At 42.1% G+C, this 71,785-nt stretch overlaps 2 protein-coding genes across 4 annotated transcripts in view; one reads left to right on the top strand and one right to left on the bottom strand.

Annotated features, from left to right (window-relative positions):
• AKAP12 (A-kinase anchoring protein 12) overlaps positions 1–18,477 on the top strand; it is a 124,419-nt gene extending 105,942 nt beyond the window's left edge. For both annotated transcript variants that reach the window (XM_004368960.2, XM_023729113.1), the window contains 2 exons: positions 11,264–16,319; positions 17,337–18,477. In XM_004368960.2, coding sequence (XP_004369017.1) covers positions 11,264–16,319; positions 17,337–17,340 — 5,060 coding nt within the window. In that variant the 3' untranslated portion in view covers positions 17,341–18,477. The remainder of the gene's footprint in view (positions 1–11,263; positions 16,320–17,336) is intronic.
• Positions 18,478–30,065: 11,588 nt separating this feature from the next.
• On the bottom strand, positions 30,066–51,940 carry ZBTB2 (zinc finger and BTB domain containing 2). Of its 2 annotated transcripts, XM_004368828.3 has the most exons (3): positions 51,727–51,940; positions 37,585–37,769; positions 30,066–32,578 (listed from the first exon to the last, which is right to left on the bottom strand). In XM_004368828.3, exons 2-3 carry the CDS (start codon positions 37,755–37,757, stop codon positions 31,207–31,209), a joined length of 1,545 nt encoding a protein of 514 aa, XP_004368885.1. In that variant the 5' UTR covers positions 37,758–37,769; positions 51,727–51,940; the 3' UTR covers positions 30,066–31,206. The 2 variants fall into 2 exon arrangements, with proteins under 2 accessions (XP_004368885.1, XP_023584867.1); XM_023729099.1 differs by lacking the exon at positions 51,727–51,940 and having other exon boundaries at positions 37,585–38,064.
• Positions 51,941–71,785: the final 19,845 nt, after the last annotated feature.

Genomic DNA, 71,785 nt, shown 5'->3' with positions numbered 1-71,785 from the left:
GCACTGACTTTTTGGCTAGCAGCTAAGCACTTTAACCACTGTGTCATCAAGCCTCCACCACAGGCATGTTGTTGTTCTGTGCTGTCAAGCTGATTCCGACTCATAACGACCCTATAGGACAGAGTAGAACTGCCCCATAGGGTTTCTGAGGAGCGGCCACTGGATTCGAACTGCCAGCCTTTTGGTTAGCAGCCTGAGCTTTTAACCACTTTGCCACCAGGTCTCCACTACAGGCATAGAGGTTAGATTTACAACACATATTTTGGGGGGACACAATTCAATCCATAACCGTGAGTCATCACCCTCTTCATTTTTTGTTATTTTCTGTGTTTTTATTAGCAATCTATATTTGTTTATTCTTCCAAGTGATTTAAAAAAAAACTTTCAAACTTACAGAAAGTTGCAAAAATAAAAATAGAAGGAACACCCATATTCCCTTTACCCAGATTCACCTGTTGTGAACATTTTACCCATTTGCTTTATCATTTGCTCTCACGCCCACGCTGTCTCACTTGCAATCTCTCTCTCTGTTGGAAAACAAAAAGCAGCACACAGGTTCCTGCCATATCTTATATGTTGTTGTTAGGTGCCGTCGAGTTGGTTCCGAGTCACAGCTACCTCATGTACAACAGAATGAAACACCGCCCGGTCCTGCGCCATCCTCACAATTGTTATGCTTGAGCCCATTGTTGCAGCCACTGTGTCAGTCAATCTCTTTGAGGGTCTTCCTCTTTTTCACTGACCCTCTTCTTTACCAAGCATGATGTCCTTCTCCAGGGACTGATCCCTCCTGATAACATGTCCAAAGTATGTGAGGTGAAGTCTTGCGCTTCTAAGGAGCACCCTGGCTGTACTTCTTCCAAGACAGATTTGTTCGTTCTTCTGGCAGTCCATGGTATATTCAGTAGTCTTCGCCAACACCATAATTCAGAGGCATCAATTCTTCTTCAGTTTCCCTTATTCATTATCCAGCTTTCACATGCATATGAGGTGATGGAAAACACTGTGGCTTGGTTCAGGGGCACCTTAGTCCTTAAAGTGACATCTTTGCTTTTTAACACTTCAAAGAAGTCTTTTACAGCAGATTTGCCCAGTGCAGTGCATCGTTGGATTTCTTGACTGCTGCTTCCATGGGTGTTGATTGTGAATTCAAGTAAAAGGCAATCCTGTACAACTTCAATCTTTTCTCTTTTTATCATGATGTTGCTTATTGGTCCAGTTGTGAGGATTTTTGTTTTCTTTATGTTGAGATGTAATCCATACTGAAGGCTATGGTCATTGATCTTCATCGGTAAGTGCTTCAAGTCCTCTTTGCTTTCAGCAAGCAAGGTTGTGTCATCTGCATGTCGCAGGTTGTTAATGAGTCTTCCTCCAATCCTGATGCTGCATTTTTCTTCATATAGACCAGCTTCTCGGATTTTTTGCCCAGCGTACAGACTGAATAAATATGGTAAAAGGATACAACCTTGACACACACCTTTCCAGATTTTAAACTACGCAGTATCCCCTTCTTCTGTTCGAACGACTGCCTCTTGGTCTATGTACAGGTTCCACATGAGCACAATTAAGTGTTCTGAAATTCCCATTCTTCATAATGTTATCCATAATTTGTTCCTCTGCTATTCTTAAGGTTTTCACTGGCTAATTTTTTTCAGAAGTAGACTGCCACATCCTTCTTCCTAGTCTTTCTTAGTCTGGAAGCTCAGCTGAAACGTCTCCACCATGGGTGACCCTGCTGGTATTTGAAATGTCAGTGGCGTAGCTTCCAGCATCACAGCAACATGAAAGCCAACACAGTATGACAAACTGACAGACGTGTGGGGATATTTTATATAGGCATAAGATATAAACTTTTCTAAAACCATTTGAGGGTAAATTATATACATCATGATCCTTTACCCCTAAATACTTTGCATTTCCTAAGAACTGGGATATTCTTTCCTAACAGTGTAGTAATGATGTTGTAAAGTTACAGTGTAACAATACGTTTATATAATCTCCCATCCACATTTCAGTTTTGTCAGTTAACCTAATAATGTCGTTTTTAGCATTTTCCCCCTGCATTATAGGATCCAGTCTGGTGTCAGGTATTACATGTTTTTATGTCTCTTTAAAAACCCGAAACCCATTGCTGTTGAGTCGATTCCAACACACTGCAACCCTACAGGACAGAATAGAACTGCCCCGTATGGTTTCCAAGGCTGTAATCTTTTAAGGAATCCGACTGCCACATTTTTCTTCTGCGGAGTGGCTGTTGAGTTCAAACTGCCAACCTTTTGGTTAGCAGCTGAGCACTTTAACCCCTGTGCCACCAGGGCTCCTTTATGGCTCTTCACCCTCCTTTAATCTGGGACGTTGCTACAGTCTTCATCTTTTACACCTTGACTTGTTCGAAGCATGTAGTTCTGCTGTCCCCATTGTGGCTGCATTACTTATTTTGTGTTTGTCTGATGTTTCTTGTTAAATTTAGGTAATGAATTGTCAGCTAGACTATTGCACAGGTGTGTGTGTCTGTCTCAGGGGATCGCACACCATGTCCATCTGTCCCTCATAGGTTGACGGTAAGGTGTTGCCTGGTTTTGCCACTGTGTGATTAATTTTTCATCTCCCTTGTAACTAATAAGCAGTCCCTTTAAGACCGTGCAGATACCCTGCCCTCCTCCCACTGACCGCCATTTAGCACTTATTGATTCTTACTTTGTCCAGTGTTTACCTGGATAGTTGCAAAATGATCGGATGGTCAGACAATCTTTTGAATCACTATCTTAGAGCGGGTTGGTAGGATGTATATATTCTTCCTTTTTAAAAGCATAGTTATTATCATGAAAAATGTTGCTTTTTACACTGAAATAGAATTTAAATTGCTGCCTACATTAGATACACACAGATTTTTCCATTCAAGTGTGGGAATCAACATGTCAAAATACTTGTTCCTGTCATAAATGGCACTTATGAATTGTAAAACAAAGTTATCATGGTTTTTAAAATTAGAATTTTTAGCTTTGGACGGGTATGGAATTGATTTTTCTTTCAAAAAGACTCATTTTGGTTTTTGTTCATATTTAGTGCATTTACACTAAGCACTCCCCAGGCATTTCTGGCCTTCCAGAAATGCTACCTGCCCACTGTGTAGCCCTGGCCAAGTCATAACACCATATTTGAAGTCCATTTAATCCTCCGTAAACCAGTTGGAGGGACCAGCTACCTTCAAACCCCATGGCTCTCTGACTACGAATGGTAGCTTTGTAACGTGAACATGCCCGATACCACTAGTCCTTGTTCTAGGCTCAAGAAGATAACGCTCCTTAGACAAAACAAAAACTCATACACGGGTTCCCGCCATGTCTTTGACAACTGCCATGCAATGCGGTTTTAGAGTGCACTCCATAATGGAATGTAGTGTCCAGAGAAGAACAGGACGTGAACTCAACAGCAGTAGCCAGGATTGGTTCTAGGCGTCTAGTTGGCCTCGATTTCTAGAGAGACCCCCATTGGCTTGATACTCAGGGCTTGGGTGCAGGGGCGCATGGGGAGGCGGTGCCTCTGTGACGCAAGCGGCGGGCCCTAAGGGACGCCCGCATCAACGCGCACCCTGTCTCATCAGCCGGTCTCCATCTAGCGATGGGGCAGCCGGGAGAACAAACTTGGGCCTCCCGGGCCTCCGTAGGGCTACCCCCACGGGTTCGCGGTCCGCGCCATGCCTTGGTGGAGTAACCTGTGCTGTGAGTAGCGTGCGCCTCCAGCGGCCTTTCTCCAGGGTGGCAGTGGCGGGCAGGGAGCAGTTTCTTTTAGTCCCATCCAAATAGGGGTGTGTGGGCTCTTCATTCTTTTTTCTTTTCTTTTGGGAAGTTAAACAGCTGACACACAAGCATGCAGGGAGGTGGGACAAAGGGCATCAGGCAGGCGCTGAGGCTGAGGGATGGTGCTGGAGGCCATCAAATTCTAGGGTTGCACAAAGACTCGTTGGCTGAGGCTCCAGTAATAAAGTCCCCGGTACCCCCCTGTAACGCGTTTCTGTTCTCGACAGCACTGGAATGAACTGCGGGCTACCAAGTCCTGGCCTCCTGAGGGCCCAGGAGGACGAGACCTCATTATGGGCCCTGTGGAGCACGTGCCCAAAACCCTCTCCTCAAGACACTTCATCGGTCAAGGAGATGAGGTTTCAAAACAGTATTGCAGGCCAAGGGAGGCCCCAAGGCCACACATTGTTCCCGGCCAAAGGACAGAGCCCCGAGACTCTTGACTTCAAAGCGGAAGCAGGGTTTGGAGTAGATTGCTATGGGCTGGAGTCACCAGGGAAGGTGACAATGGAAGAATATTGTTTTGTGATTGTCTTAGTTATCTAGTGCTGCTACAACAGAAATACCGCCAAGTGGATGGCTTTAACAAACAAGTTTATTCTCTCACACTTTAGGAGGCTAGAAGTTCAAATTCAGAGTGTTAGCTCCAGGGGAAGTCTTTCTCTCTGTGTCGGCACTGGGGGGAAGGTCCTTGTCATCAGTCTTCCCCTGTCCTAGGAGCTTCTCAGCAGCAGGGACCTCGGGCCCAAAGTTCGTGCTCCGCTCCTTGTTCAGCATTCTTGGTGGTAGGAGGCCCCCCACCTTTTATATCTCAAAAGAGACTGACTCAAGACACCAGCTAATCTTGTAGATTGAGCCCTGCCACATTGACATAATTGCCTCTAATTCTGCCTCATTAACATCATAGAGGTGGGATTTACAACACGTAGGAAAATTACATGAGATGAGAAAATGGTGGAGGGTCACACAGTATTGGGAGTCATGGCCTAGCCAAGATGACACATATTTGGGGGACACAATTAAACCCATGACAGTAATATTTAATAAAGAGTGAATTGTGTTGGGCAGGTGAGTGGGAGGATAGGTAGCAAACTGATACAGGCATCAAAATGAGTGGGATTTATTCCTGAATACAACCAAACACGTCCGGGGACAGAGTAGCAGGGGCGGAGGTCTGGGGACCATGCTTTCAGGGAACATCTAGGTCAATTAGCATAACAGTTTTTTAAGAAAATGTTCTGCATCCCACTCTAGTGAGTGGCGTCTGGGGGTCTTAAAAGCTAGCGAGCAGCTGTCTAAGATGCATCAATTGGTCCCAACCCACCTGGAGTAAAGGAGAATGAAGAACACCATGGACACAAGGAAAGTATTAGCCCAAGAGACAGAAAGGGCCACATAAACCAGAGACTTCATCAGCCTGAGACCAGACTTCATCAGCCTGAGACCAGAAGAACTAGATGGTGCTCAGCTACCACAATGACCACCCTGACAGGGAACACAACAGAGAGTCTCTGATGGAGCAGGAGAAAAGTGGGGTGCAGAACTCAAATTCTGGTAAAAAGACCAGACTTAATGGTTTGATTGAGACTGGGGGACCCTGGAAGATGTGCCCCCTGGGCTCTCTGTTAGCCCAAAACTGAAACCATTCCCGAGGCCAAGTCTTCAGACAAATATTAGACTGGACTATGGGACATAAAATGATACTTGTGAAGAGTGTCCTTCTTAGCTGAAGTAGATACATGAGATTAAATGGGCAGCTCTAGTCTGGAGGCGAGATAAGAAAGCATAGAGGGTCAGGAGCTGGTTGAACGGACATGGGAAATCGGGGTGGAAAGGAGGAGTGTGCTGTCACAGTATAGGGAGAGCAAGTAGGGTTACAAAACAATGTGTGTATAAATTTTTGTATGAGAGACTAACTTGAATTGTAAACTTTAACTTAAAGCACAACAATAAAAAGAAAAAAGAAGAGTGGGATTTAGAAAGACAAGAAGGTGACCCCACTAGGGAGCCCAGCCTCATGCAAGGCAGGATGGTGAACAGGATGGAACAGGCCTTGCTGCTTTGGTGGCAATGTGGGGTATGTGCAGACGAGTAATAGGAAATGAGACTGAAAAAACAGCAGAATCGAAGTTTCAAGGCGGTTTCAGGCACGTGGTTTGTGGCTTCTAATTTTTAAGTGTGTAATAAAAGTTTTTTATGCTGGTGCTCCTATTTATAAACGGTCTTGGCTGCCAGGCTAAGTAGCTCAGTAGACTGTCTTCTAGTCCCTGTTTGACAGCTTTAGGATGTGATCAAAGTGGTATTTTAGGAAGACAGGCCTCGGTTTATAGTGTGTGCAAGTTGGACCTTGCGCAGAAGGCAGATTGGAAGCTGAAAGCTGCCTGACCTCGGGTTTTCCAGCCTCGCGGTCAGAGCACAAAGGCACCGTCTGGGCCGGCAGGGCCCCTGTGTGGAAGAGTGTTCTGACCATAGTAGCTCATAGGCTTATTTAGGTCAAAAGACACTACAGACCAGCTGACCAGTTAGGATTTTTAAATTTCCTGTGATCCTATAGACTTACTTGTTTGTTTGTTTAATGGGGTCAGCCCACATATCACTTACTCTATATAAAGAAAACTTCAGAATGTTGCTAAGCTATACTGGAACTGCAGGGCCCAGGTGGCACAGTGAATACTGGAACTATCAAAAGCTGTTTTGTTTTGCCAGTTGGCAACTGTTCATCTTTGTTACTGTAGTTTTCACTGTAAACATTTCTTTTGTCCCAGAGTTTAAATTGAAAAGATATTTAGCCATCTAAGATACAACTATTGGTCTCTTTCCATCCAGAGCAAAGGAGAGCGAAGAGAAAACCAAAGACAATTAGCCCAAAGAACTAAGGGACCACAGGAATCACAGCCTCCACTAGCCTAAGACCAGAAGAACTAGATGGTGCCTGGCTACCAGTACTAACCACTCAGACCAGGATCACAGCAGAAGGTCCTGGTTAGAGTGAGAAAAAAATGTAGAACAAAATTCAAATTCATAAAAAAAGACCAGATTTACTGGTGCGAGAGAGACTGGAGGAACCCCTGAGACTATGGCTCTTAGACACTCCTCTGACTTGGAACTGGAGCCATTCCTGGAGATCACCTTTCAACCAAACAGTAGGCCTATAAAATAAACAGTAAACACCCGTGAGGAAAGTGTTCCTTAGAAAATCATCTATATGAGACCAGAAAAGCAAAGATGAGACTGTAAGAAGGGGCAGAAAAACCTGACAAATGGAAATGGGGAACTCAGTGGTAAAGAGGAGAGTGCCGACATATTGCAGGATTGCAGCCAATGTCATGGAACAATTTGTGTATACACTATTGAACAGGAAACTAATTGGCTCTGTAAACCTTCACCTAAAGCACAGTAAATAAAAAAAATGTTTCAAATTGAAACATACAGATTTTGGAGCATAGAAGAAAGACAGTGACTTGGAGGTTGGTGTGTATAACACCTGCTTTTTCCCATTATGCTAGCAAAATGGCTCTGCATTTTCTAGTGAATTCCAGAGAGGTTCATGAGTGTTTGTTTTTATCTGATGCCTGCTGGCAAGAAATCTGATTTATATTTGTATTCATTACTAGTAAAGTTGTACTAGAATAGAGTTTATTATTGCGGTTTAATTTTTTTGTCTTGTATTTCCAATTATATCATCCACTTTTTAGAAAAAGAAGCTTCCATCTCTTATGTTGCATTAGAAATGTTTACAGAAAGTTCTCTATTGAGTATGCTTTTATAATTGGAGAGTTTGAAGAAACAGTTGAAGAAAATTGTTGTTAGTTGCCTTTGAGTCAGTTCCGACTCACGGCGACCTCGTATGTAGAGTAAAACTGCATCCCATAGAGTTTCCAAGGTTATGACCTTTCAGAAGCAGATCAAAAGAAATAGATTAAACTTTAAGGAAGTACATCACTTACAACAGGAAGAATGGCTTATAATAGGAAAAATGGAAACTTAGAGCATTTTCTTCTCACTACAGATTATGCTTTGAAAAATAATCAGAAGAGAATGTTCATGATCTAAAATGTAGAAAAAAGGTTAAAGACTTCTGGACAGTATAATCTTGCATGTCTGAATTTTTCTTTAAATATTTGCCTCACTGTTTAATGTCAATGGTAATATTTCTTTTTTGGTTTATGTGTAAATTCTAAAGTTGGTCACAGATGTGTATTTTATAGTAGTTAAAAAAGAAAAAGGAAAACCCTTTAGGAAGTGTACTTTAGATCAAAACAGCGAGATTCTTGGTTTTTCTCCAAACCTCCTTCTCAATCTGAAATGTCCATTTCTCAGTTTGTTTGTTTGACTGCTCCCTTCGTTGCTAATGTCAGAGTAAGTGAGCGTGGGCTAAGGAGTTATTGCGGCTCTTACAGAGAAAGGTAGAGGCAGCCTACGCACTGTCTCCAAAGCAGTGGGGCTGTCTAGCTCTGTAGTGTGTGGGCAGTGGTATCCCTTCCTACCGTCTGAGGACCAGGGGCCCAGATAGTCTGCCGGTTTCATCTTGTGAATAACCAAAATCTGTTATGTTTGAAAAGGAAAAAAGGGGCTTTCCGTTAGCTTTCAGTAGGTCGTTAGTCTCTGTGAATTAGGCCTCGACTCATGGTGACTCCAAGCGCAGTGGAATGAAACGCTGCCTAGTCCTGTGCCATCCCATGGTTTTTTGCTGATCAGACTTTCATGATCCATAGGGTTTTCATTGGTTGATTGTGGAAGTAGATCATGGGGCCCTTCTTTCTAGTCCTTCTTAGTCTGCTGAAACTTGTTCAGCATCATAGGAACACACAAACCATAGCATAGTACAAAAGACATTGAAACAGGACTCTGCGTGCCTGGGCGCTAGTCTTGATTTGGTGGTTCCTTGGATAGTTTCCCTTAGCTTTCTGGGTTTCTGTTTCAAAATAAAACCCAATCGTACAATGGAAATTTGTGGACATATATTTGTATATTTCACATAAAGAGTAAAATAGTTTTCATGGGGAAATAATATAGTAAATTGAAGGAATGTATGGGTTTGGGGGAGTATATTGTTTTTGTATTTCCAAATGTTTCTGTATTTCAAATATTTATTGCTATGCTCCAAGCATTGATATAAGTTGGTCACAATTATCAAGCTTCATTTTATGCTAACATTAAGTATATTTTTACAATTTTTATTAAAACAACTTTTGTGTCAATTTTAAATAATCTTTTTGTTTCTTACAGAAAGCACTATGTGTCCTGTATAGGATATTAGAAAATTCAAACAAGTAAAACTAAAATATAGTATATTCCCATCCACCAGAGATCACATGAGAGGTGTATGTGTGTGAGGGAGTGTGTGTTGAGGAAAGAGTTGCTTTGTTTTTAAATCAAAATGGGCTCACACTGTTGGGTAACCTGCTTTCACTTCTGTAAAAACTCATCTAATCTTTAAAAAAAAAACTAACCTAATCCAAACTCATACTCAGATCTCCCCCAAGAAGACCCAAAATGGTCCTTTAACTGGTTTTGTCCTAATCAATACCTATTCTAGGACAATACCTGGCATCTCTGGTTACATTCCTTCAATCACTTAATTTAGCATAGTACCCCCCCTTTTTTATTAAATATGAACTTCCTCCCCCCCTTATTTTTAAAATTTCAAACCAACAGAAAAATATAATAAATAGCCACATACCCTTGACCTGACTCAGCAATTGTTAATATTTGGCCACATATTTATTCACATTCTCTCTCTCTCCCTCTCCCTAAACTATTTGAAAGTTACTTGCAGATAATTCAGTTGTTTTTGATCCTTCAATTTTTGTCCTTCGTGACATTGACATTTCATACCAGGCTAGTAGTTTTACAGAATATCTTTCAATGAGGATTTGTCTGATTGCTTCCTCATGATTGAATTCCATTAGACATTTTTGTCAGGAATGTGGCATGGATGATTTGTTAGCCTCAAATCAGGACGCATGATGACAGTTTGTCCTGTCATTGGTGATGTTAAATTTGATTACTTGGTTAAGCTGGCACCTCCCAGATTTCTCTATCATAAAGGTACTTTTCTTCTTACAGTTTAATAAGTAATCTGTATTTTGATACTCTGAAACTGCATGTTTCCTGACAACCTTTCACCCACTGGTTTTAGCATTACTTGATGATTCTTGACTGAGTGAGCTATTACAGTGGTGTTGTAGATAGTGACTTTCTAAATGTAAAATTCTAAAGAGAATAACTTAAAGTATCAAACCAAAAAACTTCACCTGTTGCTGTCGAGTCGATTCCAACTCATAATGACCCTACAGGACAAAGTAGAACTGCCCCATAGGCTTTCCAAGGCTGTAAATCTTTACAGAAGCAGACTGCCACATCTTTCTCCTGCCAAGCTGCTGGTGGGTTCACACCGCCGACCTTTTGGTTAGCAGCCAAGCACTTAACCACTGTGCCACTAGGACTCCTTGAAGGATCAAAGTGGAAATTATGTCTTATTTATTTATTTGTCATTTTTCCATTAAGAAGTACTCTCTGCTCCCCATTTACTTTTAATATCACTATCGATTTATGAGTTTTTTTTTTTAATTCAATGTGTTATAAGTTGTCACTGTCATTCCTTTTTAAGCTGCAGTGTTTGGCCACTGGAGCCCTCGTGGCACAGTGGTTAAGAGATCGGCTGCTAACCAAAAGGTTAACAGTTCAAATCCACCAGCCACTCCTTGGAAACCCTATGGGGCTATGTCCTATAGGGTTGCTGTAAGTCAGAATTGACTCGATGGCAGTGGGTTTGGTTTGGTTTATTTGGCCAGTAGGAGTCCTTTCAGGTTGGCTTCTGTGACCTGTCCCTATCACTTTTTGAGCACCTCGTTTCTGTCACAATAAAGTGTTTCTGTATTTTCCCTACCCCAGACCTGGAATTTCTCCAAAGAGCTCTGGTCCCTTTTTGGAACTTGTTGAAGAGATCAGGCTAGTTATCATATAGAATATCCTCTGCTAGATTTGTCTAGATACTTGTTTGTATTCTTATTTAGCTTATTCTAATAACTCTATATTTTCTATACAGTGAAAGTTATATTTAAAACTTGAAAATCATGGATGTCATATGTGATTCCATTTTGCATTGCAACAGAAGATAAGTATCTAGTTGACCCACTTTTAGTGATGCCATGGCTGTTTATATGTGTATCTTAAGTTTTTGTGAGTTGGGCTTGTTAATTCTCCCTTTACAGGAAATAGAAACAGCAGAGTAATACCTTTGAGCGTTTAAAGTTTAAAGGTCATTTGAAAGAAGCAGCTATTGCCTAATTCTGTTAAGACCCTTACTGTAACCTGGAATTACCGTTTTTGGGGGATGCAGGGAGGAGGCATGGCTGACATTAAAGAAAGTATTAATTAGTCATGTTGTACAAATATTTAAATTTCTTAAATTGTAATCATTTTTTCCCCTTCTTCCCCTCCTTTTTTTTTGTTAATAGTTGGACAGAGGGAGTCTGAAGATGTGAGTGAAAAAGATTCAGATAAAGAGATGGCTGCTAACTCAGAGGTTGTTCAAGACGTCGCGAAGGATGGGCAGGAGGAAATGCCGGAAATAATGGAGCAGATTACTTATTCAGAAAGTAATGTGGAAGAGTTAACACAACCTACTGAGTCCCAGTCTAATGATGTTGGATTTAAGAAGGTTTTTAAGTTTGTTGGCTTTAAATTCACTGTGAAAAAGGATAAGTCCGAGAAGTCTGATACTGTCCAACTACTCACGGTCAAAAAAGATGAAGTTGAAGGAACAGGAGTCTCAAATGGGGCTGGTGATCACCAGGAGTCCAGCTTGGAGGCTGGAGAGGCAGCTCCCAAAGAAAGTGAACTCAAACAGTCTATAGAGAAACCTGAAGAAACAGCTAAAAGTGAGCAAGGCAATGATGAAATTGTTCTTAAAGCTGAGTCTGATCGAGCAGCAGAGGAAGGCAAGGAAGAAGGAGAAGAAAAACAAGAAAAAGAGTCTAGCAAATCTCCAGAGTCTCCAACCAGTCCGACGGCCAGTGAGACAGCATCATCCTTTAAAAAATTCTTCACTCAAGGTTGGTCGGGCTGGAGAAAAAAGACCAGTTTCAGGAAACCAAAGGAGGATGAACTGGATTCTGCTGAGAAGAAAAAGGAACAAGAGCCAGAAGAAGTAGAAATAGAAGAAAATGGAAAGACAGAGGATACCTCTGAGAAACCGAGTGCTTCTGAACTACCCCCAAAGGAGAAGAGCGAAAGTGTTAACGATGCCAGGTTGTCAGCTGAATATGAGAAAATAGAGCTGCCCTGTGAAGATCAAGTTGATGACTTGCAGAGACCTTCTGAAGAGAAAACCGCTCCTTTAGCAACAGAAATATTTGATGAAAAGGTAGAGATTGTTGCAGAAGTCCACGTTAGTACTGAGGAGAAGACAACAGAGGAGCAGAAAGCTGAGGTAGAAGAAGCAGTAGAGTCATTGCCCCCTGAGAAATCTGTCGAAACAAATGCTGAGCTGCAGGAAGCTGAGCCTGCTGAGGAACTGGTAAAGACCAAAGAAGTATGTGCCCCTGGAGAGGACCACACCCAGCCAACTGAACTAAGTCCTGAAGAAAAAGTGTCCTCTAAACACCCACAAGGCATTGTGAATGAGGTGGAAATGCTGTCAGCACAAGAGAGAACTAAGGTGCAAGGAAGCCCTTTAAAGAAACTTTTTACTAGCACTGGCTTAAAAAAGCTCTCTGGAAAGAAACAGAAAGGGAAAAGAGGAGGAGGAGAGGAAGAGTCAGGGGAGCACAGTCAAGTTCCTGCAGAGTCTCCAGACAGTACAGATGAACAGAAGGGTGAGAGCTCTGCTTCATCGCCTGAAGAACCTGAGGAGATTACATGTCTAGAGAAAGGAATAGCAGATGGACAACAGGATGGGGAAGTTGAAGAAGGTACTACTTCTGATGGAGAGAAAAAAAGAGAAGGTGTTACTCCATGGGCATCTTTCAAAAAGATGGTGACACCCAAGAAACGTGTTAGAAGGCTTTCTGAAAGTGATAAAGAAGATGAATTGGATAAAGCAAAGAGTGCTACTTTGTCCTCCACTGAGAGCGCAGCCTCTGAAATGCAAGAGGAAATAAAAGGAAATGGAGAGGAGCAAAAGCCAGAAGAACCAAAGCGTAAGGTTGATACTTCAGTATCTTGGGAAGCTTTAATTTGTGTGGGATCATCCAAGAAGAGGGCAAGAAAAGGGTCATCTTCTGATGAGGAAGTGGGGCCAAAGACAATGGGAGGAGACAGCCAAAAAACAGATGAAGCAGGAAAAGACAAAGAAACAGGGACAGACAATATCCCTGCCACTTACCAAGAACATGATCAAGGGCCAGGAAGTTTTTCACCTGAACAAGCTGGAAGCCCTTCTGAAGGCGAGGGAGTTTCCACCTGGGAATCATTTAAAAGATTAGTCACTGCAAGAAAAAAATCAAAGTCAAAACTGGAAGAGAAAAATGAAGACTCTGTAACTGGGTCTGGTATAGAACATTCAGCTTCAGATGTTGAGCCCGGGAAAGAAGAGTCTTGGGTTTCAATTAAGAAATTTATTCCTGGACGAAAGAAGAAAAGATTAGATGGGAAGCAAGAACAAGCCACTACTGAGGATACAGGTCCAACAGAAGTCATCGAAGATGATTCTGAAGTCCCAGCTGTAGTACCTCTGTCTGAGTATGATGCTGTAGAACGGGAGAAAACGGAAGCACAGCAGGCCCAGAAAGGTGAAGAGAAACCTGAGCAAAAGGTGGCTGTGTGCGTGTCGGAGGAGCTCAGCAAGAGCCTGGTTCATACGGTGACCGTGACTGTTGTTGATGGGATGAGGGCAGTCACCAGTGTTGAAGAGAGATCTCCTTCTTGGATATCTGCGTCAGTGACAGAACCTCTTGAAGAAGCAGAAGATGAAGCCAAACCATCAACTGAGGAGGTACTTGAAAGAGAAGTTATTGCAGAAGAAGTTCCCATCGTTACCAAAACTTTGCCAAAGAGCAAAGATGCCAGTGATGACATGGTTGCTAGTGAGGTGGAATTAGCTTCTGAAACTGTGACAGCTGCAGAAACGACGGACGGATTTTGTGCTGAAGAAGTGACAGAAGCATCCGGTGCTGAAGAGACCACAGAAATGGTTTCTGCAGTTTCCCAGTTAACCGACTCGCCAGACACCACAGAGGAAGCCACACCAGTTCAGGAGGTAGAAGGTGATGCTCCAGACCTAGAAGACCTAGGGAGGCGAACTCAAGAGGTCCTGCAGGTGGTGGCAGAAAAAGTTAAGGAAGAATCACAGCTGCCTGACTCCAGTGGGCAAGAAGACACAACTCAGGCCACCCAAAAAGTAGATTCAAAAATACCAGAGAAGGTGGAAGAAGCAGAAGAGGATTCTAATGTGCTAGACATGAAGAAAGAGATGGATGTTGGGTTAACAGTACATGTACAAGAAACTAAAACTGAGGATTTTATACAAGAAAAGGTAATTGTACAGACCACCCTAGAAAGCTTTGAAAAAGTGCCTGAAGTCCCAGAGAGTGTAGAGTCCAGTGGTCTTTTAAGTACTTCTCAAGCGGAAACCTTAGCTGAGGTCGAATCACAGGAGATTACAAAGGAACAGACTATTCCCCTTGACTCGGTTGAATCCCTTACAGACAATGAGACCGATAGAAGCACTCCAGTAGTAGATTTCGAAACTCAGAATATAACACAGCAAGACAAGATCAAGGAAATCCATGAAGATGATGAGGTTGCACCTGGTATACAGTCAGAGCTCACAGAAGCAGAGGCAGTTCCTGCGCAGAAAGAAATGGCTCCCTTACCTTCCAGTTTTCAATCCAAGGAAGAAAGTAAAGAACAATCAAAAATGGAAGTTCTAGAACGTACAGATAAAGAGGTATCAGCGGAAACTGTGTCCATTCTTTCAAAGACTGAAGTGATTCAAGAGACTGATCAATTTACTGATGAGAAAAGCAAAGACACACCCTTTGCTGAAGGAGTTGAGGTGTCTACAGACGCAGAAATAACAGTCAGTCAGAAAAAGGTAGCTGAAGTTGCCCTTGAAGATGAAGTTACCGAAGAAGCTGTATTTCAAAAGAGTGCTTCTTACTCTGATAGTATTGAACTCCAGAGTCACACTGAGTCTCTTTCAACCCCAGTGGAGAGAGAAATGGTAATTCAAGTAGAAAAGGAGGAGATTGAAGCCAGGCCAACCCAAGTAAATGAAGAGGAACTTGAGGACAAAACAGCTGTAACCATATCGGAAGAACTCAGTGAGCAACCAGTTCAGACAGTTAAAGGGACTGTTGTAGACGGGGAAAATGAAGTTACCAGTTTTGAAGAAAGCTCTCCTCCTCGCCTAGTTCAAGAGGAGACAGTATCTACAGAAATACAAGTTCAGAGCTCTGACGTATCATTAACAGTTGCAGCCGTAGAGGAAGAGATGGTAGGAGAGACTATCAAGATTTCAGAAACAGGAACTGAATCTCTGGAGTCTGCGGATGCACACTTGGTACCTGAAGAAGAATCCTCTGAGAAAGATGAAGACGCTACTGCTCAGTCAGGGGAAGATACGGTGCCCGCAGGGACTGAGTCTCAGGCAGAATCAATACCAGTAATAGTATCCGCTCCTGCTGAGAAAGGAGGAAGTTCTGACCTGGAAGGAGATGAAACCACATCACAGAAATGGAAGCCAGATGAAGACCATGAACAGGTTGTCTGTCAGGAAGTCAAAGTGAGTGTAACACAAGAGGAGGACTCAAAGGCTGAAAATGAGATTTTGGGAATTGAGAGTGAGAGTAGTAAACTGGTGCAAAACATAATTCAGACAGCTGTTGACCAGTTAGTGAGTACAGAAGAAGCAGCCACTGAAATGTTTGCACCTGACTCCCAGGCACAGGATCAGGTGATCATAGCTGACAACCAGGAAGCTGGACAGGAACCCGAGAAAGAACCAAGTGAACTTCAGGCCTCTACAGAGGATGAAACACAAACCGTGGTGACCAGAGAGAAGTCAGAGCTAGCCACCGTGGAACACACGCGTTCTGATAGCTCCAAAGGTGACAGTGAAGTGGCAGAAAAGATGATGACCGCTGAGGTGGAAAGCCCCTGTGTAAGTGACCAGCAGCAGCTTGAAGTGGTTGTTCTCCCATCAGCGGAAAAGGGAGATGCAGTTGGAACGGAGTCTGTCCCAGAAAATGACGACAGTGCCACGGTAGGAGAAAGTATCGAGAAGTCACCGTTTGAATCCAAAGGTGCTGAGAAAGGTGATTCTGTTGACTACCCGGAGAACCAGAACTCAGCTCTGGAAGATACTGACGCCTCAGGAGACTTAACCAAAGAGTCCCCAGACACAAATGGACCAAAACTAAAAAAGAAGGACGACGTCGAAGGAGTGGAATTTCAGGAAGGCAAAGTGCATAGCGAGTCAGAAAACGAGATGAAAACACAGCCACGGGAGGAGATCCATAAACAAGAGAAGGAGTCAGCAAAATCAGAACTTACAGAATCTTCAGACATTGTGTAAGTAAGCATCCTTTTCTATTGAAATGATTTTTTTCCTTTCATGCCAAACAAAAAAACAAAAAAAAAAAACCCATTACCGTCAAGTGGATTCCGACTCATAGCAACCCTATAGGACAGAGTAGAACTGCCCCATAGGGTTTCTAAGGAGCAGCTGGTGGATTCAGACTGCCAGCCTTTTGGTTAGCAGCCGCAGCTCTTAACCACAGTGCCCCCAGCACCCCTCTTTTATGCCATTTGGTGGCAAATTAGTTATAAAGGAAGCTGGAGTTCAGATAATTGTAATTTTACACAAAACCTCAGTTGGGGAAATAACTATCAACTAGACTAGAAGATCTAGGATAGTTTCGTTTTTTTCTCACTGAAATGAAAAGAATGGCTTCCTTTATCCCCAACGTGACTGCTTTAGGAGAAAATGAGACGGTGTGTGTACACGCGCATGTTTGTGTGCGTTTGGCTCAAAAACGTAAGAAATATGTTGTGCTCACTCATCACCATATCATCTAGTCTGCTGAATGTATTTTTTATAACCAGAAGCCAAACCCAAAGCCAAACCCGTTGCCATTGAGTCGATGCCATGCCAATTCATAGCGACCCTATAGGACGGAACTCCCCCATAGAGTTTCCAAGGCTGTAATCTTTTCGGAAGCAGACTGCCGCATCTTTCTCCTGCAGAAGCCAAAAGTGGGTTCATATCATATACTGCTTGAAACCTAGTTGATAGCTGTCTAGAAAACAATGGATTTCTTCCCCTGCAGTTGTAACAATCATTCTTGAAAATTTCCCAATGCATATGATGAGCCCAACTGTTGGCCTTGGGGAGCCTAGCCACGTTTTGTGGTATCATAGCATAATATGATCTGGACCCTCACTATCTTTCTTGTTTATGGAATTAAACTGTGGTATTGGTAGGGTTTCCGATTGCTGCAGCTCACGCTCACAACCAGTCTGCCGTTAGGGAATGAAGGAGGAAAAGGAGATTTTATTGATTGATTTGGTTCTTTTTTCCTTCCACAGTTAAATTCATTGTATATTTGCAAGAGGAGAATGTGAAGACGAGTAGTAGAAGAAAAGGAATGCTGCTGATGAGACTCAAGACCAGTATTTCAGAAACTGTGAGAGCCCGAGAACAGGCACGTCGACCGATCTCACCCCCGAGACCCCTGACAATCCTGAGGCTTCATCGGGAGCTTCACCTGTTCACGTTTCCTCTTTTCAAGGCTCCCGTTACTGTCCCTTGCTACTATATAATGTTTCTGATTTAATGTTCTAAATTCTTACCCCGGAACTGGAGTTGGCAATACCTAGTTCTGCTTCTCAAACTGGAGTATAATGATACTTTGTGTATTTATATGTATGTCATAAGTAATCCTTCTGTATCTATTGTATATTTTTTCTTAATGTTTAAGGAAATGTGCACAGTAGTACATGCCTTTTGTTTTACACAATATACGACGGGGCATGCAGCCGTGGGGAAGCCCTGGGAAGCTTTCAGCCTCCATGATAACCTGTGAAAACAGAGCTTCCAGAAATACCATTCCTGACCAGAAGGTACAATTCTTACTTTAACCATTTCGCCAATGATTAGGTCAGTGTTTAGTATGATGCTGAAATTGTTCCCTTTCCTATTCTGCACAGTGTGCTAAAAATTTCAAAGCATCTTTGAAATGGACAGAATGTTCCATTGTTACTGCGAAATTTTTCTTTCTAGCTCAGTGGAGGCTGGAAAGAAGTGTTTCTCAGTAACGGATTAACTTTAAATCTTTTTTCCTAATGTTTATGGTGGTTTGAACAGATGAGTATGCTTGCTCCCGAGGCAGAGTAGTGAAGTGTTCTCCATCTAATGAAGAAAAGAATTGACTGTTGTACGTTTTTGATTCCACTCTTACATGCTGGACCACATTCACACACACAGCGTGAAATAGGTAGCAGGTTCTTTAGAAATGGTATTTTGATAGATGCTGGATTGTGTCTGTGCCATATTTTTGCCCACTCTTTTAAGAACAATGTTGCATTATGTTCATTTGGATAAATTGTGATTTGACAAATGATTTAAATAAAATATTTGCTTCACTTAAATTTGCTGGTTTTATTAGAAATTCAGGAAGCCTGGGACACATGTTTATTGGATTCTAAAAGCAGATTCACTTGGAAGTTCTGGTCTAGCTTGGAAGTTCTGGTCTAGCAGTCACTACATGATCACTTTACACTGATTTGAGTTACGTGCTCGAGGATGTCCTGGCAGAGGTGCATCTGTTGAGATAAACCACTGGCTTTTCAGACTGATGTTACTGGTACAATTCTACCATCTGGTGGTATTTTCTGAAAAAGTCCGTTTTCTGTGTCAGTATTTTTGGTTTTACATTGGAAAACAATGACAAGTGTCTCAAGAAAGAAATTTCAAGAAGACCTATTAGTAAAAATGGCTTGCCTAAAATAAAAGGTGATCTTGAAAAATGTTTTAAATCTCAAAGTGATTTATGTGCCATAGTCACATGTAAGTATTTTGTCAGACAGTTGTCACGCAGAGGACAGTCTGTCATCGGTCGTTCATGTACTACTTTAAAGTTAGCTACGGTAAAGCTTTATTTTTTCATACCTAGAACTGGCCTGGCATATATACTTCTGAAGTCATTACTCCAGTTTGAGAACTTAAATTTCAGCTTTTCTAGAAAGTACAGCTTTCTGGAAAGTCTGTACTTTCAGCGGGAAGAAAATTTGTTGTTAAAGCTGGAAAGTGTTTTCTCTTAGGTTAACAAACCTGACTCCAATAATTGGAAAAAAAAAAAAATTTGACCATATTAGTCAGATACCTTATTATGGTCTTGTGGTTGGAAAACATTTAAAATCCTTTTAGGGCCTATTCCCAAATGTATATGATAGCCACTTGTGCTTAATTATTAAACTTCAGAATCCCCAAATTGAAAAACTCTGATCTCAGTATCTCTTTCTTTTGCCAATTTGAGACTTTAAAAAAAAAATCCAAGTGCTGTTGTCAGTTTTTGAAGATCATCTAACGTGTATTTGGAGATGCTAGCAATTTGTAAGAACCTCATGACAGCTATGAATATTGACAAACTTTCTCTTGACTGCAGGAAGAAACTTTGTGCTGTTTTCGAACAGGTTAAAGATTTGTGTAGTTTGGGGAAAACAGATTTTCTATTTAAATTCCATCCTGCCCCCGTTCCATTCATGTTTGATCTCCTGTTACCGCGTGTGGCCTGGTCATGCTGACCGTCACAATTGGTTTTCCAGCAGCAGTTGCTTATTTACTGTGTCTTTTGTACTAATATCTGAATGTGCCCTTGATTACTTTGTACAATCTCTATACCTGTGTCCGTTGAGCAACATTGTATTCACAACAGGAATATCAACAGTAGCATGAAATACAATTCTGTTTTACATTTCTGAAGCTGTTGTTAATTCATCAAGTCCATAATAATCAAATGTAAACTGCAGAAGTTGGAGCAAGTGCCTACATTTTGCTATTTTTGGCATTACTATGAAGCCATGTACGATAGAAAACAATGCAAGGCTTGTAAATTCTTGCCACTTCCTGTAATCGAGGAATATAAAATGTTCCCCTCAGGTTATTTTGCTAATGGTACACGTGAGTTGCCTCTCTCTCTACATCGACACTTGTTCCGGTATTTTCCTTTGACGTTTGGAACTACAGAATAGTCTAGGGCTGGAAATTTTAGCTTTCACTGTAAGCTTTAAGCTCAGCAGTTTAGTCTAGGACAATATTTAATTCCTAGTTCTGTTTGCCATTTGGTGGCAAATTTTCTTTTATCTAAATAAATTACAATCAAATTAAATGCTATGGATTTTCTTTCTGTAATTTCACCTTGATTCAGCTTTGATCACTCTTCTCTTTAGTGTTGTGATACTCATCACACAGTTAGTTCTGCTTTCAACTGCTTAGCCATCCTCTGACACAGTCCACAGAGCATTATGGGAGTTTGAAATGTACCTGGGATATGTGCGAATGTGCAAAGATCCATGTCTGTGATTCTTAACCTTTTTGGGCTAGGGATCCCTTTCATTAGAATCTTATTGAAAGTCTGGCTGACCTCCCACTCCCCAAAAGAAATAGTTCTATGTACAGTTCTGGATAGTCTGAATGCCCAACAAATAACCCGAGTTAAAAACTCTATCCAACTCTGCAAGAGAGGACATGGGCATGGTGCGAGGATCCCTGATAGTAAAGAGGCTGGAACCCGAGTACAAAACCACTGTCACAGAAATCTAAGTCTCCATAACTGATCATTTCCCATGGTGTTCAGGAAATGGACCTGCTGGTCACCCTGGCACAGTTCTTGTACAAATGCCAGGTGGTCAGTTTCCCCTTACCACCAAACACCCTGCTGTTCCCAGCATACAGTATCACTCAAATTAAGATGATCTGGGCCCTACTTTTACATAGGAGAGAGCTGAGACTTAGAGCACCAGCTTTTAAGTTGTAAGAACACCGGTCTTCACTACAGCAATCAGGACTTGGGGATGGCATGGTGGTGACGGTCATCACGACTTTTTTTTTTTTTTTAAATGCTGTCTCTACTTGGAAACCAAACCTCTTTTTTTTTGGATATTCCATGAAGATTTAAATACCCCATTAAGTTTTTTTTTTTTAAATTGTGATTTAGGTAAAAGTTGACAGAGCAAATTAGTTCCAAAGCTCTCTTTTGATATCTAAACTTAAATGTTTTTACATTGTTTTACAATTATGAGGGAGGTTATCTTGTAACTTTGCCATATCCCTCCGTTGTTTGTTGATGTTAAAATTGTCATGCTAGAGGGTAGTTTTGTATATAATTTCTTAAGAAAAGCTTCACCATAATGCTCACGTTTGGAGACCAGAGGTAGAGTTGTTGTTAGTTGCTGTCGAGTCAGTTCTGACCCCATAGGATTTTCAAGGCTGTGACCTTTTGGAAGCACATTGCCAGGCCTGTTCTGAGATGCCGCTGGGTGAGTTTGAACCACCAGCTGTGGCTGGTGATCAAGTGCTTCACCGTTTGTGTCACCCAGCCTAACCAGAGGTAGAGTCACATTTCCTAAGCGATGAAATAAGGGCCCAGTGTGTTAGTTTCCCACTACAGGATGCTGAGTACTCAAGCCCAGCCCTAACTCTTAACCCTGTGCTTTTGCTTCTAGTTGGTCTCCTCGCAATCCCAAGTTACATAGTATAATTAATGAACAGAGAGCCAGTACTATAAATCCAGGCTAATTTGAAAACCACCTTGCGCTTGATCCTTCTTATCCCTGATAGCCACAGGGCATACCTAGTTCCTGGAAAAGCAGGTGGGGTTGCCTCTAGAACTTGAAACCTGAGCACAAGGAGGGTTCTTTTTAAAGCACTGACAAAAATGATACTGCAGAGATGGCCAGGGGGCATTTAAAAAGGAGATTCCGCTAAGAAGTCAAATGATGTTAGCTGGGAAGTGGTGCAATCTTTCTACATTAGTGACTCTCAAGGCAGCGTTCGGGGGTGTGATACTGCCCCACCCTACTCCCCAGCATGCCCCCGCCATGTGTTTGGTTGTCATAATGACAACAGTGTTCTTGGAAATTAATGAGTTGCGGGCATGGAAGCTAAATATCCTGCAAGGCATACGACAGCCTTTCCTAAGAAAGGAGTTTCTGCCTAAAATACCAGTGGCATCTAGCTTCTAGAGAATTGAAGCTGGAGACTAGCTAATAAACTATTATAATAAACACGACAAGAGCTGATAATGGCCAGGATGGAAGCAGCGGCAGTTGGGCTGAGAGCCATCATAAGATCAAGAAATATCACGAGGCCTGATGATCTGTCATGGGGGGCAGTGTGGGGTCAATAATTGAGATTCTGAATCGCAAGCCTGGATAGTGGAGTCATTTATCGACATGGGGGGCAGTTGGTGGGCTGGGGGTGGGGAGGCAGATAATATTGGTTTTGGAAATGCTCAGTTTGAGGGGCTTATGAGACTTCCAAGGGTAAATGGCGAGTTGGCAGCTGGGTCTATGGGTCTGATACACAGAAGAGAAGTTAGAACAGAGAGACATCTACAACTTGTTGTTGAGAATATACACAGGAAAAAAAAAAAATACCCATTGCCGTCAAGTTGACTCCGACTCATAGCAACCCTATAGGACAGAGTAGAACTACCCCATAGAGTTTCCAAGGCTGTAAATCTTTTTTTTTTTAACTGTAGTTTAAGTTTACATTTCAAGTTAGTCTCCCATACAAAAATTTATACAAACATTGTTATGTGACCCTAATTGCTCTCCCCGTACTGTGACAGCATACTTCTCATTTCCACCCGATACCCCATGTCCATTCAGCCAGCTCCTAACCCTCTGTCTTCCCATCTCACCTCTGGACAGAAGCTGCTCGTTTAGTCTCTTGCATCTGCTTGAGCTAAGAGGCACACTTCTCATATCACTTTATGTCCCACAGTCCAGTCCAATCCCTGTCTGAAGAGTTGGCCTCGGAAGTTGTTTTAGTTCTGGCTTGACAGAGAGTCCAGGGGCCGTGCTTTCCGGGGTTCCTCCAGTCTCAGTCAGACCATTAAGTCTGGTCTTCTTACTAGAATTTGAGTTCTGCACCCCACCTTTCTCCTGCTCCATCAGGGACTCTCTGTTGTGTTCCCTATCAGGGCAGTCATTGGTGGTAGCCAGGCACCATCTAGTTCTGGTCTCAGGCTGATGAAGTCTCTGGTTTATGTGGCCCAAGGCTGTAAATCTTTACAGAAGCAGATTCCCACGTCTTTCTCCCATGGAGCGTCTGGTGGATTCAAGCTGCCGACCTTTTGGTTAGCAACTGAGTGCTTTAACCACTGAGCCACTAGGCTCCTACACAGCAAAACATACACCAATTCAACAATTTCTGCATGTATAAGACAGTAACATTGATTACATTCTTCAAATTGTGCAGCCATTCACACCCTCCTTTTTCAATTTTTTCCTCCCCGAGTGAGGTAAACTCATTGCTGCCTAAGCTCCCTATCTAAACATTTCAAGTTGTTACCAGTTTGATCTCATATAGAAGTTCTTTAAAAGAGTACAATGCTCACAGCAGATGTTCTTTACTAGTTAGTCTAGACTGTTCATCCAGCCTCAATGGCTCCAGAAAGTCTGGGTTTCATGAGAATTGAAATTCTGTTCTACATTTTTACCCCTTTTGATCAGGATTTTTCTATAGAATTGTTGATCAAAATGTTATGGTGGCCTGGCACCATCCAGTTCTTCTGGTCTCCTGGCAAAGGAGGCAGTTGTTCATGGAAGCATTATCCCCACATTCCATCATCTACATCATCATAGTTCGTAAAGTATGGGGTCAGCGAAAAAGAAGACCCTCAACGAGATGGATTCATACAGTGACTGCAACAATGGGCTCAAGCGTAACAACGGAAGTGTTTCGTTTCTGTAGTGTGTGAGGTCGCTATGAGTCGGAACTGACTCAATGGCACCTAACAACAACATACCTTTGGACACGCATAGGGGAAAATAGTCTACACAGATTATTGCAACATTTCTTAAAATCTCATGCACAGATATTGGCTTGGTGATTTAGTCAGATGAGGACTTAGATTTCGCTTTCCATGTCAGCAGCTGGTGGTCCAGTGGTTAAGAGCTATGGCTGCTAACCAAAAGGTTGGCAGTTCAAATCCACCAGGCACTCCTTGGAAACTATAAGGCAGTTCTCCTCTGTCCTACAGAGTCGCTATGAGTTGGAATGGACTTGACGGCAAAGGGTTTTCTTTTTTGTCAGCAGCAGTTTGCTTATTTCAGAATGTACTTCCGAAGATCTTCACAAGATTTTCCTGCTGTGAAACTCAAAAGCAAAATTCACCATGATGCATTAATAACAGTAATTAGGAGAGAGAGAGAAATCTTTTAATAAAATGGACTGCCCACTGGAAGCAATTCTGGGACTGCTAATGAGCTGCTGTCTCCTTGCGTATTTCTCCCGGTTGATTCAAATGGCACTGATTTTCCTTAAAATTTTCTAAATATACATTTTCTCCAGACATGCTCTTATTTAGGGATGAACTATCTAGTTTGTGTGCTACTTACATTTCTTTTCCTTCCTCCTTTCCCTGCCGTCCTCCTCATCTGTGGTCAGCTAGCACATCCCCCCACCCCACCCAGCCCCAGGAAAGACTTGAAGGGAGAGAAGTGCAGCATGGGAAGGAGGGACTGTGGGTGGTGAGAGGACCGAACCTGCAGTCTCCCCAGTTGCTCCCAGGTTTCCCCTCAGCTCCCCGCCAAAAACCAAATCAGTTGCCATCGAGTCAATTACTTCTGACTCATGGCAACCCCATGTGTTTCAGAGTAGAACTGTGCTCTGCAGGGTTTTTAATGGCTGCAATTTTTCAGAAGCAGACTGCCAGGCCTTTCTTCGAGGCATCTCTGCGTGGACTTGAACCACCAAATTTTTGGTTAATAGCCACGCTTAGCTGTGCCACCTAGGGGTTCCAATGGTTTCCCCAGACCTGAATTATTCAGACTATTGGTTCTCTCTGGCCACCTGACTTCTGACACTTGTCTGCTTATGAGCATCTCCATCTAACTGGAAAGATAAAAGAGAATTCTTCAACTAGTCCATTTTGTGTTGCTAAAAAAAAAAGTTATAGGAAGAAATTTAAATTGTTAAGGCTATGGAAGTTTCCCTAGGCAGTGTGATGATAGCCGAAGGAGCCCGGAATTGTGTGTCTGTAGATAGAGGCTTGTGTGTTACTATGATGCTGAACAGGTTTCAGGGAAGCTTCCAAATTCAGACAGACTAGGAAGAAAGGCCTGGCAACCTACTTCTGAAAACCAGCCAATGAAAACCCTATGGATCACAACGGTCTGAACTGTTCCACTTATGTAGTTTCCCCACCAGTTGAGGGCCAATTCAATGGCAGCTAACAATAGCAACAGTTGGCAAATTACCCAATACCATTTTGTTTCTTCAACTGGATCCTTGCTACACTAAGGACGATTGTACAGGTGGCCTCTTCAAAAACTTTCAGGTATTTGGTTGTGTTGCCTACCTTCTTATTTTGCGTGCACAGATTACAAGGACGGGGAGGTTTGGTGTAATTTCCAGGGCCTCTCAAACATGAACTTCTTCTAAGGGCTCATGCACAGTCCTGTACATCACAGGTGTCTCACAAAGAGCACTGTGCCGCAGAGAAGGAAACATGTTAGCAAGAGGCTTAGATCCCTTACTGGACCTTTATTAGCTCCCCTGTTTATTATAATCCTGAGAAAACAAGTAGACTCAAGAAAGGACAGGAATAGCAGAAATAATACAACGACGCTATGGTTCTCAAGGTGTGGCTCCCGGCACCAGCATCAGCATCATCTCGGAACCTGTCAGAAATGCAAAACTTTTGGGTCTCATCCCAGATCAGTGGAATCAAACACTCGGTGGTGAGGTCTCCACTCGGTTTACCAAGCCCTCCAGGACATTCTGATGTGTTAAAATTGGAGAACCCCCACAATAATATAAGGCTGTAAGAGGGATCCAAGTTAATTGCCTCTAAAGCAGAGTAGGTTAACAGCTGAAAAGGCTTTCCTATCTCGCCTCCCAATGGCTTCTAGCCCACAGAAATGCTTGCACATTTGGAAAATATTTTTTTTTTTCTGTAAATAAATTAATATAATTTGTCTAAAGTTAAAAGACCAGAAAGTAGACTAGATGAACGAGGAAAGCTATGACTTGTACTTCTTGCTTCTCTGCTTTCTCTTTTGTGCTGAATCAAAGGTTTCTGCCTCCACAGCACTTGTCAACTGCCAAGTGCTGGAGCCCTGGTGGTGCGGTGGTTAAGAAAACTTAGCAGTTGGAATCCACCAGCTGCTCCTTGGAAACCCCATAGGGCAGCTCTACTCTATCCTATAGGGTCACTATGAGTTGGAGTTGACTCCCTAGCAACAAGTTGGTCAAAGGGTATATATTAAAAAAAACAAAGTTGTTGCTGTCGAGTCGATTCCGACTCATAGTGACCCTAAAGGACAGAGTAGAACTGCCCCATAGGGTTTCCAAGGAGTGCCTGGTGGCTTCAAACTGCCAGCCTTTTGGTTAGCAGCCGTAGCTCTTAACCACTGGGCCACCAGGGTTTCCAAAGGTTACATATTAGGTGTTAATAGCATCATAGGTCCCTAGCTTGGCATGAACAGTTTGTGCTTGACCACTAACTTAAAGGTTAGCGGTTTGAACCCACCCAGCAGTACTATGGAAGGAAGGCCTGGCAATCTGCTTTTGTAGAAATTACAGCCAAAAAAACCCTATGGAGCATTTCTACTCTGTAAGACATGAGGTTGCCATGAGTTGACAGCAACAGGTTTGGTTTAATGGTGTTGTTAAAAAAAAAAAAAAAAGTTGCCATGGAGTCCTTCTGACACTGGTGACTCCATGTATATCAGAGCAGAACTGTTCTCCATATAGTTTTCAATGGCTGACCTTTTGGAAGTAGGTCACCAGGCCTTTCTTCTGAAAGAGCTTAATTCGTGGATTGAATAATGGTTCTTTTTTGTTGTCGTTTATTGTACTTTAAGTGACAGTTTACATTTTGAGCTAGTCTCTTATACAAAAATTTATACATACATTGTTATGTGACCCCAATTGTTCTCCCTATACGGTGACAGCACACTCCTCCTTTCCACCCCTGATTTCCCGTGTCCATTCAACCAGCTCCTGACCCTCTCTGCCTTCTCATCTCACCTCCGGACAGAAGCTGCCCATTTAGTCTCATGTATCTACTCGAGCTAAGAAGTACATTCTTCACGAGTATCATTTTATGTCCCACCGTGCAGTACAATCATTGTCTGAAGAGTTGGTAATAATGGTTTTTATATTCACAAATGTGTTGATTTGCCTCAGTTAAATGAAACCACAGAATATCATTTCCTCCTGGTCCATTTCCCCACACTGCCCCGTGATTGGCTTCAGAGTTTACAAATGAATTCCTATGAATGAGATAGCTGTTCATCCTAATTTCCTAGAAGCCTCTATGTTAATTGGCACGGCTCCAGAAAGTTTCAAGTAAAAATTTCTAGTTTTAGCTTAGGGCTCATTAGGAACATTAGTTTCGAAGTTTTTTTGTTTTTGTCGTTGTTTTTACAGCTATTTGTATAGTTAAAAATTCTAACAGTCTAATTCTTGTCTTTAGAGAGCTATTAATAGTTTAGTTGATATTCTTACAGTTGTGTTTAAGAAGCTAGTTCTAGGAAAAAACAGATTAGTTGATCTGTATTGTAATTGGCTTTTTATTTGCTTAACAATTTCTAAGTCTAAATCTTGCTTACCTGCAAATGAGGTGTAGCAATCCTTGACATTAGACCTAACACAAAGTACTGGAAGCAAATTATAATTTAAATATTGACAGGGTTCTGAAATTTGTCATGAAATATGCAAATGTTGAAGAACAAGTTATATTCCATTGCAGTAAACTCTAGATGTGCCATACAAATAATTTTGTCTTAGAATCCACTCCTCATGAATTAGTGAGGAGGGCTCCCCCACCCATCATCATTCCAGCAGGACTGCAGGAGACGGTACAGTGAAACCTGTGAGAGCTGGAACTCGAGGGGGCTGACTTGTTTTTCTGGGTCTGGCAAGTTTTTCACCTTCGACAGGGTGCAGTCTCACCACTTTCCTATTGCTTCTTTTAGTGGAAAATATATGAGTTTTCCTTCTCTGACAGGTTTCCACCTTACACAGGTTCCGGCTTTCGCAGGTTTTACTGCATCAAGCACGCACCCTCCTCCCCAGCCATCTTTCTAAGTACCTGCATCTTTTCAAACATAGCCATGCAGTGTTTGGCCTCAAATTTGGAACTGAAGACCTTTAATTTGGATGACTCAGCATTTCCCCTTTCTTGCAAAATCAAATTACAAAAAGCAATGATGGCTAGTTCCTAATCAGGAGGTTTGGGGCCCACTGTACTCTCCATTTTTATATCATGATCCAAAGTTCCCTTTTAAATGGCAATATCTCCTTCCCATTAAGACTGTATCTCCTATAACACAAAAACAAAACCTGTTGCTGTCGAGTCCGATTCCGACTCATAGTGACCGTGTAGGACAGAGTGGAACTGCCCCACAGGGTTTCCAAGGAATGGCTGGTGAATTTAAACTGCTGACCTTTTGGTCAGCAGCCTGAGCTCTCAACCACTGTGCCACCAGCGCTCTGTATCTCCTATGGTAAAATAAAATCCTACGGTACTTTATACAATCTATTTTTTAGCAACATCTATTGAATGAGTGAATCACTTTTTACTGTTTTCCCTACAAAAGGAAAAACAATAGAACCAGGGTTGTGAATATGGGATAGACTCAGGAGAATAACAGCTCAAATTAACTCTGAAGATTAGGTGTTCAGATTGCTCATACCAGCAACTGAAACTTCTAAAGCTTAAAGTGTGTGCCATCAGAAACTCAGACTCCATTGTGAGATTTCTAACTCTTGCATTAGAATTGGTGCTGAGCATTCCAGAGGCGTGGGTGGGCTTGGGTAAGTCCACTCTGCTCCTCTCTTTGTTTTGGGAGGGAGCTGGGTTTTGCAGGCCTGCCACAGTGGAAGGACGTGGCCACAAGCTGGTGCTAAAAGTCTGTGTCCCATATAAACCCACTAGGTGACCGCAATGCCTGCCTTTCCACTTCCTCAAGATCAGGGAGCTGGACTGGGGCTGGCTGGCATGTTGCCCTTCCCCCTCCCTCTTCACACACCATCATCCCTCATGATTACCATTACTTTTTCATCAAGACCCTGCCCTTTGGCTGCAAGTCACTCACTCCCCTTCAAGGCCACTGGGGTGTGTGGATGTGAGGGTGTGTGGGGCTGCAGAGGCCCACCGTGACTTGCCTTTTCACAGTATTCAAGAGATTAATATGCCATCTGGCGTAAACCTCTCATTTGAGTTGAGAGACAACTGAATAGTTTTTTTTTTTTAAAGATGAAATTGATGGAAACCACTCAATATTTAATAATCTAGATTTATCTAGCACCTTCAGTTTTTATCATCTTTAGGCAAATGCCTCTTGGCCTGTTTTCTTCCTTGTAAAAGGAAGTTGGATCAAATGATCTCTAGACCCATTCTGGAGCCCTGGTGGTGTAGTGGTTAAGAGATTGGCTGTTAACCAAAAGATGGGCTGCTCGTTGGAAACCCTGTGGGGCAGTTCTGCTCTGTCCTATAAGGTTGCTATGAGTTGGAATTGACTGGATGGCAACAGGTTTGGTTTGGGTTTAGACCCATTCCTGGTCAAACGTCTATTGCCATAGCATTTTCACACATTGTTAACTCATTTGAGTCTCACAATCTAATGACCCAATGCAGTTACCAATGTATTCATTTTACTAATATGGGAAATGACACTCAGGGGATGGCCCGAAGTTCTGCCTACAGAAAGAGGAGCTACAGCAAGAACATGCCTCCTCATGCAGTGTTCTCCATGTCCCCACCAGGCCTCCTTCCAGATAGACAAAGTAATTCACACAGACAAAATCAAATACCCATTTACTTAAACGTTTATTCAATGAAAGGATGTATAAAAACTTACAAATCTGAGAATTGAACTATACATGAAATAGAATGATGGGATATTCAGTTTTCAACATATACACAGAGCAGAGCTATTAACGGCTCTTCCCCTCCCTTTCCCCTTCGGTCCTTATTTCTGGCTCCTATTTTGTCCCAGGAGACCGTTCTGTTACTGGCCTAAGGGAAGATTAACGGACAATATTTACTGCTCTCAGGCCAATGGAGAGAATTTCAGGTGTTTTTTTTTTTTTTAAAAAAAAGAAAAGTGGAAAACAAACAGCAAAATCAAGTTTTTCCCCAAACAGCAATTGGGACTTTTTGTCCTGGTTTCTCTTTACCATTTTTTGATGCTTCCATGAATGTTGCCAGTAAACTATTAGCACTAACTGTTGACATCATTAAAGTCACTACATGCTCTGCTCACAGCCTCACCCGTATCCTTTCCCATGCGGTATACACACCCATTTAAAAGCATCCGGCTGGTGCTAACATGTTTACCATCGGCAACAGTTCAAGAGTGGCATATCATTTTCTATTCAGAAGGACAATCTGTAGGACAGTATTTTTCAAATCTGATTTTAAAAACAGACAACAAATTTGTCAGAAACTAAAAATACAGCATTTTGTTGTTCACCGTAGAAAGAGGCTAGCATTTAGATAAGGCATGTGCATCATCAATTCACCTGTTTCGAGCAAGTACCCACACATATTCTCTTACAGACACACAGACTCACAGCTTGTCATGTTTCACCCCCAAATTAAGATTGCCATCACATTATTATTTTTTTTTCCTTTTTTTTGGGAGTGTTTTGTTAAAGTAGATTTCCTAACTAATGATTTTTCTCGACTGGACATAATCTCAAAGGATGCACTCTGAAACAAAACGCCTGCAGAAGAAAACTAAGAACATTTGCTTGGGTTTAAAGTTTCCCCACACTTCTATATTTTGCATAGTACACAGCCCAGAGCACGCTGTATTTTCTGACATTGTTTTTCTGAGAAGAAGACTTAATACCCAGGAAAAGTCGTAATTTTAGCTTACCAAATTGCATTCTGGTTGTTTTGGTATATACCCTTCATTAGTTCCAAGTATGCTTTTAAATAAACTAAAATTCTCAATCTGTTTGAGTTTATAAGTACTACTGACCATTATCTTTCCAATATCCCCTGTATTAAATATATTTCAGGCCTCTAATGCACAAAACGGTTACCGAGGTGGGGCTGTGCAGATGAGGAGGAGGGGACAAGGAGAAAGGGGACAGAGACCTGTTTGATTCATGCCATGGAAAACCATATTATAGTTCTGAATTGGGGGAAGGAGAGGAAGATAGTCTGTAAAAATGACAGTTTTTTTTTTTTTTTTAAAAGACCAGTAACATTCAGTCTAACAACACTGTTTCCTGTTCCTTTTTGATGGATGCTAACACTGGGTGGTCAGGTTCCGTCACTTCTGAGTCCCCAGTGCCCAGGAGAATGGACCGCCCCTCGTCCAGGGCAAAGACGTCCGAGTTTTGGTTTTGGCATGAGTGTTTAACCACCTCATTGGGAGTCGAGAATGTTTTGTCACACAAGTTGCATTTGTAAGGTTTGTTGGTCTGCACCAACATGTTGTCCATCTGACTGCCCTCCTCGAACGTGCAGAGTTCCAGGGTCTGTTTGTCCACCATGGTGTATGTGTCGATGCTCTGGTTGAGGCACACGTGTCGGGCAGCCTGGTTGGCCCTGCAAAAGCTCTTGTCACAAGTGCTGCATTTGAAAGGCTTCCCGGTGTGGATGTACATGTGCTCCCTCCAGTGGCTCTTCTGGATGAATTTGCGTCCGCATATCGTGCACTCATACTTCCGCCTCTTCACCTCCCTTTCCTGGTCGGCCTGCTCCAGGTTGTCAATGTCTGCGATGTCCGAGGGGGGCGGGGTTTCTGACTGCTGCTGGCCGTCGATAATGGGAGAATCTGAGATGTGCTGCAGCTCACTGTCGCTTATCATCCCCGCTTCAGGCACTTCCATGGCATCTTTTCCTAGGTCGGCCGCATTACTACAAAGGGACAGGGGGACACGGCTTTCTCCTGGCTGGCTTGATGTGAAAGGTACTCCCGTGTGAATCTGGAGGTGTTCTCGCAAACTACTCCGGAGCGTAAACCGCCGTCCACACAGGTGGCAAGCATAGTACTTGGGGAAACTTCCGTTCCTTTTCATGATGCTCGGCTTGACGTGGGCTATGGTGAGGGATGTGGGCTGCTCGTCAGAGGAAGAAGCTTCCATATTGGTCTCCTCCCCGGGAGGAGGGGGAGGCACAGGAGTGGAAACAAGTTCTGGAGACAAGGAGGTCTGCAGTGGGTCGGAGGGAGTCATGTTTGTCCGATTCACCTGAGTCAGATTCGAAGGTAACTGGGAGAGCTGGGAGGCCTCGGGCACCTGCTCGTGGCTCACCCTGGATGTCGGTGGCCTTGGCTCTCTTCCAAGTTTTTCAGGGGCCGGGGCAATCTTGGTGGCTTGTCTCAGCTGATGATCTGCTATCTGGATGCCATACAAGGAGGAAGCTAGCGGGAACACCTGGTCAGGATGAGAGAAGGCTCCTTGGCTGGCGAGGCTGGCTTCCTGGATGAGTGGGTAAGCGTGCAGAAACTTGATCCCCTGCTCCAAGCGGACGGGGTCAATAAGCTGTGGTGCCATCTTCCCTGTGTACATCAAGTGTAAGAGATAACTGAAGATATCGGGCTGGATGTCAGTGGGCTTCAAACGGACACACTCACTGAAAGACACAAGTAAAAGATCTTATAAAATTATGCGTGCATTATTCCATTTGACAGATAAGGAAGCTGAGGTCCCAGAAAGTTAAGTGATTTTTTATTTGAGGCTCCTAAAGTAGTTGGTGGTGTTGCTGATTTTCTGACTTTCAGACTCTGGAGTTTGCATCGTTCCAGAAACATCAGATTGACTAAGAAGCAGTAATTCAGAGGTTCGCAAGAACTCTTGTAGACCATCAGTAATGACAGAAATTCGGAGGCATCATGAGAAATCAATGAGATATATATATCATGAGGTATATATCACTATCCACTGAGTGACTATATTCTATAGACAGTGCATTTTCAACTTCAATGCTTTCTGAACTTATAATCACTTTTGATTATACCACTTTTTGGTAATACAATTCTTTTTGGCTCCTTTAGCAATCATCTGTATCTTATTATTAAATATTTTTCAATATGCTAAAGTATTAACCACATACCCTACTATTCTAAATTTAACATTGTATCAGAAAAAAAAAGAAAAAAGACAGGGCTTTAACAGCAATTTGTGATAGAACAGATCTGAATAATTACTGAATTGCCATCAATGTGTGTATATTTTAAGAAGACTGCATGCAAATTTGAAAAATATCTGACTACAAAGTCTAGAAGTCAAAAAATAAAGATCAAGCATAATAAGCAGCATCTTTTTGACAGTGTAAAGGGAAGTGCTTAGGTGACTTTTTTTTCCACACCACACAGGTCATTTGTATCTTAATTTGGAGGCTTCTCTCACCCAGTTCACATCTTTAGACAGGAATGTTAATACAGGTGGTCATCCCTTTAACACAAGATGAGTTCCAAAATATTAAGTGTACATTTCAATATATTTAGATGTCTAGGGAAGTTCAGGAGCCCTGGTGGCACAGTGGTTAAGAGCTCGGCTGCTAACTAAAAGGTTGGCAGTTTGAATCCACCAGGTGCTCCTTGGAAACCCTATGGGGCAGTCCTTCCCTGTCCTCTAGGGTCACTATGACTCCATGCATGGGTTTGGTTTTTTTTTGTTTTTTTTTTTTTTGTTTTAGGGATGTTCAATATTCAAAACAAAGCCTCAGTGACCTTGTGGTGAAGAACACTTTAGTAATGCAAACAATCACTCCAACATGAAGAAATGAGAGGGGTCCTTCCTGAGGGAGGCAGAGGCCTAGGGAAATGGGGACCATAGGCCTTCAGAGATGCAAATGACCCCAGGGCACCTTTTGTCCTGCCAGGATGGAATGTTTCTCAAGGCAGAAGGAGGGGATGGAGTTGGTGAGACTCTCCTCCAACCAAAAAAAAAAAAGGGGGAAAGGAAAATCCAATGGGGGAGGGGGCTTTGGTATTTAGCACCCATGAAAGGTACTACCAAGCAGCACCCCTTTCTATAGGAACTCTGTTGTAAGTGTTGTAATTTCGTTTTGTTGTTGTACAGCTTGTCCTCTGTCTATGGTTTGTGAATGGGGGCATGACAGTAACACCTCTCAAACTGCAAAGAACTATGTGCATGTCTCTGATGGCAAAGGAAGGAGAGAGCTGGGGGGGCCAGAGTCTACACTTCAGCCAGGCCTGGAGGGAAAAGGACTCCAAGAAACCATAAGTATTGGTGGAGAAGCTACCAGGGAGAAGAAAGCAGAAGTCCCTGGGCTCACTGCCAGGGGCCCTAGGACCCAATGAAGTTTCCAGACACCAACTTATTTTGATTTTTTTATTTTAAGGTTTTTCTTCCCCCTCTCAAAGCAGAAGCACATGTACACACACATTTAAGAAACACAATTAGGTGGAATTTTAAAACATTCCTCAGGTCACACATCAGCTGTCTCCTTCCTTGGCTGCTTTTATTCCCAGGCAGCTTGCCCCCCATTTAAAATCACTTGGCTCGCTAGAGGCCAGACTTTGAAACTTTCCAACTCTTTTGGGAAGGATGTAGGTCTCTACAATATAATTATACCTATGTAGGCTTGATTTGCAGGTGTCTGTCTGACATAACACTTTTAAGTAGAAAAAAATGAATATAGTTTTTGTACAGTTAAAAGCCCTGCTGTGTAAACTTTCACTCTAATTTCCATCTTCAATTTTCCCTTCACTGCTGCTGTTGTTGTTAGGTCGTTGGGTTGGTTTCAACTCGTAGTGGCCCCATGTGACAGAGTAGAACGGCCTCATAGGGTTTCCTAGGCTGGTGGCGTGGTGGTTAAGTGCTTAGCTGCTAACCAAAAGGTTGGTAGGTGGAACCCACCAGCTGTTCTGAGGGAAAAAGATGTGGCCGTCTGCTTTGGTAAAAATTACAGCCTTGGAAACCCTATGGGGCAGTTCTACTCTGTCCTATAGGGTCATTATGAGTAGGAATTGACTCAATGGCAACAGGTTTGTTTTTAATCTTCACAGGGGCAGATCACCAGGTCTTTTCTCCCACGGAGCAGGTGGTGGGTTCCAACCACCAACTTTTGGTTAGCAGCCAGGCACTTAACTGTTGCGCCACCAGGGCTCCTTTTTCCTTAATTAGAATCTTAAAATAAATGATGGTTTTAAGGAACTCGGAAAATAAACATTTTAAAATAACATTCAACATCGTCCCTCAGCAGGATTATTTCTGAGAGTTCCAAGTCTGCAATCTTTGCATGAGTTAAGCTTTCTGTTTAGAGCAGCGAACACAGACAGAGACATCTAGTGGTAACTACCGACGTAAAGCGGAATCCTGATGGGCTTCTCAGTCGGTTTCTAAGCATCAGGCGGCATTCCCCAGAGCCTAACACACAGGCAGGCATAGGCTGAAAAGCATGTCCCAGCTCCCTGGGAGGCTGGTTTTGGCCTTCTGGTGGCCTTGCTTCAGTGAGCTCTGACTCTGTATATGAAGGCCAAATGACATACGCCACCTTTGGTGCATCAATACAAACTACTGCTTAAACTTGGGTCTCTAGCTATACAAATACCATATTGCCTTGTCGAAGGCATTTATTTACTGCCCTAGACTTAAGTTTCTTGCCTCTATATAAAATCCATTACCTTGTATTCTTTTACCTGTATTGGTACTTCTAGATACAACCCCCGCCCACCCCCGCCCTTAGCTATGAAATCTCTAAGACAATGAAGTAAAAGGGAGCATCCTTAGTGCTGTACGACAAAGCAATCTCTCCTTGTCTTTAATCCCACCCTTCACTCATTCTTCTCATGCACACATTGATAGGGTGGCTATTATGTGCAGAGACCTGACCTGTACACTGTAAAACTCGGGCTCTGCCCTCAAGAAACTTACAGATAAGAGGGGGAGGTAAGTCCACACTTAACAACTAAAGAGGGGAAATGTGTAGATGCTGCAGAGTGGCATAAATAAAGTGCAAAGTGCAACAGACCACTTCTGCTCATTAGCTCAGTTTGATTAGGGGAGGCGTCATGGAAGGGGTGATGTGTGAAACTTACGGGGCCGGTGGAAAGAGCTGTAGGGACTCAGTTGGAAATGAGGCTGAAGGAGGCTAGGTGCTAAGGCTCTGGGGCCTTAAATGGCAGAACAAGGAGTCTATGCAGAAATCTTATTCCAGAAACCTCTAGGTTTCTGATGAAAGGAATAACACATTTACCAGGTTTCTGATCAAAGGGATAACACAATCAAAGCAAGGTTTAGGAATATTACCCTGACGGTAATGTGGAAAATGAATGACTAGGAAATGGAAATGAGAAGGGAAAGGAACAGACCATTGTGAAAGGATTTTGAAGAAAACATGATTTGGGAGACTGATAAGATAAATAAGAAATCAAATGTTTACAGAGCGATTTTAAGGTTTTGTTACTTGAAGATGAAACAGGAGGGACTCTCGGGAGGAGACTGGATTCTGTTTTAGTCATGCTCACTGAGATGAAAGGAGGACGTTCAATTCTAAACCGTGAGGGCTGAGAAGGCCTCCGGAGTACAGGTCACATCGGAGCCATAAAATGGAAATCTGCAGCAGAGGGGGTAAGCCCAGGAGGTGACTGCACAAGGAAGAGCCCAAGGCCAAAATGTGGAAGGCTGGTGTTTAGAGGGCAGAAGAAGGAGATGCCTGCAGAGTCACAAAAATGCAGGAGACAACTTCTTAAAGAGGAAGAAAAGTGAACAGTAGCAAATGCTGTGGAGGACAAAGATGAGAAGACTAAGATGGGCAGTGGTTTTGAGGAAGAGGTGGCCTCTGGGAGAATAATCTCAGCAGAGCGGCGGGGTGGAAACCACACTGTACGCACGGGGAGACAGGGGTGAGAGAGTATGAGCAGCGACACAGATGACCCTCTTAAGGACTGCAGTGGTATAAGGAAGGAGAAACAGCACCATGACTCAAGGAGACAGCAGGGTCAAGGAAGTCCAGATCCTTCCAGACCGAGGGGGTGGACACAAAGGATGAAAACAAAAAGTCCAGAATAAAAAGTGAGGGGTAGGGTCCTGGAGCATCAGGGAAAAAGGCAGAGCATTGTTTTCCTTAGACACAAGAGGCCGTTTTCTCTAAGACTGGAGAGATGAGAAGAAAAAACTGATCCGACAGAGACATTTTCAGACAGAAAAGAGGGAAATTGGAGGAACACGTGACCTCAAGCTTCTCATTAGAGTAAGAAACAAGCATAAATTCTGAAAATAAGGAGGATACTTACAGGGCTGGGGGGGAAGTAGTGCAGAAAAGGCTCAGAAAGCCCACAGAAGATTAATGAAAGACGGGGCCACTGAGGTTGTTATGTAGCTGACTTTGTAATGGACCCAACCCCAGCTGTCCTGTCGACGCAGGTGATACCCAGCGAGTACATCTGGAGGGGCGAGAGAGGGGCTGCTTGGGGCTAGAAGGTCCAGTGATTCTCAAGTAGCACTGAAAGCAGGAGTAACCAAGATGGGTAAAAGGGGGCAAGTGAGGCCACAAGGGGCTGGGGGGCTAGGAGTCTAGGCAGCAGTAGAGACCCACAGTCTTGATGGGAACGAGGGACATGATGTTAAGAAGTCTACAGTCATTCGATTATTATCAACCACGTTAGTTACCTGGTCTGATGGACAAACAACATCTTAAAGTAATTGGAGAATGAAGCAAGAACTGATTTGTGTGCCTTGAAGTACACATCGCCGATTGCAACCGTGCAGTCACACAGGAAACCAAACTCTCGCTGAGCGTTTAACTGTTGCAGGAGAATAAGTCCATGGTTGGCCAAATCCATTTTTTAAAAAATCTGCAAAGCAAAAAATTTTGTTTTTAAGAACGGTGATTCACAAATAAGTATGTGTCCTTCATAGTCACCAACAGTAATGACAGTAGCTAACATAACTCGTCACACAATGTACTAAAAACGTCATGTAAGTTAGCTCATTTAGTCTTCACAACAGCCCTCTGAAGCAGTTCTGTCATCCCCCCAGTTTCCAGGTGGGACATTCAGGCTTGGGGGCTACATGATTTGCCCAAGCTTACACAGATGTAAGTGGAGAAGTCAGGAAGCGAACCCAAGTAGTCTGCTTTCACGCACTGAGTCCTTGTGTGTGCCACTATTCCTGGATCACCGAGCCTTTCAGTATAACATCCCAAGTGGAAACTCTTATGATCCAGCTGAAACTGTCAAATCTTCCATAGGGATAGACAAACCAAGGAGCTGGGTGGGGTCACAGCAGGGCTGCGTGAAGATCTCACTGAATTCCAAGGGGCCACTTCCCAGCTCCTGCTGCGTGGGTAGGGCTCTCCTGCTATAGAGACATAATAACTAACAGCCATTACTCCCTTTGATTCTTACAATAACTGATGCAGGCTGGTGCTGTGCCTTCTCTTTTGTGGATGAGGAAATGGGGCTTGGAGAGGTATAAGCAATTTGCTTCAGGCCATCTAGATGGAAGGTGGAGGAGTCAAAACTTAAATCTGAATGTTCTGACTCCAAAGTCTATTATCTTCATTGCTCACACTTCACCCTAGGAAACCACTGCAGTCTGAATCCATCTATAGGAGCAGAGCCGCCTGATAGTGCCTGGATTCATCAAATCAGTAGACTGCTGCATTGCCACAGTCAATTAGTATTTATAAAAGCTCAGCACAGAACGATCAACATTATATTTAACATTATGCTTAACGGTGAAAGATTAAATGCTTTTCCTCTAAGACTGGGAATAAGGCAAGGATGTCTGCTCTCATTATTTAATATAGTACTAGAAGTTCTAGCTAGTACAATAAGGCAAGAAAAGTAAATAAAAGCCATACAGATGAGAAAAAAAGAAATCAAACTGTCCGTATTTTCAGATGACATGATTGTCTATACAGAAAATCCCAAGGAATCTACAGAAAACTCCTAGGACTAACAAATGAGTTCAGAAGGTCTCAGGATACAAGACAAACATACAAAAATGAATTATAATATTACATACCAGCAATGAGCATGGGGACACTGAAATTAAAACCATATAATGCCAATGAAAATCCCTCAAGAAAACTGAAATATTTACGTGTAAATCTAACAAAACATGTACAAGGTTCGTATATTAAAAACTATAAAATGCTGATGAAGACCTGCATCAATGGAGAGACATACTGCGTTTAATGAAAGGAAGACTCAATATAGTAAAGATGTCAGTTTTCCCCAAATTGATACATAAGTTTAACACAAATTCCATTAATTTTTTTTTTGTAGATACAGACAAGATTAGTCTAAAATTTTTATGTAAAGGCAAAGGAACTAGAATAGCTAAAGCAATTCTGAAAAAGAATAATAAAGTGGGAGGAATCAGTCTACTCAATTTCAAGTCTTATTATTATTGACAAAAGGTGCAAAAGCAATTCGGTAGAGGAAGGAGCATCACCTTTCAACAAATGGTGCTGGATCAATTGGACTTCCATATACAAAAAAAAAAGAACCTTGACCTAAGTCTCACAACTTATATAAAAATTAACTCAAAATGGATCACAGACTTAAATGTAAAATATAAAACTATAACTTTTGGAAAAAACACATGAGAAAATCTTAGGGATCTAGGGCTAGGCAAAGAGTTTTCACACTTGACATCAAAAGCATGCTCCACAGCAATTCTTAATCAGCTGAACTCCCTGCTCTCCTTCCTGCTCCAGTAATGTCTGGGCAGACCCAGAAGTTAACAAGCATGCCCTACAAGAAACGATTGTAAGGGAATAATACTCTAAGAGACTGATTAGGGCATACAGCAAGGATCTAGGCTGCCAAAATTTTGTGTTTTCTACCAAGAGCTATATCCATGTATGAGAGATAGGAAAATCAATTGTGCAAGTAATAAGGGTATAAAAACTTAGTCTTACTTAAATGTGAAAACGAATGGCATTAGATGAGGAACTGAATTCCCTGGTGTTTTGTGGGTATGCCAGAGAAGCTGAAACCATTGTGATGAGGAAGGGGAGACACAAAAAAGGCTTGGGGTTGATGATAAAAGACAGGTGTTTGCCAGGGTGCAAAGTAACCGGAATTACAAAGAAAGAGCACTCTAACCTCCCTGTCACCAGACACAAGTTAGAAGCTTGTCTTCAAGGCTGTACTCTGTAAAATGCTGGAATACTTCCTTTTCTATCTCACTAACCTGCCCTTTTCTACAAAAAGTATATCCTCAGAGACCAAACTGCAATGGGCTGCTTTACCAGGCGCTCTGACTTGGATCATGATTACCTGTACCGTTAGGCAGCTTCAGGTCCTTCAGTTCACACTCATTGACAGTAGCTTCAAGTATATTTCGGTTTAGTCCCTTGATGATAATGATGGGAGTGGCAATTATTTATGGAGTACTTACTATTAACTAAGCAGCCCCGGTGGTGCAGTGGTTAAGTGTTCGACTGCTAACCAAAAGGTTAACAGTTTGTTTTGAATCCACCAGCTGCTCCTTGGAAACCCTATGGGGCAGTTCTAACCTGTCCTATAGGGTCACTATGAGTTGGAATCGACTCAACAGCAATGGGTTTGGTTTTTTTTGGTTTTACTATTAACCATTCATTTCCATATATTATGCATTTAATTCTCATACTAACTTATTTAAGATATTTGAGGTATTGCTACCCACATTTTATAAATGAGGAAACAGACTTAGGTTAGGTAGCTTGTCTAAGATTGTAGAACCAAGAAGTGGGATTTAAACTGGAGTTCATCTGATTTGTCAGAACGTATTATATGGAAGTGCGTGCTTGTTTGTTTAAAATTAACAAGAAATCTTTAGAAATGCAAAATATAAGTGTTGTCCATCCACGCCCACTCCAACCAGTTTCCCACCACTCTTGTTAAACAATCTTTGCCAACATCACTTTTTACTTTCTATAGATTTAATGATGAGTGACGTGAAGCATATTTTTATGTTTACCAGCCATTTCTCTTTCCTCTTGTGTCCGTTAATGATCTTTGCCCATTTTTCTATTGGGCTGTTAGTCTTTTTCTTATTGATCTGTAAAACCCTTTGCATATGAGGAACATGAGTCCTTTGTCACATGTGTTGCTAATACTTCTCTCACCTTCTTTTGTTTACAGAGATTTTTGATCTGTTAACATTTTTTATTTTAATGTCATCAAATTGATCAACATTTTATAGGAGGATTTTGAGATTTTTGGTTTTTACATTAACGGATATATATCATCTCATTAGGATAATAGCAAAATGTACGACTCCCTCTTTCTGTAAATGGACTAACTGAAATGTTTTATTCAGACCCTAAAAATGAAGCCACGGACAAAAATGCTAAGCGTTTCATTTTTAAGGGGGTGGACTAGTCGCTATGAGTCGGAATCGACTCAACAGCAATGGGCTGGTCAGTCCGATGAGTAATTTTAGGGCGCAGTGGTGGTTCAGTGGTAGAATTCTCACCTTGCATGCAGGAGACCCAGATTTGATTCCTGACCAATGTACCTCACGTGCAGCCACCACCCATCTGTCAGTAGAGCCTTGTGTGTTGCTACGATGCCAAACAGGTTTCAGCAGAGCTTCCAGACTAAGACAGACTAGGAAGAAAGGCCTGGTGATCTACTTCTGAAAAATCAGCCAATAAAAAAACCTATGGATCAAAATGTTTTTGTGCATAGGGTCACCAGGAGTTGGAGGCCAACTTGAAAGCAGCTAACAACAACAAAAACTAGTAATTTTAGGATCTCAATTCACGACTATCACCTAGATTAGGAAATAAAATGAACATAAATCTTGCAAATATAACAGGACAAACATATGTACGTGAGCCTCAGAGAAGTGAAGAAACCAAATGAAAGCAGAAAAGAAGCAAAGAGCATGAGTCACATGCTCAAAATTGACATAAAGGGAAAAAACCACAGAGATCAATAAACAAAATTTTAGAGACCAAGAAACCTCATTTCTCAGGGAGATAAATAAATAAAAACAAACCCCTCAGGTTCTTATGCATGTGAATTAGTCAGAGAAATGGGGTGCAAGGGTGGAGGGAGGTGGAGGTGGATTCCTGGCATCATGGTATTCCGGCACCCCTCCCCACCTGCAGCAGATATACTGCCTTTTTCTAAATCTTCATTTTCCCCTCAGCGCGGCCCCCTTCATCATCATTTCTATGCGGCTTTACTTGTACAAAAATGTTGGAGCGGCTGAGGCTGCAGCATCTTCAACGGGTGGCTCTGCTCCATGCTACCCTCCTTTGCAGAAATGGGACACCTGTTCCCATCACCTCCATTAACTGCTCAGCAGCGGTCAGGTTCCCACCAAGGTCACTGTGGGCCTCTGTGCCCAGCCCTAAGGACTCCGTAGCTTCTTTGACTCTGTGGCATGGAGTACCTTCCTCCTGATTTGGTAAGTACTCTTCCCGGGCTTCCAGGAAGAGTCTGGTGGTTCAACCTCCAGCAAGGACTCCTCAGCATGGTCCACAGCCCCTGTCTCATTCTGCAGACTCTGCGGTGATGTCATCCACTTCTGCTGGCTGTCCCACAAGAACCCTCAACTCGATATAGGTAAAAAGGAGCGCTGATCCTCCCTTTGCCCCTCACCTCCACTTGCCCAAAGGATCATGAAGAGCTGAAGATACAAACCTGTTCTTTCTTTACCCCCTGTTCAGTGCCTGGCACACTCACCCAGCCTCTGGCGAAACCAGAAATTACAATTCATCTTTCAGGCCTTCATTTCTCTCATTCCTCACATCAATCAGTCACCCAAGTCCCATCAATTTCAACTCTTTCATATTTTCCTAATATTTTCCCTTCTTTCCAGCCCCACTGCCAACACCTTAGTTCTACCTCCCAACTCATGCCCCTGTTTCCTGTTCTATCCTCTCTAATCCATCCGCCCATGTAACAGCCAGAGAGCTTTCCAAAGGCAAATTTGATGCTACAATTCTGCTTAAAATCCTCCCGTGATTCCCTACTTGCCTTGAGGATGAAATCCAAATTCCTCAGCATAGCTCTTAAGGTCCCTCATGATCTAACCCTTACTTACTTGGCACTATGTACTCTAGTGCTAACCTAAACAAATGGTTTCCAGACTTTTCCATTTCACAGGCCTAGTAAAAACACACACACACACACACACACACACACACACACACACACGCACACAAACCTCTAGGCTGGGGCTCCAACAGTGTTGCTCCCTCTTTATTTTACAAGAAGACACAAATAGTCACACACTCCATAGGAACAGAGGGCTTTTAAACATAAATAGGTAGCAAGGATATAATGTCAGAATAAAGAATGATCCTTTCAGAGAAAGGGAAGTTGGCACTATATCCAATATGTGGAAAAACAAGTTTTTTTTAATGCAAAAAAGTTACAACATAAAATTTTACTTTATTACATTAAGTTGCATCTAACTGCTTTCTTAATACAGGATTGTTTGGTGATCTTTATGAAGTGGTTAAGTGTCCAACTTGCTCTGAAATCCAAGCATTGTCAAAAATCCAGTTTTATTTGAGTATGTTAATGATAAAGGAGACAAAATAATGCTATTTCATGCTGTACAACAGATGAACTTAAAGAAGCCGAGGAATGGCAGTTTCCTTTGCTCAGAAGGTCCTAAAGGCAGAAGGCAGGCCAAATCATTCGGCTCCTAACCAGTTGCTGTTGAGTCAAGTCTGACTCACGGGACCTCATGTGTGTCAGAGTAGAACTGTGCTCCGCAGAGTTTTCAGTAGCTGGTTGTTTGGAGGAGATCGCCAGGCCTTTCTTCTGAGACGCCCCAGGGTGGACACAAACCTCTAATGTTTTGGTTAGCAGCTGAGCATATTAACCATTTCTACCACCCAGGGACTATTTGGCTCCTAGCAGGCTACAAAACAAAATTCACTGCTGGGAGGCCTTACACTCCATGTGAAGCAGCTCAGGAACCTGACCTACTCACAACAGTCAGGAGAGGGAGCCTCACTCAGGGGTTTGGAGTCTCTGCTCCGGGCCTGGAGACTTGTCCCTCTTGGAGGGACCATCTACTTTTCCCGTGAACCTAGCATCTTGTCTAGTGTTCTGTAACGTTTGCTAAATAAATCGACAACTATCTGGAGAGGAAAAGGGTACAGAGTTCCAGTCCCGGGACGGCCCTGACTACCCAGGTGATCTGAGGGAGGTGCAACGTCACAGGCCTCAGTTTCCACATCTATGTATTAAGGAAAAAGGAGTTAGTGTCAATAAATGATTTCTAAGGATTTTTAAAATTCAGTTGCTATTTATCCTAGATTGACCTGGAAAATTCTCATTAACTTAACACATGCTATATTTTGGAAGACTTTTTCAATTTTAAAATGTCACCTTGTGTTTCTTCATGCTAATAATGAAACTCTGATTAGCGCTTTGTAGTTTACAATAACCTTTCACACATATTACTGCACTTAATCCTTAAAATACCAAGGTACACAATATTTTCTTATGATTTATGTCATTATTAATCATAATAATTAATAACCATAGCATTAATAATAAATGAACACTTACGTGCCAAGGAATATGCTAAGTGCTATGTAAGTTGCCCTTGTTAGTTGCCATTGAGTGCATGCTGGCTCATGGCGACCTCATGTGTGCAGAGTAGAACTGTTCCATGGGTTTTCAAGAGCAGACCGCTACACCTGTCTTCCAAGGCGCCTCTGGGTGGGTTCAAAGCACCAACCTTTAGGCTAGTAATTGAGAACTTAACCATGTGAGCCACCCAGGGACTCCAAGTGTGCTATGTATACATTATGTCATGGAATCCCTCAATGGTACTCTTTCAGATGAAGAAATTTAGGCTTCAAGAAGTTAAGTAACTTGCCCACACTAAGGGTTAGCTCTTAAGAGGCATATCTGAGAACAGGTCACGCATGTGACATATAAGGTACCAGGCACAGCGGATTCAATGGTGAGCAGAATACAGAGTCCTAGGATGTAATCAATTAAGTACACACGAAAGAAGAGATAGGGAACAATGAGATTATAAAACAGGAGAAGTGGTCTAATCTGGGTGGGGGGGGTGGTCAGGGGAGGATTTTGTGTGGAAACATCAATTAAGCAGATATTTGAAGAACGAGAAGAGTTAACTGGGCAAAGACAGAGGATTGGAGGAAGACTCATTAACAACCTGCAATATGCAGATGACACAACCTTGCTTGCTGAAAGAGGACTTGAAGCACTTACTGATGAAGATCAAAGATCACAGCCTTCAGTATGGATTACACCTCAACAAAAAGAAAACAAAAATCCTTGCAGCTGGACCAATAAGCAACATCATGATAAATGAAGAAAAGACTGACGTTGTCAAGGATTTCATTTTACTTGGATTCATAATCAATGCCCATGGAAGCAGCGGTCAAGAAATCAAACTACGTATTACATTGGGCAAATCTGCTGCAAAAGACATCTTTAAAGCGTTAGAAAGCAAAGACGTCACCTTGAAGACAAAGGTGTGCCTGACCAAAGCCATGGTGTTTTCAATTGCCTCATATGCATGTGGAAGCTGGATGATGAATAAGGAAGACTGAACAACTGATGCCTTTGAATGGTGGTGCTGGAGAAGAATATTGAATAGACCATGGACTGCCAAGAGAACGAACAGATCTGTCTTGGAAGAAGTACAGCCAGAATGCTCCTTAGAAGCAAAGATGGCAAGACTATGTCACACATACTTTGGACATATTATCAGGAGGGACCAGTCCCTGGAGAAGGACATCATGCTTGGTAAAGTAGAAGGTCAGTGAAAAAGAGGAAGACCTTCAATGAGATAGACTGACACAGAGGCTGCAACAACAGGCTTAAACATAACGATTGTGAAGATGACGCAGGACCCGGCAGTGTTTTGTTCTATTGTACATAGGGTTGCTATGAGTCAGAACCGACTTGATGGCACCTAACAACAACAACAAATCAGGCAGTGAGCAGAGAGGAACTAGAGACAGAGAAGACAGGCAGTTCTTCAAAGCAGAATGCCTTCTTTATATAAAGTGTAAGAAGTTGTCGTTGCCCTTATTTCTTAAGTAAATTCAGAGACTGCGCCTCATTGATAACTAGACACTGACTAGTGGTCAAGTGCTTTTAGCTTCCGTCAAGGAACGTGTTTCTTTCTAAACACACTGAGCTGATCCTTGAGAAAGTAAGGGATGCGTCCTTTGGAGGTGTATATGAACGGGAAATATAATCACGTTACAGTCTGACAACCTACGTTCCTCTTTCAGTTTCAGTAAAAGGATAGGAGACTCTAAAACAGCTTTTGGGAATTGATGATGTGCTTTTTAAAGTTAATAGCTCTTCTAAAACACTAAATACCACTTAGACTACCCATTTCAAGGGCACTAAAAGGGTCCTCTGAAGTCCTGGATTTTATTTCAGTGAAGCATAAATGAATATCGTAATGCACGGGACACAGCAATAACAGAAAAAGCACTACCCACAAGTACGACTGATTCTTTCAAGTAGTTTAGACCACTTACCAGGATGAAAAACTGCTTTTTCAATTAGTATTATTAATAATTAATATTTGAGGGCCCATGAAGTAAACCTGAATGAGGCTGGTCATTTGAATATTTTCCCTAGTTTATTTCAAAGCTAGGAAGAGAACCTTATTTCACTGTGATGAAAGACTGGTCTATTTTTTTTTGAAGTCTCTTTAGTCAACCCTCTTACATAGCAATGAGAAAAAGGATGGGCAAAAACTAACCAGTAGCACTAATTTTGACTTTTGAAAGCATTGCATTTATAAAAGACTGGTCTTTTCAATTATATTTTGCTTACGTTAATATTAAAATTAGTTTTTAATTTCTGAGTATAAGTTGAGGTCAGAAGGAGACAGTTCAGGGACATTTTAGGTGTCAAGTAGAAGCAGACCAGAATTATGGCTGATAAAGAGCTGATATTAAAGTGATAATTCTAAATGCATGATGCCACAATCAACTGTAAGAAAACCTACATATGATCATACGCAGCAAAATTTAAAACCTAATCTAATTTGCTTCTAATAACCCACAAACGTAGAGATTGCCTCTTTTTTAAAATAAGCTGTGTGATTAGTAAAATTAATCTGAAGAAAATATAATCACCTATTTAAAACAAAAAAACCAAAAAACCGTTGCCGTTGAGTCGATTCCGATTCATTGCGACCCTATGGGGCAGAGTAGAACTGCCCCATAGAGTTTCCAAGGAGCGCCTGGTGGATTTGAACTGCTGACCTTTTGGGTAGCAGCCATAGCGCTTGACCACTACGCCACCAGGGTCTCCAATCATCCACAGGTATACCTCAATTTAGCTGCAGATGAGCTCCAAATGTGACTGAACTCACAGTCTTAACTGAATAATATATTGCAATACTCTAGGGTAGGGATTCTCAAAATTTTTAGGCCTCAGGACTCCTTTACACTCTTAAAAATTATTGAGGTTGCCAATTATTTTTTGTTTATATGGATTATATCTACAACTACTTATCATATTAGAAATTAAAAGTGAGAAATTAAAAAAAGTATTAATTTATTAAAAATAACAATAAGCCCCTTACATGTTAACATAAACAACAGATTTTTAATGAAAAAAATTTCCAGAACAATAAAAATTAGTGAGAGTGACATCTGTTTATATTTTTGCAAATCTCTTTTCTAGAAGACAACTGGACTGTGCATGTACCCTCCTTGTGCATTTACTCTGTGTGACATTTGTTTTGGCTGAGTATTGAAGAAAATTCGGCCTCACCCACATATGTAGTTGGAAAAAAGAGTATTTTAATAGCCTTTTCCAATAATAGTGGATATTATTCCTTGATAACACACCAAAACTTGGCAAATGGTAGTTCCTTAAAGATTACTTATGGGATTTGAAAACTATATGAATAACTTTTCCTACTCTATTATAGTAAGATTGATTGGTCTATCTGGCAATTTGAATGGATCTTTTACCTATGCATGGTTTTGTAACATCATCCACTGGTTATTTGAAAATATTAGCTGAGTTATGCAAATCTTCCCAATGTTGATGTTATTTTGTCAACACAGTGAAAAAGGTCCATAATATCTTACTATTATTATGAAAATAAAGAGTCTCAGGGAGCAACAAGGGTCTGTACACCACACTTAGAAAACCATGGTTTTAGAGAGGACACTTCAGAATCACTGTGGGGACTCAGAGAATCAAGATGGCCAAGTCTGGGGTAGGACAATGGCCATGTACTCTGAAATCAGACTCAAATGAGTCTGCTTGGTGAAGAACTTAGGGGTACATACTAAAATGAACTGTATGCTAAAAGCTCTTGTAAAGTGTAAAAGTAGTTTTGTAAGTACTTAGCCAGATACATATATCTGCTTTACAAATTCCTATCTTTGTACACTGCACTTTCTTGAAGTGAGAATCAGTCAGTCATATGATGCATACCTCATGCATGTGAATTGGGGATTATGTGTTTCATGGATTGAATTATGCCGCCTCAAAAATGTGTGTACCAATTTGGCTGGGCCATGATTCCCGGTATTGTGTGATTTTCTGTATGTTGTAAATCCTGCCTCTATGATGTTAATGAGGGAGGGTGGGCAGTAGTTGTGTTAATGAGGCAGGACTCAAGTCTGTAAGATTGGATTGTGTCTTGAAGCAATCTCTTGAGATATAAAATAGATAAGCCAGTAGGGAGGCAAGGGGAACTCATACCACCAAGAAAACAGTGCCTGGGGCAGAGTGTGTCCTTTGGACCCAGGGCCCCTGCATGGAGAAGCTCCTAGTCCAGGGGAAGACTGATGAGAAGTCTTGACAGAGAAAGCCTTTCTCTGGAGCTGACACCCTGAATTTGGACTTTTAGCCTATTTTACCATGAAGAAATAAATTTCTCTTTGTTAAAGCCATCCACTTGTGGTATTTCTGTTATAGCAGCACTAGATGACCAAGAGAATGTGCTTGAGCATAAATACCAGCCTATAACCTGGCTTCTGTACCACTGAAAAAATTGTTCTAAAAGTTTTGGCCTGCCAACTCCTGGTAAGTTTTCTATGGCTATTTTAGTGGCATACTAGCATTGTAAAAATGCTGAATTTTATTTACTATCAATTCAAATATTTTTAAGTTTTCATTTGCTAATAAAAACTATAACCTACTTAGAAATTCAACGATTTGTGAAGATGCTCTTGATCTAATACTTAAAATGTTTACGATTTTTCCCCTAGGAAAATGAAAATCCTCGATTCTCTTTTAGTTTTCAGGGTCATGGCTGGAGGCCGAAGGGTGTTAGTAGGAAAAGGGATTAATCCTCGTTTGCCAGGTGCATTTTGAAATTTAAGGTGAGTCTCCAGCAGTTCTTCCTGCTCCTTTGATTGTGACAGCGGATTAATCCTCGTTTGCCAGGTGCATTTTGAAATTTAAGGTGAGTCTCCAGCAGTTCTTCCTGCTCCTTTGATTGTGACAGCCTGGCGCCACACTACTTGTCCGACTTTCCCAAGTAACTACAGGGAAAAGTGAGTGGGTCTAGGAATGAAGCACCAAAAGACACCGGAGAGATGGCAGAAGAGTCCCCAACTCCAAGGAAGCCGATCCCAAGCCAATGTAATATACAGGCCTTAGCTGTTTCCCTACCTCTATTTCAGTAATTCTACAACTGGGGAAAGCACATCCCCTTACTCAGCAACATGCAATGGGGTACTTGAAATCACAGGATTACAAAGCGCATCTTCCCAGAAGGTTGGAAGAAATAAAATTTTATATTACTTTATATAGTTTTTACATTAAAAAAGTACATACCACGGTAATTCAGAATGTGAAATACAATTTAACAATTAATTCTGGATTGTGATAAATCAAGAGGAATGAGGATTAAAATGTCTTAGTTCTGATAGTCTATAACAATTTCAGGCCTCGCAGACAAAACATTAGTGAAAAGTACACCGTGCTCCGGCGCAGTAGCTCCATCCACGTCAACATAGATGGTCCAACCTAGACGGGACCAGGGTAGCCCACTTAAGTAAACTCAGCATACCCCATTATTCTGAGCTGCTCCTATTTTACTAACAAGCAACCTGTGAAAATGGAGAGAACTGCGACTCAAACACTAACTGGGCCCCCATGTATGACGAAAGAGCAAATGAACACTGTGGGGGGTGGGGTGTGAAGCAGGGCCTGAGGAATAATCAGACGGGTTCACCATAGTTCGTGGAAGTTCTTGCAGTGAACGGCAGAGCAATAACCAGACTATATTTTCACTCCGCCCAATCATTTTCTTTCCTGCTCGGCTTCCCCTGCTTTCCTCTTAACTGCCCTCTTCAATTCACTGCCAACTAAAAAAGACAAAAACCTCGCTTCCTATGCATCTTCTCTATCACCACTTCTCTTTGCAGCCTTGTTTAAAAATTAATGGTCTGGGGATTTCGCTACACCGAAAAGACGCCCCGACTCCCCTTCTCGGAGCCGGGCCCGGATGAGGGCCCCGCAGCCCCGAGCGCGCTTCTGACGCGGGTCCCACGCCCAAGGCGGCACAGCCTGAGACCGCAGCGCCGCTGCGGGCTCGCAAAGGCTTTATCAGCGGCGCAGACCGCCTGGCGAGCGGAAGCTATGTGCCGCCTCTGTGCGTCCAACACCCCGGGCCGCAGCGGGCGACACGGGTGACGCCCAGGAGTTCGGCGCCTCCCAGCTGCGGAGTGCGGCCCAACGGTTGCAGGCCTGTCCCAGAGATCGGGCGCCCACAGGGCGGGGCCGGAGACGGCGGGGCCCGGCGGGCGCCGCGCACCCCGCCCCGCCCCGTCCCTGAGGGGATGAGGGGCGGGGGACGAGCGACGTACTCCGGCCGCGCCGCACGCCGCCGGGTCCCTCGCTCCCGCGTGCGCGCGCGCGCCCGTCCCAAGTCCCGCGGAGTTTAACACAATGCCGTCGCCTACGCCATGCGCAACGCCCCGGCCGGCGCAACAGTCCCGGCGCAGGGGGCGGGGGGCGGCCCAGACAAGAAGGGAAGAGCGCGCGCGAGAGCCGGAGACAGCGCGAGACCCGCGGAGGCCGGAAGCGCGCGTGCGCGCCCCCGCCCGCGAGCGGGGAGGCGGAGCCGCAGCAGTAGCGGCAGCAGCTGTAGGAGCCGCTGCAGCTGGGAGAAGCGCCAGAGAGGCCGGGCCTGCTCCGGTCGGACCGGATCCCTCCCCTCCCCCTCCCCCTCGCTCCCCTCCCCCAAGCCCACTTCCGCAGCTCGTGGCCCTGCCGCCGAAGCAACAGCGGCGGCAGCAGCAGGAGGCGGCGGCGGCGAGGCGTCTGAAGGATTACGCACCTGACGGGCCCGCCTCTCGGGGCTCCAGCGCGGGACGCTCACCAGCCGCCGCCGATCGGGACGCACTTGGCGGTGGCGGCGGGAAGGGAGGGAGCCGCGCCGGGGAACGGAACGCGAATCGCCCCCCTCCCCTTCCTCCCTCCTCCGCTCCGCCACCCGCCCTCTCGGCTTCCGTCCCCTCCCCCTCCCGCAAAGCCCCGGATGGAGCCGCTGCCGACTCGCCGCCGCCTGGCTCCAGGGGATGGTTTTGTCAGGCGGCCAGAGACCCGGCGCCAGGCGCTACCGCCGCCGCCCCCACGGGGCGCCCCTGTCCTCGCTTCCCAGAACCAGGTCCCCGTGTGGCCCGGGCCCTCCGCCTGCCTTCACCCGGAGCCCTGGCACGGGAGTCATTCGTCCTCTTTGTTGCCACCGCTGCTGCCGGAACCGTTTGCGAGCTCCGGCTGCCCCCGCCCCCCCTGCTCCTTCCCGGAGCCCGGGCCGGGGGCGGCACGTGGGCACGGGCCCTGGGAGGCGGAGGCGGTGCGCGCTTACCTGTCGCCGGTGTTGCTGCGGCGGGGTGTGGAGGCGGTGCCGCTGGCAGCCCGGCAGTGTTCGCCTCCCCGCCGCCGCCGCCTCTGCTTCGCGCTGCTGCTGCTGCTGCTGCCGCCGCGGTCGGTGTCTCCGGCGCGGCGGCGGCGGCGGGGCTTTTCCTGTCCGGTTACGTTAAGGTCACATGACCGAGACAGCGGAGCGACTAGTGCGAAGAGGCTGCTAGCGGCTCCCGCCGGGGGGGAGAGGCGGCGAGAGCAGTGGCGGCAAGAGCCCCCACCGCTCCCCCTCCCGGCCGCTTCCCCTCCCCCTGCCCGCCTCCGCCTCCTGCTGCTCCGTCGCCGCCGCCGCCGCCTGCAGCTCAGCTACGCGGCCGCTCCCACCCAGGCTCCGCACGCTGCTCCAGCCAAACTTCTGCAGACCATGTGCAGCCGAGGCGAGGAAACTTCTCTCCACCTATTGGGGCTGGAGGCTGGAGTCACAAGCCTCTTGTTTACATAAAGTGTTTAGGTAGGACAGATCCTTGAGATGCTTGGGGTAGACTAGAGAACTACTGCACGGAGCCGTCTGCGAGCTTCTCCTTGTTCGGCATCTGTGTCTGTACCTTTGTCCCCTGCCTTCTTGTATTGGCATACAATAACCTTAAAACTATAGATGGAGTGAACTTTAGAACCAGGGAGATAATGTAAATCACTAAGACCTTTCTGTCGTCGCCAGTGGTCGTTGAAAAGTCGTAACTGAAGTTGAAATTCCTGTATGTGTGCAGACGTAGAGGTGCGGTGCTTTCTTACAGGCTAGTGTTGTGTGATGTAAGATCTTTTTGTTCGGATTGAATTTGATGCTTATTTCAGTAGTTGGATTTTAACTATGAAGCATTGGTCCAACAACAACATCGACAAAAGTCTACAAAGCACGTTTTAAGTTTTTTTCTTTGTTGCCATTTTGCTAGGATTTTATTTATATGGCTTGGAAGTACAGTATAGTGCTTCGGGGACTGGAGTTTAATAATTTCTCTACATATCTAGGATTTTGAAGACCTAAGAAAGGATGTGCCTTGGTTTGTGAGGAGAGGAGGGCAGCAGTTTCCAGGGTCCTTTTTGGTTTTAAAGCATGCTATCTGGTAACAGGCTCCTTGGTCTGATGTCTAACCCATTTTGCTTTACCCAGCTAGACCCTGGCTAGCACAGTGCCTGCCACAGAGTTCACAAAACTTTTAAGGCAAGCACCTTATCTTAGGACAATTTAGTATACAGAGGTGTCCCTCCTAAAAATCTGAGTTTGATTTAGCAATCCAGTTATCCCTGTGCCTACTGATGACTAATTCCTTCCTCTTTGAAGACAAAATAAGCAGCTGTGTAACTTTAGTGACCCAAAAGTGAATAATAGATTTAGTATATACCTGCCTTGAACTTTCTTGTTCTTTGATCAGCTAGATAAATGACTTGTTGAGTGGTGAAATGCCTGCCTACAAAACTGAATTCCGACCCTGATCTGAGGATTCTGGTGCACTGTCACGAAAACATCAAAGTTGGCTTTTGGACTGGCGTGCCAGCTTCCTGGATTGGCTCTAGAGTTGAAATCTGTTTCATCTTTCTAGGAAACTAAAATGATTTTGACTGGTAGAGAATCATCATTAGAGATCTTTAAGCTTTTAATTCTTTTGGACCTTGACTCTGAAACTTTCAAGTTTATGGTGGCGATAGAGTGCTTACATGGAAGAGTAAATTGATTTAAGAGAAACTAAAGGAAAAAGTGGGCAAAATGAATGATGAGGTTGTAGATTGAAGCCATTCGGCAGAGACTTGTCTGTGTGTCTAGAGTAATTGGCCTTGAGTCAAAGTAACTGTTTAGCCTTAAGATCAGTGCGTAGTCTTTCAGTACTATATATTGAGTTCTAGAAGTAAACCCAGGGTAAGGCCTGTGTCTCAGTCCTAGAGAAAGTGCTCTCAAAAGCATCCTCTTCCCTTAGCTGGGCTGCATCTCTGCTAGTTCTCTCAAGGCATGGGAATGCAGGCTTGGATTTGCCAAGTAGGTCAGTTATTTTGATTTTTAGTCACCATCATCAAGTAATAGCATTATGAGGACAGCTATACTACAATACGCTGTTTCTGCAACTTGCTGAAGTAGAAACATTTAGATGGACGCGTATGCACAGATTGATATGCACAGATTGAGGAGAAAACAGCAGCCCTTGCAGAGAAGGGAGAGGATGCATGTGGAAATGCACGCAGATCTCAGAGTAGGGCCAAGGGAAGCTGTCAGCTCTCTAATATGCCTGCTTGTGGGACAGCCACAAATGCCTTGATTTAAGTAATAAGAAAAATAAGTTAAATCATTTGTTTAGTGTTTTGTACTGATTTATTTCAGTATGTTGAAAATAAAGTGGCAAATTAGGAGTTCAAAAATAGTTTCACACATTTTACTTCAGAGAAAAATCACAGTGCAAGCGAATAATCTGAGTGGATCCATCAAAAGTAAAGTTGTGCATAGTCTTGTGCTGCTGGAAGTTTTGCCTTGTGTTGTGCTGAGGCACAGTCATAGAAGTACGCACTTCCTTGCGTTGTGAATAAGATAGTTCCAGTGAGGTTTGGACACGGGGCTGAGAACAATTTAGTAAGTTAATAGTACTGAACCTACCTCCCCCCCCCCCGCTTAGTTTTTAGTGAAAATTTGTGAGTGTGTGTGCAAGTCTAGGGGAGATTCTGTGCCTTCTGTGTTTTGTATAAAGCTACATATAAACCAGAAAAGATGTATTTTGAGAGTGTCTTGTATTTCATTGGTTTGGTTATAAAGTTATAGAAAATGCTTGTTTTATAGAGTTGGTTGTTACCATGACCATATTCCCTGAAGGAATTCCTAGACTCCGGGGAATTTTTTGTTTTAAACCTACTGGTCTAGACTTGTAGCTTTCAAACTTTTTTTTTCTAGTGTGAGTCTAAGAAATTTCATTTCATATTGCTGCTCAGTACATACATTAATATGTAAAATGGAAACACAATTTTTAGGAAATAGTACTTACTGTTACCATGGGTGATATGCTGATACTTTCTTTTCTAGTCTGTTTAATTTTTTTTTTAAAAAGGCTGATGATGGTAACAAGTTGATTTCATCATTCCCTAATGAGCCAGGACCCACAGTTTGAAAAACTCTCCTGTGTTAGTTCTCTGTCGCTGTTACAAATCACCCCCAAATTTAGTAGCTTAAAACAATAAACATTTGTGCTCTCTCACAATTTCAGTGGGCCAGGAACCTGGGAGTGGCTTAGCTGGGCAGTTCTGGATCAGGGTCTTTGATGAGGTTAAGGTCAAGATGGTGGCTGAGGCTGCAGTCTCAGAGGCTTGACTGGGGCTGAAGGATCTGATCTTCCCAGGTGGCTCCCACTCCTGGCAGGTGCGTGCTGGCTGTTGGCCGAAGGTTTCCGTTCCTCTCCATTGAGTATTTTCACTACATGGTGGTGGCTGGTTTCCCCCAGAGCAAGTGATCCAGGTGAGAGCAAGATGGAAGCCAGAGTGCTGATGCCCAGCTTTGGAAGACAGGCGCCATCATCTCTGCCATATTCTATTTGTTAAAAGGTAGTCACTTGAGTCCAGCCTACATTCAGGGGGAAAGGAATTATTAAGAGCTCGGCTGCTAACCAAAGGTCGGCAGTTCTACTGTACCAGATGTTCCTTGGAAACCCTGTGGGACAGTTCTGTCCTATAGGGCTGCTATGAGTCTCATTCAACTTGATGGCAACTTTTTTTGGGGGGGGGAAGGGAGGAGTATCAGAATGTATGTACATACTATAATAACTAGCATAGTTCTATATTTTTCCAGTTTATGGGTGACTTAAGGAGCCCGTGTGGCGCAGTGTTTAAGCGCTCAGGTGCAAACTAGTTTGAACCCATTGGCGGCTCTGCGGGAGAAAAGACCTGGCAATCTGCTCCTGTAAAGATTACAGCCTCGGAAACCCTAGGGGGCAGTTCTATTTTGTCATACAGGTTCAGCGCGAGTTACAGTCAATTCGATGTCACGCAACAGCATGGGTGAATTAGGATAGAATCAAAAACCTTGCTCAAGTTAGTCTGTAAGTAATTCTCAGTTAGTTCAGTCAGTTTTTGCTCTGGAGGGCATCTAGTCTCACTCCCTCCTTAATCTTGAATTTGAGGAAGCAAGCTCAGAGAAGTTAAGTAATTAACTGGCCCAAGTCCATTCAGTGTCAAAAAAAAAAAAAAAAATCTGTTGCTGTGAGTTGATTCCAACTCAGTGACCCTATTGGACAGAGTAGAATTGCCCCATAGGGTTTCCAGGGAGTGGCTGGTGGATTTGAACTGCTGACCTTTTGGTTAGCAGCCGTAGCACTTAAGCAGTGTGCCACCATTCAGTCTAGGACATTTTCTCTGTCATTTGTTGTGAATAATCTGTGTGGTCTGATAAGATTAGAAAATTGGTTAGTAAAATCATCGTTTCTAAAGAAGTTACAGTGTAGAACTGCTGTTCTCTGGTCTTCCAGAGAAGCCCTTCTGGGGGCTTCTACATGCTAGTGATTATACTTTTCAACTTCCTTGGCCTGAAGCTAATGCTTGGTGTCCTTACGGGTTTGTATGTTCCTCATGCCAGCCCTCCCTTCCCCAGAGACAAAATGACTTCGAATTACTTAAGTTGGCTCCATATGCTGCCGATATACTGGCCATGAGATTGTGCTATGCAGACTATTCCAGTTAGCACATATCCAGAACCTAGAAGAGGCTGGAATGGCTTAATCACTACCCAAGTGTCAAGAAAACTGCATGACTTCTTTCTTCTTTGGATCTGGAAGGATTTGTTCTAAGACTAGCTTTAGCTTAGTGGTACAAGGAGCAGCATGAGACCCTGACTTTGCCTTTGTGGGTGAAGCCAGGATAAATTTCTGAGGCCTGGACTTTTAAAAATCCATTAGGCTGGTGACACAGTAAGTTGTTCTACAATTTTTGGTATTACAGAGGAGGATAATGACTGCTTTTTTATTAACCACTTTCTAGTTTCTCTTACTGCCAGGACTTCTGATGGTTCCTGTTATGACCTAAGGCACTGCTTGTACCCGCTTATTTTAGTTACTATTTGCCTGCCTGCATCTTGTTTGCCCCACCCCCATTGTAAACTCTTTGAGGGCAGGGATTTCTTTTTTGTATACTGTTGGAATGCAAACGTTTGCAGGATTGAGTTGAGTTTGTAGCTGAAGGGCCTAAAACGGTAATTTTTCCCAAGAAAACTGAAACAGTGTATATTGTTTTAGAAAGCCTCTGGGCATAGGTGGTTGGTTCTGTTGTGTGCATATGTGAATAAGAACGAACTCTGCTCCAAAGGTGCTCTTGGTCCAGCAGGGGAGAAAAATACAATTACTTATATGCAGTTTGTCCTGTATTACGGATATGTCGAGTGCCGTGGTAGTATCCATGCGGTTGGTACTTCATCTGAAAAAAGACAGGACTTAGTTTTGTGATGGATGCTTGTGGTTATGCGTTTCTCAGTTTTCCTCTATTTCCCATCTGCCTTGAGTTGTTTTTGTTTTTATTGTTGGCTAGTTACCACCTTGATTTGATAAATTGCTCATTTCTGTGGCATATTATATTATTTCTCCAGAACTTTGCTGTCCAGTTCAGTAGCTGCTAGCCACATGTGGCTATGTAAATTTAAATTAATTGAAATAAAATTGAAAGTTCCTCAGTATCATTAGCCACGGAGTGCTCAATAGCCACATGTAGCTGGAGACCATTTCTATTGTCATTGAAAGTTCTGTTGGACAGCGTTGCTCTGAAATTATGTTTTGCTTATCTGTGCATTTCCACATTTTTTTTTTTGACAGTAGATGTTTATTGAATGAAAGATTCCTTGACTTTTGTGATGCTTTACTGTTTTCACACACGTGATCTCATATAATTCCGTAATAGCCCTTTGAGGTATTTATAATACATTTTTCAGATGAGAAAATAGATTCAAAAGAGAAAAATAACTTCCCAGGTCACAAAGATTTTTGAATCCAAGTCTTCACTCTTCTGGTTTAGTTTGGTTAGGTACAATATCTCCTTTCAGTGAATAAAGTGTATGTGTGTTTTAAGCACAAAACCAGGTTTTTAAATATATATATATATTTTATTGTGTTTAAGGTGAGAGTTTGCACAGCAAATTAGGTTTTTGTTTAATAGTTTCTTCACAAATCATCCAGTGATACTGGTTACATTTTTCCATATTGTTTTATACTATGCTCAGTTCAGTTAGGAATAGAATAGGGAAACTTAATAGCCTCCTGACATTATCACTGGGGAGAGACAGAGTTCTGTGTGGTTGGTATTTATGAGTAGAGGAGAAAGGAGTGTAGAATAGTATTTATAATGGTTAAGAATATGGGTTTTGGAGTCACATCTGGGCTGGAATCCTGTTGGCTCTTACAAGCTGCGTGGCCTCAGGCATTTAACCTCTGATCCTTAGTTTTGTTTTTCTCAAATAGAGATAATATTTACATCTCATAAGGTTGTGTGAGTATAAAATAAGATGGTACATGTAAGGGAGCTTAGCACAGTACCTCACTAAATAATAGGATTGTTAATATGTTTTTGAAATTAAACAGGGTTTTTGTTTTGGTCACATTTTTAATAGTCTATTTTTTAGAGCAATTTTTTAAAAAGAAAAATTACAAACACTGATTTGTAAATTCTTATTTTTTGAATTTTCATACAGTACAATGGACTTTTTTCTTTTGGGATACCTACAGTTCTATAAATTTTAACACAGGTAAACATTTGTGTAATCACCACACAATCGGGATACAGAACAGTTGTATCACTTCAGAAAAACTCCTCACGTTCCTCTGTAGACACACCTCTTCCCACCCTTAACCCCTGGCAACCACTGGTCTGTTCTCCATCACTATAGTTTTTTCTTTCTTTCATGTTATATAATTGGAATCATAATATGTAACCTTTTGAGACTGGCTTCTTTAATTCAGCCTGATGCCTTTAAGATTAATCCAAGTTGTGTGTATAACAGTTCACCGCTGATTTTTAAATACATACTAATTTTGGTAATTATTTCTTATAGAACAAAAAAATGTAAATCTGAATTCTTATAGTTATTGAGGTTGTATTTAACTCTTGGGATTAATATGTTTAAAAATGAAATAAGCAATGAAACCTAACTACTTTCCCTGATAGTTAGCAACTGTGTACATCTGTGTGTATGATAGCAGCATGTTTTTCTTTATGAAGGTGACTGATCATTGATAGGGGAGGTTGTTATTTTTAATAGTTCATTCAACATTAAAGATCTATAGAGTTGCAGCAAAGTTCTGAGTTTAAAAAAGTGGCTGTTGGACAACATAATTTTAAAGGTCATTTGTTTAAAAAATGTAGTCTGAAAATAGGGTGACCAACACTAAACGCCCCAGTTTCCTACCCCAGGACTTCCCTGGTTTTAGCACTGAAAGTCCAGCTCCCAGGAAACCTTTAGTCGCATACAAACCAGGAGGGTTGGACACTGTGCTAGTTTTCTAGGGTTGCTGTAAGAAAAATACTCAAAATGGATGACCTTAAAGAACAGAAATATACTGTATTTTTATGCAAATAATCGCCTCCCTCCCAGGTATTTTCCTAAGCACTGCTATACCAATCCTTTTTTGCATATGGCTGTAAAAAATTAGCATAGAGCATTTACAAAAATGCCTGGGGGGCGCGGTTGAAAAAATGCTGTTTGTACCAGGAAAAAATATGGTATTTTCTCACAGTTCAGGATATTAAAAGTCCAAATTCAGGGTGTGGCTTCTGATTGGTAACCCTGTGAGTTCCTTGGCATTCTGTGGTGTCTGTCGTCCCCTTTATGTGTCTCTGTCTATTCCGATCTTTTTATAACTCAGAAGAGATTAGGTTTAGGACCCACCCTACTCTGTGGGACCTTATTAACATAACAAAAGAAAACCCCTATTTCCAAAGAAGAATATATTTACAGATACAGGGGTTAGGATTTCAACACAAGTTTGGGGGGACATAATTCAATCCATAATAGTCACCCTGTCTGGAAAGGGCCACATAAAGAAAATTAGAGGATTCCAGTTAATCACATTTCCCATAGAGACCTATAAGACAAGTATTTCACCTGATCTTAATTGCCGTTGCTATCAGGGGGCTTAGAGTCAAGATCTCTAAGGTAACCAGGACCTAAACCACATGCGGCTTTTTTTTTTTTAGATCAACACCTTGAATTTAAGGATTTATGGCAAGTTAGTTCAGATTTGACTGGAATTACATCACTATTTTGTGTTAGCTTGCTGCCCTCTATAAGTCTTCATTTGATGAGGTCAGGAAGCACTGTAGTTTATGTTAGCAGCAGTTTTTAAAATTCTGTTTGTTATGGTAAGTAGCTTCCCAGATGGTAAAAAGTTTCATATGTAGGAGCTAAATTAAAACTCAAGTTTATTACTTACACAGAATCTTTTCTGTTTTGAGTTTTTCAACTCAAACAGCCATATCTAAACCGCAGGTAAATTTTAAGTTCTTACTTTAGTTTAACTAGTTCTTTTCCCCTTTCTTGACACTTTCATGCTACCTCTTCACCTAGTCTATAGATTTCTTTATAGGCCATCTGTATCCAGCAGAGTCGTTTCTTGTTCTCCTGCTGCCTTCATTAGAGTGTAAGCTTCATGAAGGCAGGGCCTTTTCTGTCTTGTTTACCACTGTGCCTTGAAGCCTAGAGTAGCATGTTGTAACTTCTGAATAAATATTTCTTGAATTAGTTGAAGGAATGAATAGATAAAATCCTGCATGCTTCTCAGCTTATTTTATTATAGTAGTCCCGGGGATGTTGGAACATTTTGTTTTTAAAAAACATGTAAATCCATGTTTTGTTTTAAATGGTACAGAGAGAGTGAAAATGTGGCCTTAAAAAAATCCTGTTTCACTAACCCTCTGGGGAAAGGGAACTTGAATAGTGACTGTAAGCCTTTTAAGTGGCAATTTAGAACCAGTGGACCCAGAATAAATGGATTTGGATTGGAGGTATTCCATCTACTTCTTGTCCTCATCACCTTCTCCCAACACACACTCATTCACACACTTCCACACGGAAATGGAGGCGAGAGGAAGGTATGAGGAGATTGGGTGGGGGAATGAGAATTGAGTCACTTGAGGACATTAGTACTTGGTACATTATATGGAGCAGGAGGGTCTAATGAATTATTTTAAATCTGTATATCTAAATCTGTATCTGTTATCTCTAAATTGAGCAGTATAACAGACTGTCTCAGTTAGTGGTTCTCAGAGTTTAGTGAGCATGAGAGTCTCCTGGAGAGTGGTAAAAAATAAAGATTTCCTGGCTGCAGCCCCAGAGCTTTGGATTCAGTAACTGGTGGGGAACACAGAAATCAGTAACACTAATGGACCCGGGAGTTTGCTGGGGTAGTTGTTCTGGAGACAATTCTTTGGAAGAACTGCTGTCAGTAGTAGAAAACGGCAGAAATTGAAAATACTTGAATATGATTTGTTAAAGAATGATAAAAATTAAATCTAAATAATATTTTGATTTTATATATAAAAAAAGAAACATCCCTACTTCTGACTGCTGTGGTTATCCAAGAACGCATCCCAGAATACCTGTTGGCAGCTGCCTGGAATACGTAAAATGTGTAGAGTTTTAAAAAAACCTTTTTTTGGACTTGCACTGAAAAGCCAACCCATTTAAACAGTGGAATGATTTTATTGCTTGATGTTTAAATGACCCACTCCATTCTTCAGGATGTAGGATTCACAGATATCTATCCTTTAAGTCTTAGTGATGACGTGTCTTAAATAGAAATTCAAGGGGCAATCCTGGGAATTTGATTCAGCCTTCATTTAATATCCTCAGAATTATGTATGGATTTTCCTCCACTGGATTATAGTTAACACTGATAACTTCATATATATTCCATTAATTCTCACGGCTACCCTGTGAGGCAGTGCTGTTATTAAACCCATTTTACCAAGAAGGAAATTGAGGCCCAGAGAGGTTGGATTTGCTCAAGGTGATAACAGCTAGTTAATTGGTGGTGGAGCAAGAATTCAAATCCAGGCTGGTCTTACCGACAGTTCTGTGAGTGATTAGAAATTTTTTTTGTTTCATTTTCTAAATAATATTTTATTGTGATTTTCGTGAAAGTTTACAAGCAAATTTACAATTTCTATTCATGATGTTGGAGCCCTGGTCGTGCAGTGGTTAAGAGCCTGGCTGCTAACCAAAAGGTCAGCAGTTGGAATCCATCAGCTGCTTCTTGGAAACCCTATGGGGCGCTTCTGCTTTGTCCTGTAGGGTCACTGTGAGTCGGAGTCAACTCGATGGCAACAGGTTTTTGGTTGTACGTAATGTTCAGTGACATTGGTTGCATTTTTCACAATGTGTTAACATTCTCATTGCCATTCTGGTGGTTCTGTTTCCGTTAATCTAGTTTCACTGCTCCCTACTCCTTACCTTCTCATCTTTGCTTTAGGGAAATGTTGGCCATTTGGTCTCATATAGATAACTATTTAAAGGAGCACAGTACTCATGAATAATGTTTATTTTATGAGCGAGTCTGTTGTTACGGCTGAAAGGTGACCTCTGAGAATGGCTTCTGTTCCATGTTTAAAGGGTATGTCAGGGCAATAGTCTTGGGGGTTCTTCTTATCTCTACCAATCCAGTAAGTCTGGCCCTTTTTAGGAATTTGAGTTTTGTTGTACATTTTTCTCCCTGTCTATCCAGAACCATCTGTTGTGGCCCTGGCAGCAACGGTTGGTAGTGGTAGCTGAGCACCATCTAGTTCTTCTGGCCTCGGAATAGATGACGCTGTGGTTCGTGTGGGCTCTTAGCCCTGTAGACTCGTTTGAGTCTTCGGTTTCCTTTTTTCTCCAGGCAAGTACAGACCAATAGATGTATCTTAGATGGCTGCTCACAGGCTTGTAAGACCCCAGAAGCTAGACACCAAACTGGGATGTAGAATAATGAGTGATAGAAATTTGATACCACTTTGAGGAGGGCTTTGGACTGGCATAATTTCTTGGTCATTTTTGCTTTTCTTTGGGTTGTTGATAACTGTGTAAAATGTTTTGCTGACAAGAGGCTTTGTCTTACCTTCTTGTAGTAATGTATGTTACTTTTTAATCTGTGGAGAAAAACTAAAAAATGTTTTAAGCTTTGGGGTGTACATGTATTTACTGTATTGCATGATTATAAACAGTGCCTGGCATAAGAACTGAACTGTTAAACAAGGAAGGGAGTCTACTCCTTGGGCTGATTGCTGTGATCTAGCTGTCTTATGCTTCACTTCCTTATTCTAGTGTTGAGTAAAGATACTTTTATATACAGTTTAAGGGCTGGGTTGTAGTTTTCACTGCTTGTTATACATTGTTGACATAATGAATTATTTAAACTTCAGTGTTAATTTGCCAAGGCTTCTGATCAAAATACTAAGGTTGAAAATGCCACTGTGCATTTATTGTGTTTAAAGGTGGCGAGGATCCTGAAGTCTAGGCATTTCTTAATTTTGTTTTTATTGTGTGTTGTGGAGTCAATTCTGCCTCATAGCAATCCTATATGACAGAGTAGAACTGCCCCACAGGGTTTCCAAGACTGTAATCTTCTATGGGAACAGATCCCCAGGTCTTTTCTCCTGCAGAGCTGCTGGTGGGTTTGAACTGCTGACCTATCAGTTAGCAGCCGAGTGCGTAACTATTGTGCCACCAGGGCTCCTTTTTTTTAAATTTTAGAATACGGGATTCTTAGTCTCAGCAGTCTGGTTGTGCCACAGTCTACTTGAGAACGTTTTCCTGAACATGCCAGCGAAAACTTGAGGTCTTGGGAAGTTATGAAGCAATGAAGTATCTGGTTAGACTGGTTAGATCTGCCTTTAAGTGATCTCGAACACGGCTTTTAACATGGGAACATTAAGTTTTAAATGAGATACTACATGTAAAGAGCTGAGGTCACATTAATGGACCAGAAAAGCAGCTAGCAGTCAAGAAATGGGACTGGTTAAGAAGGTGGGTATTTGTCAGTAGAACAGACTTCTAGTAAGGCCAACTAAGTAAAAAATAGTATTTTTTTTTAATGTTAAATTTTTAAGTTCTGTTTTCCTTATTTAAGTAAAAAGGTTATATATTCCAAAACTTGTAGTATATTAAATACTGGCAAATTTGCTGTAGTTTAGGCAAGCCAGAATAGGTAGTTTTGTTGGCTCTTCTTAATTAAAGTCTTATGCTCTAATAGTTTAAAACAGAGCTTCGAACTGGTTCATTCCAGTTCCAACCCCTGCTGAGAATTCTGCATTTCTAACAACTTCCCCAGCTGATGTTCAGTGATTCCACCCCAGATATACTGAATCAGAGTCTACAGTTTAACAAGATCTCCAGTGACTGTTATGTAATAATAAGAATACATTACATAAGAATCACCTGGGGATCTTGTTAAAATTTAGAGATGGAATCAGCATGGCTGGGAACTTGTTAGGAATGCAAATTTCCCAGCAGGGGGTCGAACCGGAATGAACCGGTTTGAAGCCCTGGTTTACAAACAAAAAATGGTTGCTCTGGCATAGGATTGATGAAAAACAATTTTCAGCTGACAGATGTTCATGAAATGTAATGTGCTTTATTATAATTGAGTGTATTATGATGCAAGGGAATAGAAAAGACTTCAGAATAGCAACTGTTGGGAGTGGGATGCTACAGTGTGTTCATGGCATGGCCTCATTTTAAGTGCTGTATAGTCTCTTAACATTAACAGGCAGGACAAAATCTATAGGGATTTTTTTCCCTCTCATAACTAATTTTCATAGGTAACCACAGTATAGTTCATGCGTATTTATTGTAAAAGACTTTTTTTTTCCCTAAAAAGGTACAAACATGCATTAGACATTCAAAAATTAAAATAATTTCTCTTTTCTTAAATGCCATAACAGAGTCTAACACTTAAGGCTAACTTAATCGTTGGTCAGTTAACTCTCTGCATCTTTAAAAATGAGAGGTTGAAAAAAGTTAGATTTGGACTAGATTTTTGATATTTCTCTCAACTCAAATTCTGTGGGAGAGTTTTACTGCACTTAGTTTTCTTATCTATGAATGAACAAATATCTTTTTCTTCTGGGCAGTTCTTTACCCCAGAATTTTTATTTTATTTTATTGTGCTTTGGATGAAAGTTTACAGCACAGATTAGTTTCTCATTATACACAGATTATTTTGTGACATTGGTTGCAATCCCCACGATGTGTCAGCACTCTCCCCCTTTCCACCCCGGGTTCCCTGTGTCCATTCATCCAATTTTCCTGTCCTTTCTAGCCTTCTCGTTTTGCCTTTGGGCAAGCACTGCCCATTTGGTCTTGTATACTTGATTGAACGAAGAAGCATATTCCTCACATGTGTTACTGTTTGTTTTTGAGGCCTGTCTGATCTTTGCCTGAAAAATGGGCTTTAGGAATGTCTTCAGTTCTAAATTATGGTGTCTAGGGGCCATAGTTTACACCAGAGTTTTTAATATTGAACACATTTTATAGATAAACTGTCAGTTGGTCAGATCGTTGGCAGAGTTTTTTGTCTCATGAAGATATTGGTATGAATGTCATACTTAATAATGAAGTGTACTTGTAAACTTGGAATTCTGACTGGCACCTAAGCAGTTTTTGTGAGAGCCTTAAAATATGCAGAGCATGGCTGGGGAACCTTCAATTTAGGGTTCAGGAACATGTAAGGAACAAATAGAACCCAGTGTTTTAGCAAGAGGGAAGTACTTACCTACTTTTTAATTTTTTCTTTTCTAAATTTTATTTATTTTGTTGCTGAGAGTATACACAGCAAAACAACACCAACAGTTTGTGTGTGTACAGTTTAGGGACATTGATTACATTCTTCAAGATGTGGAACCATTCTCACCCTCCTTTTCTAAGTTGTTCCTCCTTAATTAACATAAACAACACTGTCCCCTAAGTTTCCTGTCTAATCCTTGGGGTTGCTGTTGTCAATTTGATCTCATATAGATCTTAAAAGAGCACTATGCTCAAGGCATTTTTTACTAGTTAAGCTAAACGAGGTTCGGTTTTAAGATCGCTTCAGGGAATATTTTCGGTTTAAGGTTTAAAGATTATCTCAGGGCAGTAGTTTCAGGGATTCATCCATCCTCCAAGGCTCCAGAAAGCCTACAGTCCATGATAATTTGAAATTCTCTTCTGCATTTTCCCCCTTTTGATCAGAATTCTTTGGAATTTTTGATCAAAATGTTCAGTAATGGTAGGTGGGCACCATCCAGTTCTTTGGTCTCATGGCAAAGGAGGCAGTTGTTCATGGAGGCAATTAGCCACACATTCCACATCCTCCTCCTATTCCTGACTTTCATTCTTCCTCTGTTGCTCCAGGCGAATAGAAACCAATTGTTGTGCCTTGGATGGCCGCTTGCAAGCTTTTAAGACCTCAGGCACTATGCAACGAGCTAGGAGGTAGAATGGAAGCACTAAACGTGTTGTTAGTCCAGTTAACTGAAACCACGACCCTGAACCTCCAAACCAAGGAACCGAATACCATGAGGTGTTTAGTTGTACAGCAAATATTCTTTTTTGTTGTTGTTGTAAATAAATCACACAGTTTTGCCAGTTCAACTTTTTATAGGAATACAACTTACTGACAGTGATTACAATAATCAACTGTGCTGCAACCCTACCCTTAATCAATGCAATTTTTCCATCACCATTAACCCCCCTTTTCCCACTCCCTCTCACCTCCGGTAACCACTACTAAACGTTGGTCTCTATACATTGGCCTTTTCTTGTGTTTTTACTTAAGTGAGGTCATACAGTATTTGTCCTTTTGTGATTGGTTTATTTTGCTCAGCATAATGTCTTCAAGTTCCATCCATACTATAGCATGTATCAAGACTTCATTTCTCCTACTAGCTGAGTAGTATTCCATTGTATGTATGTACGTACGTACCACATTTTGTGTATCCTTTCATCCGTTGATGGGAATTTAGGCTGTTTCCACCTTTTAGCTGTTGTGAATAGTGCTGCAGTGAACATTGGTGTACAAGCCTCTTTTTGAGTCTGTGCTTCCAAGTCTTTTGGGTATATATCTAGGAGAGGAATTGCAGGTCATATGGTAGTTCTATTTTTACTTTTTTAAGGAACTGCCACACTGTTTTCCACAATGGCTGTACCATTTTGCATTCCCACCAGCAGTAGATAAGGGTTCCAATTTCCCCACATCCTCGCCAACAAATTTTTTTTTGTTTTTTTTTTTAGTGTTAGCCATCCTAATGGGAGTGAAATGGTATCTCATTGAGGTTTTGATTTGTGTCTCTGATGGCTAATGACGCTGAGCATCTTTTCATATGTTTGGTGGCCATTTGAATGTCCTCTTCGATAAAATGTTTATTCAAGTCCTTTGCCCATTTTATGATTGGGTTATTTGTCTTTTTGTTGTCAAAGTTTTACATATATTTTGGTTATTACCTTCTTGTCAGACATATGGTTTCCGAAGATACTCTCTCAGTCAGTAGCTTGTCTTTTCACTTTTTGGCAAAGTCTTGATGAACAAAAGTTTTAAATTTTTATGAGGTCCTGTTTATTTTGTTTTTGAATTTGTTTTTGTGTATGGTGTGAGGCATGGATCCTGTTTCATTTTTCTGCATATGGAAATCCAGTTTTCCAAGTAACATTTATTGAAGAGATTCTTATTTCCGCATTGAATGGACTTAGTAGCCTTTTCAAAAACTAGTTGACTATAGGTGTGTGGGTTTATTTCTAGACTCTCAGTTCTATCCATTGGTCTGTGTGTCTGTTGTTATACCATTACCCAGACTGTTTTGATTACTGTAGCTGTATTAAAAAAGAAAAAAACCTGTTGCCTTTGAGTCAATTCTGACTCATAGCGACCCTGTAGGACGGAGTAGAACTGCCCTATAGGGTTTCCAAGGAGCATCTGGTGGATTTGAACTGCCAGCCTTTTGGTTAGCAGCTGAGATCTTAACCCACTGTGCCACCAGGGCTCCACAGCTGTATAGTATGTTTTAAAATCAGGAATTGTGAGTCCTCCTAGTTTCTTCTTCTCTTTCACCATTGTTTCAGCTGTTCGGGGCCACTTGCTATTTCATAGAAAGTTGAGTATTTGTTTTTCTATTTCTGTAACTCACCTACTTTTTAAACTAATAGAATATGTAATAAAATTCTCTTCAGTAAATGCAATTTAGAAAATAATTTGTTTCAGTTGGATATGTGGCTTGTTAAATAAGGAGTGAGAGTAAAGGAGAAATGAGGGCTTGTTAGACAGTAGTGTTGACGGGAACAGGTAATGAATGTCACAGACACTGAGAGGAAGGAATTTTGAATGAATCTCATCTTGTGCTTTGTGTAATCTCAGCTGTGTAACTTGAATAGCAACAGGTGTCATGACTTATCCAAGAGCCTGGCAAGTTCACGCAAGAGCTGTAGTTGGCCTATGACCCCAATAGAGGGTCACTTGTTGCACAGCGTGAAAATTAGTTTTTCTGTAGATAACAAGAGGAAGTTGTAACCTGTTTTTAAGTATGTTTAATATTGTCTGTTTGCTCAGTGAGTGCTATGGGGTGATTCGTACACTACATAGTTTCACCTTCCAGAAGGCTTCCTCTGAATTGTTAGTGATTTGAGAATGGTTTTGAAACAGTTACGGGGCAGTTGATTAATTAGCCAGCCAAGGATGGAACTGTTAGAGTGGGTTAGCAAAAACTGCCAATATTTTTTAAAGTGCATATTCTGGATGCATTACATATTTGAGCTTTCTCCCCCCTTCGGTTTTTAAAATCTTTTAAATTTTGAGATAGTTGTAGATTCAAATGCAGTTGTAAGATAATAATAATAATAGATATATATATATTTTTTAACATTTTGTCGTTTAGGTGAAAGTTTACAGAGCAAATTAGTTTCCCGTTCAACAATTTATACACAGCTTGTTTGTGACATCGCTTGCAAACCCCTGAATGTGTCAGCACTCTCCCCCCTTCCTCCCTGGGCTCCCCTTGTCCATCTGTCCTGCTTTCCTGCCCCTACTGTCCTTCTGAACTTTGCTTTTGGGCAAATGCTGCCCTTTTGGTCTTCTATAGTTGATTGTTCTGAGGTGTACAGTCCTCACGGGTGTTACTGTTCATTTTATAGTCCTATTTATTGTATGGCTCTAATGTGCTCTCCAGGAGTGATTTCAGTTCCAAGTTTGAAGGGTGTCTAAGGGCCATAGTCTCAGGGGTTCCACTAGTCTCTTTTCAGACCAGCAAGTCTGTTCTTATTTATGAGTTTGAATTTTGTTCTACATTTCTCTCCCACTCTGTCTGTGATCTACTATTGTGGTAGCCAGGCACCATCTAGTTCTTCTGGTCTCAGGCTAGTGGAGGCCATCGTTTATGTGGTCCATTAGTCCTTTGGACTGTTCCCTTGAGTCTTTGGTTTTCTTCACTCTTTTGTTAGCTCCAGATGGCAAGAGACCAATTATTGTGTCTTAGATGGCCGCTTGCAAGCTTTTAAGATCCCAGTTGCTGCTCACCAAGGTAGAATGTAGAACATTGTCTGTATGGATTATGATATGCCAGTTGATCTACATGTCTCCCAAGACTGTGGTCCTTAGCCCTCAAGCCCAGTATCTCAGTCGCAGGAGGTGTATGGTTATGCTTAAGAAGTTTCATGACTGTGGCTCCTCTGTGCGCTTTGCATACATGTGTATATGTGCAGTGTATACACATATGTATGTACGTGGGTGTACTTCCATATGCCCTTCCACCCCTGCTCAGCTTACATATCTACCTATGTATCTACTTGTATATTATTGTTTGTTTTTACTGTTGTTGCAGGATTGTATGTGTATCGGTGTTTACCATTGTTGCCTTTTACTCTTGGGTACCTTTCAGTGTCTTCCTTTACCTTGATTATGTTTTGCTGGCTTCCCCCATATTATGTATTATCTCTCCCTCCACCAAATTTAGTACATGTCTACTATCTAGTTAGCTCCCCCACCCAAAACTCTGGTCACCATCAAAGAGTATTTCTGTGTTATAATCTTTTCTTGACTTTTTATAATAGAGGTTTTATACCATATTTGTCCTTTTGTGACTGACTGACTTCACTCAGCATAAGGTCCTTCAGGTTCATCCATATTGTGAGATGTTTCATGGATTCATCGTTATTCTTTAATGTTGCGTGGTATTCCATTGTGTGTATGTACCACAGTTTATCCATTCTATTGCTGATGGGCACTTAGGCTGTTTCCGTCTTTTTGCTATTGTAAATAATGCTGCAGTGAACATGGGTGTGCATATGTCTGTTTGTGTCACAGCTTTTATTTCTCTAGGATATATACCTACGAGTGTGACTGCTGGATCATGGTATTTCTATTTCTAGCTTTTTAGGAAGCACCATATCGTTTTCCATACTGGCTGTACCATTTTACATTCCCACCAGCAGTATATGAGAGTTCCAATCCTCCCACAGCCTCTCCAGCATTTGTTTTCTTTTTTTTTTCATCAGTGCCATTATTACCGGTGTGAGATGGTATCTCATTGTAGTTTTGATTTGCATCTCTCTAATAGCTAATGATCAAGAGCATCTCTTCATGTATTTGTCCTTTGCCCATTTTTTAACTGAGTTGTCTTTTTTCTTGCTGAGTTGTTTTCCATAAATTTTAGAGATTAGACCCTTGTCAGATATGTCATAGGCAAAAATTTTCTCTTTTTCCTCTTTTTGGAAGTCTTTTGATGAGCATACGTATTTGATTTTCAAGAGGTTTCAATCGTCTAGTTTATCTTCTGCTGTTTCTGCTTTTTTAGTTACGTTTGATTATGTCATAAATTAGGGCTCCTAGGTTTGCCGCTGTTTTTCTTCTGTGGTCTTTATGGTTTTGGGTTTTATGTTTAGGTCTTTGATCTATCTTCAGTTAGTATTTGTATGTGGTGTGAGATACGGATCCTGTTTCATTTTTCTGCAAATGGATATCCAGTTTTGCCAGTATCGTTTGTTAAAGAGACTATCTCTTCCCCATTTAATGAATGGATTTTGACCCTTTGCTGATTACCTGTCCACGTTAGGTGCTGTCGATTCCATTCTGACTCATAGTGACCTATGTACAAGAGAACGAAACACTGCCTGGTCCTGCGTCATCCTCGTGATCCATTGTTGCAGCCACTGTGTCAGTCTGTCTCATTGAGGGTCTTCCTTTTTCACTGACCCTCTACCAAGCATGATGTTCTTCCCCAGGGCCTTGTCCCTCCTGATAACAATGTCCAAAGTATGTGAGATGAAGTCTTGCCATACTCACCTCTAAGGAGCATTCTGGTTGTACTTCTTCCAAGACAAATTTGTTCATTCTTTTGGCAGTCCATGGTACATTCAGTATTCTTCGCCAGCCGTAACTCAGAGGCATCAGTTCTTCTTCGGTCTTCCTTATTCACTGTCCAGCTTTCACATGCGTAGGAGGTGATTGAAAACACCATGGCTTGGGTCAGCACACCTTAGTCCTTAAAGTCACATCTTTGCTTTTTAACACTTTAAAGAAGTCTTTTGCAGCAGATTTGCCCAGTGCAACGCGTTGTTTGATTTCTTGACTGCTGCTTCCATGGTTGTTGGTTTCTGCTTTGATCTTTGTTATTTCCTTTTTTTCTGGTAACTGTACTTCTTTTGCTGCTCTTTTTCTTTTGTCTGAGTTGTAGGGTTAAGCTGATGATTGTGGTCTTTTCTTTTTTAATGTGTGTATTACTGTGAATTTCTCTGAGCACTGCTTTTGCTGTGTCCTACAGGTTTTGGTATGTTATCTTTTCATTCTTATTTGATTCTAGGAATTTTTAAAATTTCATTTATAGTTTCTTCTGTTGCCCAGCAGTTTTTCAACAAGGTGTTATTATTCAGTTTCCATGTGTTTGTTTTCCCTGTTCTTCCTGTTCTTCATTTCTAATTTTGTAGTGTTGTGGTCAGAGAAGATGCTTGGTATTATTTCCGTAGTTTTGAATTTCTTGAGGCTTACTTTGTGGCCTAAAATATGGTATATTCTGGAGAACGTTCCATGTACGTTGGTGAAGAATGTATACTGTGCTGCTGTTGGGTG

The sequence above is a fragment of the Trichechus manatus genome, unplaced genomic scaffold (genome assembly GCF_000243295.1).
Source record: "Trichechus manatus latirostris isolate Lorelei unplaced genomic scaffold, TriManLat1.0 scaffold00002, whole genome shotgun sequence".
In the NCBI taxonomy this organism is placed as follows: Eukaryota; Metazoa; Chordata; class Mammalia; order Sirenia; family Trichechidae; genus Trichechus; species Trichechus manatus.
Note: the sequence above shows the minus strand (reverse complement) of the source record. Positions and strands in the feature narration are given on the sequence as shown.

Coding starts and splice junctions, on each gene's coding strand:
- ZBTB2 (XM_004368828.3), bottom strand. CDS start 37,757: ATGGATTTGGCCAACCATGGACTTATTCTCCTGCAACAGTTAAACGCT. Junction 32,579..37,584: donor TTGTTTGTCCATCAGACCAG/GTAACTAACGTG, acceptor TGTGTCTTTCAG/TGAGTGTGTCCGTTTGAAGC.